Source organism: Hibiscus syriacus, unplaced genomic scaffold, assembly GCF_006381635.1.
Source record: "Hibiscus syriacus cultivar Baekdansim isolate YM2019G1 unplaced genomic scaffold, ASM638163v2 tig00111769_pilon, whole genome shotgun sequence".
Classification (NCBI taxonomy): Eukaryota; Viridiplantae; Streptophyta; class Magnoliopsida; order Malvales; family Malvaceae; genus Hibiscus; species Hibiscus syriacus.
The window spans coordinates 4,062,662-4,116,322 of record NW_024063172.1 but is presented as its reverse complement, the minus strand read 5'-3'; the positions used below and the strand labels follow the sequence as shown (position 1 = coordinate 4,116,322).

Here is a 53,661-nt window from a genome sequence, read left to right as displayed (position 1 = left end):
ATTAATTAAAAATTAAAAATTTATATATTTAATTTTTAATTCTTTCTTTTCAAATTTTTTATTTATTTATTATTCTTATAATATTTTTTATTTTATTTGCAAGTATTTTATTTCATTATTTATTTTTTCTGTCAAAGGTTTGAACATTTCTCCTCACACACAACACTTGCATTGCATAACATAAAGCTCTATAATTGAGTTGTCCCTTTTAAGTGGGAGTGAAAGCGACGTCTTCGTGAGAATTTATTCTCCGTGTCAGACCTAGCAAGTAACTTTCGGGGTTCATATGCTCTATGTCTTCGTGAGAATTTATTCTCCGTGTCAGGCATAGAGAAATGTATCCCCTCGAATTGAACTCGATCCACTTTAGTCTGTGATGGACTAGGATTGAGGGTTAGCAACCCAAAGGGGCACTAACAAGGACAATTCGGGTACCTTTATTCTTAGATCTGAAACCTTGCATATAAAAAAAACCTTAGAAACTCTTCCGATCAGAAGTCATGCCAAAATTTTGTCTAAAATAGGTGTACACACAGGAGAAATGAATTCTGACTTTCCTGTTAAATTATTTATTGATTAAATTACATGTTTATTTAAATTATTTAAATTCAGAAAAGCATGTTTAAATAAAGAATATTTATGTAAATGTTATTGTTAAATTTCTTTATGTAAACTAATTTATTTTCTTTTTGTGTGTTCTTTATTTTTCTGTTTGCATAGCATCATACAGGATAAAAGGCATTGATCCTTGTGTTAATTGTCTCATTGGAAAGCCTTCATCTATGGATAAAAAGTGTTCAAATCAAGTAATTCTAAACTCAGAAGTAAGACAGTGGGCTGAGGACTTACAAAGACAAGAAGGAGACAGTCTGCAGGATGATTATGTATCTGACTTCGCCAGTTATGCTCCAGTTTCACTAAAAAGAAATGATATGCAAGATTTGCGAAGCATTTGGGAAAGTTGGGATTCAAACAAAAAATTGCAGTTTTATCAGATTTACGGAGACATCCCATATTTGCTCTATGTAGAAGTTGATGATGAATTACTCCGAGCCCTAATTCAATTCTGGAATCCAGAGTACAATTGCTTCACTCTCAATAAAGAGGATTTGGTCCCTACTCTTGAAGAATACACAACTTTGCTACATATAGAGGGGGCTTTGGAGAATCGAATCTATTCAAAGTCAATTAAAACTCAACCCTTTCGAGTTAAATTAGCAAAGATTGCCGGGGTACGAGAAGAATGGGTAGCATCCCGTACAAAACAAAAAGGCGAAAGCGAAGGCATTGCTTGGACCAACATTAAAGAACTTATTCAGAGTCATCCAGATATTAAAGTACGATTCGATTTATTTGCTCTGGGTATGTATGGTATGGTCATCTTCCCAAAAGTATTGGGATATGTTGAAGCTGCAGTGGTAGATTTGTTTGAACAGCTACCGAAAAAGATTAATCCTGCTTCTGCAATCCTAGCAGAGACCTTCAGATCGTTAAATGCTTGTAGAAGGCTAGGAGGTGGACGATTCTCAGGGTGTACCCAGTTGTTATATGTTTGGATCCGTAGTCATTTCTGGAGGACAGAAAAGGTTTCATACCAACGCTTTAATACGGATTATTCACCATTAAAAGAATTTCTGGAGCAGGAATGGCCTAAAGAAATTAAGAAAGATATGTGGATTAATGTCTTTCGAAATCTGCAAAGCAATGACGTTGTTTGGCGAGCCCCGTGGCAAATACAAAGGGAATTCTTTTACAGGTGTGGTGATTACAACTGGATAATGCTGCTCGGATTATGGGGAGGAATTGGATATGCACCACTTCTGGTTATAAGACAGTATGAAGGTTGTCAATTTGTACCTGTCACTGCTGGATTACAGTCATCTGAGTTCGCATTCCACAGCAAAAATTATAAAAGAAATATCATGGAAGCCGTTATAGCTTGGAAAACAACTTTTTGTATCCGAGCTAAAGCAGCAAAAGAAATGCTAACTCCTGATTATGAAGATTGGAGATCTGTCAGAAAAACCGAAAATATTCCTCTACCAGATCAAAATGAGGATATTTCTATGGAAGATCGCATTAAGGTGGTTCCATCAGAGATTGAAATCTTGAGAGCTGAGTTTGAAGCAGAAAGAGAAGGCTGGTCGAAAGAGTTAGAGCAAATGAGACAAGATAAAGCTATGTTGGGGGTTGACATTGACTTTCATTCATCACAATGTGCAATGTTGAGAAAAGATAAAGAAAAAGGTGAGAATGAGTACAGAGCCTTACAGAAAAATTACCAGGAGTTATATAAATCCCGAAAAGCATCAGGACCCAGCCAATCGACGGTACAGATGACCAGAGAATTGAATATCGAGAAAAGACGAGTTGAAGATCTGAAAGGAAAGAATAGCCGTCTACTCAAAAGCCTTGAGAAAGGAAAGCAAAAAATGGAAGATTTTGAGGTCGACAGAAGAGAGCGAATTATAAAACACAAGGCTGAACACCGCGAGATCATGGATGAAATGCAAAGAGAAAGGGATCGAGCCAAAGATTTAGAAGAGATGAAGAATGACATCTTTAATAAATTTGAAGGTGAGAAAAATATCATGTTCAAGGGATTCGAATCTGAAATGAACCAGTTGATTACTGAACTTGAAGTCAGAGGCCAAAAGATGGAAGAATCCAATATTGAAAAAGAAAAATGGGAGCTGGAAAGAAAAAATTTCAACACCAGACTTGAGGTAGAGCAGGAAGTGGCTAGCAATTGGATGCAAAGATGCAGAAACAAGGATGTTCAAATCCAGAAGCTTAATCAAAAAACGCAAGAAGCACGAACAAAACTTGAAGAAGATCTGGATCAGTCTAGAAATAAAAACTCAGAGTTTAATGCTTACATTTTGCAACTTGAGGAATCGTTGTTTCAAGAAAAGGTTCGTCTAGGGCCTAATGACCTCAAAGAAAGTAATGAGGAAAATGCTTCACTGCGAAGACGCATTAGAGATCTTGAAAAAATTCTGCACAATTGTCAAGTCAGAATCACTGAATTAGAGCAGACTCTTGAAGAAATGAATGAACAGTGGCAAAAGTCAACTGAGTTTTATGTGGAAAGAAGTGAAGAAAGAAGCAATATGGTGTTCGAGGCCATGGTTCAAATGAGCGAAGTTGCCAGATATGTTGGGGAACTAGCTGTTGAAGCCAAAATAATTGAGCATCAAGTTGATCCAGTTTCTAAGTGTGGAAAGAAGGTTTCATGGTTAATGAAAGAAATTATAGAGCTTAATAGGAAAGCTATGCCTTATCTGTAGTTATGAACTATTATAAAGAAACTTTTGTATGCCGATGAAAGTTGTTCTATGACAGTTAACTTTTTGGGATCAATGTGTTTTTTTACATACATGCATTTTGCATACATTCATCATTCATTTCATAATTTTCGCTATGAATTATTTTATTTATTAAGTTAAAATTCATTAATTAAAATTTGAAAAAATAATATTAAAAGATTTTTCAATCGCAGTTACTCTGGCCAAAAGAGAAATACTACATCACTACGGTACTAGACAAGCTACTAAGAGAATTATGGAGGATAAAATACAGCGTATTGAGGAACAACATCATAAAGAACAAGAAGAAATGAGAATGAAGTTGGAAAAAATTGATGCCAGTATTGCAAATTCACAAGACAGTATGATGAAGAAAATAGAGGACATGTTTAAAAGGCAGACTATCAGTGGAAAAATGCATGAAAATCCTGTATCTTTTGACCAAGATCCTATGTATCCTCTAGGTTTTCCACCAGAACCAATTTATCATTCTGGTACTACACCTATACAAATCAATGCTCGTACATCTGCATTACAAGAAGTCAAACCACATGAAAAATCAACAAGTGGATCCTGCATCTTCAAGCAAAAATCCACTTATATCAGATGTGAAAATAGGGGATCTTAATACTGATCATTTGATCCCGGATTTGAATGAGCTGAATGAGAAACAAAAAGTAAATGAAGAATTGACCAGACAGATCAAGAGCTTAGAAGAACGAATGAAATCTGTGGAAATAACTGAATCATTCTATGGGTTTGACGCTAGTGAGTTGAGTTTGGTTCCAGACTTAATCCTCCCTATCTAGTTCAAAGCTCCCGAATTTGATAAATATGACGGTACTACATGCCCTTCATCCCACATTACTATGTTTTGTCGCAGAATGGCAGGGTATGTGAAAGATGAGAAATTGTTAATTCACTGCTTTCAGGATAGTTTGACAGGACCGGCTTTAAAATGGTATACTCAATTGACCAAAGCCAACATTAGATCTTGGAAAGATTTGGCTAAAGCATTTTTAGAGCAGTACCGCCATGTGACAGACATGGTCCCTGATAGATGGACTCTCCAAAACTTGGAGAAAAAGAATAATGAAACATTCAGACAGTATGCCCAGAGATGGCGTGACACTGCGGCTCAAGTTCAACCACCTTTGTCAGAAAAAGAGGCCACAGTAATATTTGTTCATACATTGAAAGCTCCTTATTTAAATCATCTAATGGGAAATGCAACCAGAAATTTTGCAGATTTAGTCATTTCTGGAGAACTAATTGAAAATGTCTTGAAAAGCGGCAAGATTGAATCGAATGATGGGTCTAGTTCCAAAAGACCTACATACCGGAAAAAGGAGAATGAAGTCAACAATGCAAATTCTTACAGCAAAGATTCATCGAAAAGTGTTACAATAACCCAGCCAAGGGTTAAGAAAGAGGAAACAAACACTAATCGAGCAGAGTCCAGAGGATCTCGAAAGGAAAATGAAAGGTTGTCTTTTACACCTTTACCAGTACCGTATGCAGAGATCTATGATTTGCTGTTAAAAGAAGATGTTATACGGCCTTATCCCTTGGTTCCCATGCAACCACCATTCCCTCCTTGGTATGATACAAAGGCACACTGTGTTTACCATGAAGGAATTACGGGTCATTCCATTGAAACTGTTTAGCATTCAAAAGGGTGGTTCAAAATTTGATCAACACTGGGAAGTTGGAATTCAATACATCATCTGCATCAAATCATCCATTGCCAAATCATGGAGATAAAAACGTAAATGCAATTCAGGAAGAGAACAGAAAGAAAGCAAAGACTGACATTTCTGAAATTAAATCTCCGTTTGTTTGGGTATTCCAACAACTCTCTTTAGCCGGTATAATTCCACAACAATTCAAGCCAAAGCAGAATGAAGGCAAGAATTATTGTGAATATCATCAGGAGAAAGGGCATAAAATTCAACTATGTCCTGAGTTTAGGGATTTGGTGCAAAAATTGATGAACAACAGAGAAATAGAATTCTTTGAAGAAGAACCAAGGAAAAAAGAAGATGATGTTTGCTCATCAGAGGATTCTAAACCAAGTCAAAGAATAAATGATCCTGTGATCATTAATGTGAAATCATCTACGGCGATTCCTGCACCAATAAAGCCGAAAGTAGTTATTACCACTCCTCTACCATTTCCATACAAAGATACCCGCAGGGTACCTTGGAATTATACTACCAATGTTTCAATGGTAGGAGGACATGTTTCTTTAGAAAAAACAGAAGAGAAAATACAAAGCCTGAGTACAACATCGACGTCTGAAGCAGTGAGCGAGGTCGGTTTCTTTACAAGAAGTGGGAGATGTTACTCTCCCGAAACATCCAATGCTTCAGAACAAGTGAAAGCAAAAGGAAAAGCCATGGCAATACCTCAGAAGGTATTTGAGGATGAATCCCTTCCAGCATTTAATGAGCCTGTGACAGAAAAACAAGCTCAAGAATTTTTGAAATTTTTGAAACATAGTGAGTATAGTGTGGTTGAACAACTACACAAACAACAAGCGAGAATTTCTATTCTTGATCTCTTGATGAATTCAGAAACACATAGAAATGCTTTGATGAAAATCCTCAATCAAACATTTATCCCCGAAGATATATCCCTCAATAAACTTGACAGAATTGTGGGACATATAGCCGCTGACAATTACATAACGTTCACAGATGATGAAATACCGGAAGGCGGAATGGGGTCAGTAAAAGCTTTGAACATCACGACACATTGTCATGGTCATGTGTTGCCAGGAGTATTGATTGACAATGGATCCGCTCTCAACTTGATGCCTCTAGTTACACTTCAAAGAATGCCTCTGGATCAATCACACATGAAGAGTTATCAGAACGTGGTACGAGCATTTGATGGTACTCAAAAAGAAGTGCTTGGGAAAATGGAAATACCGTTGTTAATCGGCCCAGTCGTGTACAATATTGACTTTGTGGTGATGGACATCCACCCCACATATAATTGTCTATTAGGGAGGCCATGGATTCATTCAGCAGGAGCCGTTCCTTCTTCATTACATCAAAAATTGAAATTTGTTGTTGATGGACAACTAATATGCGTCGGTGCTGAAGAAGAAATCATTGCGTCTGTAACAAGCGATGTTCCATATATCGACACCAATGATGATGCTCTTGAATGCTCTTTTCGAGCTCTTGAATTTATAAATGCAACCTTTATTGCAGAAGGAAGCAAAATTCCATATCCCAGATTGTCTGATTGCACCAAAATGACGGTACAACAAACTTTAGGCATCGGAGCTAAAGCTGGGAGAGGTCTAGGAAAGAATCTTCAAGGGATTTCAGTTCCTATCAGAATAAAGATGAAAAAAGACCGTTTTGGGCTAGGGTTTAAGCCCAATCTTCAGCAAAAGAACAAAGAGATGAAAAGAAGATGTGAAGACAGAAAGGCAAAATTGAAAGGGGGAGAAATCCTTTGGAAACACATGTCTTTCCCACAGTTAAAGACCACATTCAGATCAGGGGGAACAATTAATGTAGAACAGCAGCTTGTTGAAGCCTTTAAAGAAGAGAGGTTGACGAAAGATCAAGACATAGTTGAAGAAGCTATGAATGGTTTATTTATCAACATGATCATGAATGACAACAAAACTGGCAAATACTTGGATAGGATTCGACCATGTCTTCCTGAAGAAACACTCACCAATTGGACCACTGAAGATCTTCCTATAGTTTTTAATATTAATGCAGAGTAATATTCAGAACTAATCTTTATGTTTAGCTCAAAAATATGAAAATTTTTGTTATATTGTAAAAGAAATTATGTTAAATATAAGAAATTTTCTTTAAAATTTTTAGATGGCAATCATTCTTTACATTTTATTACATTTTTACATTTCATAAATTTACTATATTCTTTCGGAAATATGTTCGACTTAAATTTTCAGGTGTCACCGTGTTAATAGCATGTGTATTCCTAAATTTAATCCAGTGATAAATTTAGAGCATCCTATATGTCTGGAAGAAATCAATGGTTGTGAGGATGAACTGGAATGTGATGTTCCTACTGAATTATTAAGATTGGTAGAAAAAGAAGACAAACAAATTCTACCCCACAAAGAAGAGGTTCAGACTGTGAATTTGGGAACATATGAAGAAATGAAAGAGGTGAAAATTGGTACTACTCTGACAGTCCAGATAAAACAAAAATTGATAAATCTCCTTCAAGAGTTCAAAGATATTTTTGCCTGGTCTTATCAAGATATGCCTGGTTTAAGCACAGATATAGTAATACACAAGCTTCCAATCAATCCAGAATATAAACTGGTCCAACAAAAGCTCAGACGAATGAGGCCAGAAATGTTGTTGCAAATCAAAGAAGAAGTGATGAAACAGATCAATGCAGGTTTCCTACATGCATCTAAATACCCAGAATGGGTAGCCAACATTGTTCCCGTACTAAAGAAAAATGGGAAAGTTCGAATGTGTGTGGATTACAGAGATCTCAACAAAGCTAGTCCGAAAGATAGTTTTCCCTTACCCCACATAGATACATTGGTGGACAATACTGCAGGACATGCATGGTTTTCATTTATGGATGGATTTTCAGGATATAATCAGATAAAAATGAATCCTGAAGACATGGAAAAAACAACATTTGTAACCATGTGGGGCACATTCTGTTATAAAGTGATGCCATTTGGATTGAAAAATGCAGGGGCAACATATCAAAGAGCCATGGTAACTTTGTTTCATGACATGATGCACAAAGAGATTGAAGTATATGTAGATGACATGATTTCCAAATCCCGAACTGAAGAAGAACATATTCAAAATTTGAGGAAGCTTTTCCAAAGATTGAGGAAGTATCAATTAAAGCTCAACCCCGCTAAATGCACTTTTAGGGTAACTTCTGGGAAACTTTTGGGATTTGTGGTCAGCAAAAAAGGAATCGAGATTGATCCAGATAAAGTCAAAGCAATTCAAGATCTTCCACCACCCAATACAAAAAAAGAAGTTCGAGGCTTTTTGGGAAGATTAAATTATATATCTCGGTTCATTTCTCAATTAACTGACAAATGTGATCCAGTGTTCAAATTACTTCGAAAGAATAATCCTGAAGTCTGGAATGAAGAATGTCAAGAAACTTTGGATATTATTAAGAAATATTTATCCAATGCCCCCATTTTAGTATCACCAATACCTGATAGACCATTAATTCTCTACTTGACGGTCTTCGAAAATTCGATGGGATGTGTATTAGGACAGCATGATGAATCAGGAAGGAAAGAAAAAGCTATTTATTATATGAGCAAGAAATTTACTGATTGTGAAGTTCGATATCCACCAATACAAAAATTATGTTGTGCTTTGGTATGGACTACTCGAAGACTCAGACAATATATGTTATACCATACTACTTGGTTGATATCAAAACTTGATCCTTTGAAGTTCTTAATGGAATCACCAGCTTTGACAGGCAGAATGGCTAGATGGCAGATGTTATTATCTGAGTTTGATATTGTATATGTCAACCAAAAAGCAATAAAAGGAAGTGTCATAGCTGATTTTTTGGCCAGTCGTGTATCAAATGATTATCAGCCTTTGAACTTCAATTTTCCTGATGAAGATTTGTTATGCATATCCATGAATGAAGAAGTCAGAACAAATGATGAATTTGCAACGTGGAAACTTTACTTTGACGGAGCATCTAATGCTTTGGGACGAGGAATTGGGGCAGTGTTAATTTCTCCAGAAAATGTTTATTATCCCTTTACAAGTAGACTGGAGTTCTTTTGCACCAATAACATGGCGGAATATGAAGCTTGTGTCATGGGATTGAAAGCAGCTATAGAAAGAAAAATCAAATTTCTCAAGATATATGGAGATTCATCGTTAGTGGTGTATCAATTGCGAGGAGAATGAGAAACAAAAGATCCCAAATTGTTGGAATACAGAAATTTTACCCTTGAATTAGTGAAGGAATTTGAGAAAGTTACCTTCAATTATCTCCCTCGAGAAGAAAATCAAATGGCAGATGCTTTGGCTACATTAGCGGCTATGTTTCAAGCAACTAAGAAAGTTGATATGATGCCAATCAAAATGCAAGTTTATGAAATTCCTGCACATTGTTATAGTGTGGAAGAAGAGGTAGATGGTAAACCATGGTATCATGATATCCTGCAATATATCAAAAATCAAAGTTATCCACCAAATGCATCGGAAATTGATAAAAGAACTTTGAGAAGAATGGCTGCTGGATATTTTCTTGATGGAGAGATTATGTATAGAAGAAGCAATGATCAAATGCTATTGAGATGTTTAAATACCAGCGAAGCTCGAAATATCATTGAAGAAGTACACAGTGGAATATGTGGAACACATGCAAATGGTCTTTCCATGGCCAGAAAGATAATGAGATATGGATACTATTGGGCTACTATGTACACAGATTGCATTGATTATGCAAGGAAATGTCATAAATGCCAGATATATGCAGACAAGATTCATGTACCCCCATCTCCTTTACATGTAATGACAGCACCCTGGCCATTTTCTATGTGGGGAATAGATGTCATTGGAGCAATTACACCAAAAGCATCGAATGGACATTGTTTCATCCTTGTGGCAATTGATTATTTTACCAAATGGGTTGAAGCTGCTTCATATACCAATATTAAGAGGTCCACAGTCTGCAAATTCATAAAGAAAGAGATAGTTTGCCGGTATGGCCTACCAGAAAGGATCATTACAGATAATGCTCTGAACCTGAACAACAAAATGATGACCGAACTTTGTGCACAGTTTAAGATCAAACATGCAAATTCAGTGGCATATCGTCCAAAGATGAACGGGGCAGTTGAAGCAGCAAATAAGAACATCAAGAGAATCATTACGAAGACTACTGAAACTTACAAAGATTGGCACGAGAAGTTACCTTTTGCTCTATATGCATACCGAACTACTGTCCGAACATCTACTGGGGCAACGCCTTTTTCTTTAGTCTATGGGATGGAAGCAGTCTTACCAATTGAAGTTGAGATTCCATCGCTTCGAATATTGAGAGAAACAAAATTGGATGAATCTGAATGGATCCAAGCTAGAGTTGATCAATTGAACCTTATTGAGGAGAAAAGATTGAAAGCTGTTTGCCATGGACAGATGTATCAAAAACGGATGATGAAGTCTCATGACAAAAAAGTACATCCAAGAGAATTCCAAGAGGGTGATCTAGTACTAAAAAATATCTTGCCTATACATAAAGATTTCCGTGGGAAATGGATGCCTAATTGGGAAGGGCCATACGTTGTGAAAAAGGACTTTTCCGGAGGAGCATTGATCTTGGCAGAAATGGATGGAAAAATTCTGAAAAATCCAATAAACTCGGATTCTGTCAAGAAATATTATGCTTAAAAAAAAAAAAAAAAAGGGGGGGGGTCAAGGTGAAAACCCGCAAAGGGCATCTTGTAACCAAAGGAAGGATTTGAGTTGAAAATCTGAAAAGGCGGCTCAAATGCAGTTTGATATTAGGCATCTGGCAATTGAACTCTCTTAAGATTTTGATAGTTGGGAAGAAACTTCACATCTACAAGCATTTCAACAACGTTTGAGATCTTCCAGACAAAAGCTTACATCATCTCTAAATTGTGTCAACTTGATTAATTTAGAAATACTTATGCTTATAATTTGTTGAGACATTTGAATTTTTATCATTCTTATGTTTGCCATAACTTTGAATACAATTCTATTTATTTCAAGTTCAATTTATTTGAGATTCAATTTATTTTTGGAAATTCAATTTATTCTTCTATGATTTAACATAATTTTGAAATAAATTAAAGATTTCTGAATATCACTTTATGTTAATACTTTTAAATACGTGGAATACAAAGTAAGCAAATCATCACCATCTTGAATAAGGTCGAATTTGACAATTCTACTCATCAATTGCTCCAATCGATCACCATTTAGGTCTTGCACATCTGTTTTCAAAAATATACTAAGACAGTAGAAGGCAACCTTTGTAGCTTTGATTCCAGTAAAAAGAAACAAGACATTGATATCATTGGGAAACATATCTCTATACAGATTCTTGTGTATGGTTTTTAAGGAAACCTAGAAGTATTTCCACCTCATCAAGTTCAAGTGGAGCAACTTTATTCCTTCCAACCCATACTAGATTCCATTTTCAGCACTCATTAAGAACATACTTCTGGACACTTGAAGGTGGCTCATTGTCATAAGCTTCAAGAACCTTATAGATCCTTTCTGTCAATTTGGCACTTCATGTACATGTTTATAAACAGTTCAACTTTGTTCTTGGATCACATGAAAGCCATCATTTCTTTGTCAATGGAAAAGCATCAGCACATGGAGGAAGCAAAATAAGAGAAAATCTGTTCTTAATTGGCAGAATTATGAATATAGCCCTTTTCAGTGTAGTAGCATGGAAATACTTCGAATCTACAAATTCTGGCTCTACATCAAATAAGTATTGTGATATCCTAGTCCAAACATTAACTGAAAGATGAATTTGCCAATAGCATCTTCTGGAAGTGTTCGTTGAGTTATCTGATCTGGTTTAGCAGAACCAATCATTGAATTTAGAAGATGAATTTGTTAATAGTATCTTCTGGAAGTGTTCTTTGAGTTATCTGATCTGGTTTAGCAGAACCAATCATTGAATTTAGAAGATGAATTTGTTAATAGCATCTTCTGGAAGTGTTCTTTGAGTTATCTGATCTGGTTTAGCAGAACCAATCATTGAATTGGGAAGATGAATTTGCTCATAGCATCTTCTGGAAGTGTTCTTTGAGTTATCTGATCTGGTTTGGCAGAACCAATCATTGAATTTGGAAGATGAATGTGCTCATAGCATCTTCTGGAAGTGTTCTTTGAGTTATCTGATCTGGTTTGGTAAGAACTACAGAACCAATCATTAGAATTAAAAGATGAACTGCATGATCGTCTTCATTAAGAAGTTTCTTTTCAAGCTTCTTTTGCTTATTCCTTTCCCAAAAATCATAGCACAAGTTTCGCCTTTGCTTGTAACTGGGATCATCACATAATGGCTTCCCATCTTTTACCGGAAGAAAGCTATTTGAAGTTTCAGCCTCTGAGAATCACATTTTTGTCAAGTATAATAGTTTATTCTCTTCATCAGAATCAGAAGTCAAGATTTCTCGGTATTAGAAGAACTATCGATATCTGTGAAATCATCTTGAAAGGTCACTTCATAATCAGATGAATTGTTATCAGAATCAACATGTTGCCTGAATACAAGCTTTTCAAGAGCCTATACTATTGAGTTTTATTCTCAAGAGGTTTTGTGACATTATATCTACATTTATATTTGTCAAAGATGATAGATTCTTTGTTTTGAAGAAGAAAGATCTATTGGGTTTTTACAATGGAAGAAATACTCAATTCACCAATCTGAAATCAAACAACTTAACATTCATGCATCATATTTAGGCATTTGCAAAAATAGATGCATTTTCATTCATTTTTATTCTTGTTGAATTTTTAACAGGAATTTCAAAGATTTTAGCAAAGATTCAAATCTATCATTTGATGGATTGACATTTCAAGAGAAAATTCATAATGAGAAGAACTCATCTGAAGAAGGAAGAAAAAGTTCATAATGAGAAGAACTTGTTCAACTTTTTGTTTGAATTCATCATTTGATGGATCAACATTGCCAGGTAGAGTTCATAATGAGAAGAACTCGTCATCTGAAGAAGGAAGAAGAAATTCACAATGAGAAGAATTTGTTCAACCTTTTGCTCAAACCCATCACTTGATGGATCAGCTTTTCCAGTTCGAGTTCATAATGAGAAGAACTCATCTGAAGAAAGAAGAAGAAGTTCATAATGAGAAGAACTTGTTCAACTTTTTGTTTGAATTCATCATTTGATGGATCAACATTGCCAGGTAGAGTTCATAATGAGAAGAACTCGTCATCTGAAGAAGGAAGAAGAAATTCACAATGAGAAGAATTTGTTCAACCTTTTGCTCAAATCCATCACTTAATGAAGCAGCTTTTTCAGAGAAATTCATAATGAGAAGAACTCATCTGAAGAAGGAAGAAGAAGTTTATAATAAGAAGAACTTGTTCAACTTTTTGCATAATTCTATCACAGAAGGAGATAGATTAGCATCAGCCTTTCCAGAGAAAAACTTATTCAACCTTTTGAATGACTCTATCACAAAAAGAAAAAGATCAACATCATCCCCAGCGGAAAGTTCATAATGAGAAGAACTCACATGACAGAGAGAGAAGAATTTATTCAACATCTCCCTACTAATCAAGTGAAATCAAATGAAAAAAAATTATCATCTTTTCATCTTTGCTCTATTCTTATTAAGAATAAGCAAAGAGGGGCAGCTGAAGATATTCATTTTTTTATCATTTTTATGTTATTATAATTATTATTATTATAATTATAATTATAATTATTATTATTATTAATATATTATTTAAAATTACAAGCCCAAATGGAAGCCCAATTACAAACTTGATGGCCCAAACCAACGAGCCCATAACAAACCCTAACAGATTAGGGTTTTCTAATTCCTCAGCCGCCATCTTCAATTCCAGCCGTTGGATCTGGTTTGATCCAACGGTCCACAGTTTGCCAGAGGAAACCCTAGGGTATCAATACCCTAGGGACACGTCCCAGCGCCGCCGCTGCTTCTTCCAGAAGACTTCACCGCCACACCAACGTTCCAGCCTCCACCACGTCTACCAAAGAGTCCAGAAGGCCGGCCGTAGCCGCACACGTCTCCCCCAAACGGTGAGTCACCACTGGGAGTCCGGTGACTCACCAAAGGGCATTCTTCGGACCGGTCTGAGACGAACACCGGTGATGGCTATAAAGCCATCACCCCATCTGCAAGCAAGAAAGGACAGAGAAGGAAGACAGAGAGAGAGATACAAAGAAACAGAAAAGAAAGAAAAGAAAAAGAAAGAAGAGAAACTTACTGTCATCGGAGAACCCCAACCGCCACCGGATCTCGCCAGAATCTTCGAAACGCCGAAGGTATTTTTGTAGATTCGCTCCGATTCAGAGCTTTTTAAGGGAAGAGAACACCGGGACCGTCCTTAGGACGGTCCGATCTACCCAATAGTATAAAAATAAAATTTTCCGGCCACCGGATGCGGTGGCCGGCGGTGACGGTCACGGCGGCAGACGGTTGCCGTCCGGTGACCGGCTTCCCTCCGGTGAGGGAAGCTAGAGAGAGGGGAGAGCTTTGTTCATTCTCTCTCAGTTAGAGAGAGAATGAAAATTGAAAAATGAAAGAGATGGCCCGAAGGGCCGGCTGTCTTGGGTATTAAATAGCCCTTCCCAAACGACGCTGTTTTGGGGAGGGCTATTCGTGTAATTAAAGAATAGTTAAATCATTTCCGCAGCCATCTAAACTTGTAAACTTTACATTTTAGTCACTAAATCGAGTTTATAATACTTTTAATTCAGATCTTTAATTTTAATTTCATTTATTTTAGTCCTTTATATTAAAATAATATATTTAGGATAAATAACAGATTTAATCCCTTAATTTTAATAAATAATATTTTAATCCCTAGTTTCTATTTTTAATTTATTTTATTCTTATATTCGAATTTTAAATAATTTTATTTTAGTCACTAAATAAATAAAATAAAGAAATAGCATGTTTAATCCCTATAATTTTGATTAATTATGAATTAGGTTTTTAATTTTATTTTTACTATAATTTAGTCATTTATTTTAAATGTTTTCATTTATTTTATTGCTTTTAAATATATTGTTCTAAGTTGTATTTTTATTTTTACTTGTTTATATTTTTAAATATTTTTATTCATAAATATATATATATAATAAATAATAATTTTTTTAAATAAATTATTTTAATATTTATTTTTCAATATCGAAGAAAAGGACAGTCTTAATACAACTGGATGTCCTATTCTGGTATTTTAAAATTTAAAAATTATAAAAAAATATTATTTAATTTAAATTAATATTTATCAATATCAAAGAAAAGAGCTGTCTTAAGGCATCTAGAAGTCATTTTCCGATATTTTTAAATATTTTTTATAATTTTGAAATAATAGGATTATAAATTAAATATATTTTGAATTTTCAAATTTTTAATAATAGAGACAATTTATAATTAAAAAATACCAATTTTGGGCGTTGTAGGGGTGCTAATCCTTCCCTAAACGTAACCGACCACGGATCCCTTTTTATTATTAAAATGAAAATTTTTTTTGGTTAAAACGCAGATCAGTTCATCTTGTAACTGATGTTTTCTTAAAACTCTTTTAAAAGATTTTTTTAGGTATTCGACCTACCTGACCCAAAAGGCCGATGGCGACTCCCAAATTATTTTCAAAACCATTTATTCACATAAATTTTCCCGTCAAGTAAATATTTCGTGCCCGGACGAAAACCGGTTACGACAGATAATGCATTAATTTGATGAGAATTTACATAACTTGAACTAAGCTTGCAATATTTGATAGGTTCAGGTCCTTGATTCGTTGAAAGTTTGCGATTAAAACACTAGAACTACTTCAATGTCAATGCACTTATTTATATCCTGCAATGCCTTTTATTAGTCTTTCTAGGATGATTCGATATGATTTATTAACGGCAATGCACTTGTTTATATTCTGCAGTGCTTTTTATTTAAGTTTAGGGTTGGGAAGAATGAAGCAGCTTGGTCGATTTTTATTCTTTCAGTGATAATTTGATATGATAGCGATGCAACGTTTAACTAGGATGAGTTGTTTAAAGGTTTACCTTTCTGGTTATAGTATGTGGCTTGAAACTAGCTATAACCCCTTTGAAAGTTAGCATTTGTGTATGCAATACACCGCTAACTTTTTGTTGAAGTATCGTTGTCCAACGCATTGATATGGAGATATGATGTCTAGGGATCCTCCAAATACATGGAAAACCATTGAAAAATTACCCATACCCGCGTCAGATACATGCCTATACCCTAAACTCACATCCAAGTCCAATTAACTTGAAGTGGTTGTTGGCTTCTTGATTTATTAGTAGCCAAAGTTGATATTTGATGTAATAAACTCCATACAGGCAAAAGTATCAACTGTTGTTTTCTTTCTTCATTGTTTTAACCATTAAATGGAAAAAAAATATCAGCAAAACAAGAATAGCCCACTAGATCCTCTCTCAAAATCCCACCTATTGGCTATAGCTATCTTTTTCCTTCTTCATTTATCATAAATCAAGTGTACCAAATTTCAATAATAAATAAATGGAAACTCTAATAACCAATTTCCCCTCCAGTCCGAAAATCTTACCAAGAATCAAAATTACTGTTTTGTTCAACCACACCATTTTGAGAGAAGAATTAAGAAAACAATAAGGAAAACTATTGAAGAAAGACCAATTGCAACACCAAGAACAACCTTATTTGGCCCATGATGTTGATCCTTCTTTTCACCTGTGTCATCTGCACTATCATCCTCATCATAATCTGAAGAATCACTAACACTAGACCCCTTAGAAGGAGGAGGTGACATTGCCAATCCATGCTTATCACAAGGAGCAATCCCAAGCTTCAATTGTGATGATAGAACAGAATGATTGTAACACAAATTGCTATCCCCACCAACCTTGAAAACATCTAGTTTCTTTATGAAACTAGTATCGAAAGGCAAGACACCATGAAGCTCATTGTTCTCAAGTTTCAACACTTTCAAGCCTTTCAACTCTGAGAAAAACCTTGGGACAGTGCCATTGAACTGGTTATTACTCAGATCAACATGAACCAAGCCTGTTATAGCTGATATAGAATCTGGGATTGACCCAGAAAATGAATTGGAAGCCAAAGATAGATTCTTTAATGATATCAAGTCACCGAACTCAGTTGGAATCACCCCATTTAGGCCATTTGAAGAAAGGTTCAAGTACTCAAGATCATCAAGAAGGGTAATGGAAATTGGTATGTTCCCTTTGAGCTTGTTATCAGATAAATCAACATGGGTCAGATTCTGACGCAGGTGTCTCGGAAGTGAACCGGTGAGATTCTCGGAAGTGAACCGGTGAGATTAGCATGAGAAATGGTTAAAGTCTTCAACTTGTGCATATTCCCAAGGATCACATAAAGGCCGGTGGTGTTAACCGGAGTGAAAGAAACTGTGAGATCGGTGAGGTTAACGAAATGCGAGAGCCAGACGCCGGTGAGGCGGCGGAGAGATTGAATGCAAGAGAAATAAGTGAGGGAAAGGAAGAGATCGGAAGGGAAACGGATAGGGGAAGTGTGACAGTTAGTGAAGGAAAGTGAATGAAGTGAAGATAGGGACTTAAGAGCTGTGAAGGAGAGGGAAAGATCGGCGGAGCAGTTGGAGAGGTGGAGGGAAACAAGGTGGCGGAAGGGCTTGGAGCTGTGGCATACGGTGGCCTTGTGAGGCGAAGGTTGAATGCAAGGGTCTCTTGCGGTGGGAATGTTGAGGGATGCGAGTGCTTCTATTTGTTTGGGGTCTAGAGTAGACGAGGAGGAAGAAGAAGGTGTTTCAGTGGTGTCAGAGACCGCGGAGACGGCAATGTGGATGAGGAAGAATGATGGTGGTTTCATGGTCGGAAGTGTGTGAGTTTTCAGTGATGTTGGAACTTGGGAAGGTAAGCGGAGAAAGAGGAAGACAACAAAGAAGTGTTGGGGGGGGGGGGTTATGTTTCTTTATGTCATTCATGAGTGTACGACAAACAAACAAGCGTCAAAGTAATATTTTTTAAACTTTTTCCACGTAGGTAATTTCAAAAAGTAAATTAAACAAAATTTTAAGACCAAATCTAAAAGCTTGTCGGTTAAAAAGAGCATGTGTATATATATATAAGAATATCTGGGGTAAATAAATTTTTAGTCCCTAAATTCGCTAAACTTTCTTTAATTTGACCCTAATCATTTTTTCATATCAGTTTTGATCTTTTTGATGATATGATACTCCAAAATATCACATCACCAAGGGAGATTAAAAATGAAAAGAAGTTGCCAGGTTTAGGTATTAAACGAACTAAATAGAATTTTAGGATCAAGTTGAAAATAAATGTCAAATTCAGGGACAAGAGTTGCTTTATCCCAATATACATTTGTAAGCAGGATTTACGTGGCTTCCAGCTTCCTCTTTCTTTAGCACCTCCACCGAAGTGGTAACTTTTCCATTTGATCCAACCTTCTCTAAATTACAAGGAAAGCACTAAGATGAACCCTTGGTTTCCTTGCAAGGGCTTTAACTTGTTTATTACAAGGGACTTCATTCGTGGGAACAAATGTTCTTTTTTCATTAATGACTTAAATTATGATCAATAAATTCATATAGTTACGATTAAAATCTATCGTTAAATATAACAATCGACAAAGGAATATTAAGACTACAAGCTTTTGTTTTGCCTATCAGGATTCTTTTCTTAATATTTACACTAGAATCTTATGCTACTTCCCACACATTCTTAATCATGTGTGGGCCTAAGATCTTGGTTTCGTTTCCATTACACCAGCAAGGGAGTACGAGACAACACATAATTTTATGTTCGATAAAATGAACTTTTAAAATTTTAGTAGAGAATGGATTTATAAAAATTCAAAAAACTAAAAATAGAGAATACAAAGAGGGTGATTGCTTTACTTAGATTTTCTGCTATAAATGTCATTTTCAGTGGAAGATTGAATGAAAATTGGAACGGGCATAATCTGCAGACTAGTACACAGTTCATTTCAAGTAATTTCAATGAAAAATAGCTCATAGCATTGCATAGAAACACTTGCACACTTCTGAGAACAAAATGCGCACATACAAATTTGTTCAAAACTTAGACCATACACATATTTCAGTCCACTTAAATGCAATGGTTCACTTTTGAGAAAAAAAACAATAACATGTCATCAGCAATCAATGGAAATGCAGCTCGACGTCAGGGCGGTGCTGTCGCCGGTGTTGACAAATGGGTTGATCCGGACCCAAACAAGGGAGAACACGGAAGCCAACAGCACCGACCAAAGAACAACGATGGTTGGTGTCCTGTTTTGTCTACCCATGAGACCTTTGAGGAATGGATAAAGATGTAGGATGACCCAGAATGAAAAGAACACTTTTCCAAAGAGTGGCCCCCAAGCTTCGTACCCTTTGTTGAGTGCGTCGGAGAACCCGGCTACGACACCGACCAGGTTGACGATGAGAAGTGTCGTCGGCGGGATCAAAAGTGTTGTCCATTTCACAATGTAGAGCTCACCAAACTCTGCATCATCGGCTGCTTTGGCAGTGACAGTGAAGTTGGTGTCAATACCTGCCAGCATCTTCAGTATACCTTGGAAGACAGCAAAGAGATGGGCTGAAACACCTCCGATGACCCAAAACTGCTCGTTACGCCATAAGTCCTCGATGCTGACACCGCTCCATCGGAGCTCGAGCACAGCGGTCAAAATAATGGACATGAAAAGGCCAAGAAAGAGAACGCTTGCCAGGTTTGAGAGCTGATCATCATATTAGACAATGTGAAGCAACGTAAGCTCTTATTGTCTTGAAAACTAAATAAGAATGCATGATTTACTAGCAATCATTACCGTCGGTATGATGAATTTTCCGGTGAGAAGACAGATTGCAGGCAGAGAACAATAGGCAATGAGAGGAAGGGATGTGAAAGGATAGACAATGGTGTTGATATATGCTAGCCTTTGAAGCCATTTAAGACGACCGCCTCCAAAGCCATACCATAGAGGACAATGCCTGCTTAGGAAAATTTCGACCGATCCAAGAGCCCATCGAAGAACCTGGTGCAGCCGATCAGACAGATTGATCGGTGCAGATCCTTTGAATGCTGGCCTTAAGGGCATGCAGTAAATCGATCTCCATCCTCGGCAGTGCATTTTGAAACCGGTTAAGATATCTTCAGTGACCGAACCGTATATCCATCCGATCTGAACAAACATATAGATCATAAGCAAGGAGATTGAAGTTGAAAATGAGCTTAGAGCATTTTATGTTTCATATTAAAAAATTCCAACCTCTTTTCCCCATGTAGTCTTCTCTTCATAACCGCAACTAATGACATGAATTGCTTCCTTGATTAGTGTCGAAGGGTTGGCAGATTCAGCCACTCCTCCATTATCCATTAGTGTTGATTCAATGAAGACTGAAGATAAACCAAAAGTTTTTTCGAAGCTTGTTTGAGAGATCAGCATTGATCTTTCATACTCATCATAGTCTGCAGGAACAAAACCGGAGATATGTCAACAATTCAACAATGGCTCAGTAAAGTATAAGTCTAACTTCAATTTTCTGAAAGATTTTAGACTTACTTTCGATTTCCCTAAGGTTAAAAATAGCAGCATCGAGTTCTTCTCGTTTTGCATCCCTATAAAGCTCTGATGGATCTTTAGGTTCCTTCTTGCCTGGGCAGCAGCATGAGCAGCTGCCACACCATGAGCAAGATGAGCTGGACTTGGGCAAGCTGGGCATTGAAGGTGGTCCATAGCCATAAAGTGCTTGCCTATTGAAAACACAACCTGTTCCGACATAAACTGGTCCTTGAATTCCATCAAGACCTTTCATGTTAACCTGAAGTTGAGAATTCGGAAGAATTGTCAGAGCTCAAGAGGCTTATGCTTATAACTAAATCAAGAAGAAAAATGGTTTAGATTTGATCTTACATCGAAGAAAACCGTGTTGCGATTGGCATATCGATCACTCCTATCTATGCCATCAAATCTTTGAGGAAACTGCACATAGCATACATCTCGACCAACTTGCGGGTCCATCAGGAAGCACATTGCCTCCCTAACTGCCTTGCTATTGTTAACATAGTGATCACAATCGAGATTGAGGATGTATGGAGCATTTGTAAGAACTGCAGACACCCGAACCTGTAACAAGCTATTCGTGTAAGTTGCGAATCGCAATAGAATATTTAATAATTTTTATGCAGCCAGGTATTATGATAAGTATTACTCACCAAAGCATTTTCAGCACCAGCTTTTTTGTGGTGTTGGTAACCCGGTCTCTTCTCTCTAGAGACATAAACCAATCGGGGAAGTTCATTTCCTTCGATGTCACGGGCACCACTATATCCAAGGAACACCTGAATCATGCCAGGGTGATCACGCGTGTTATTTCCTGGCCAAGGCGTTCCGTCTTGCATTGTCCATCCTTCTTCAGGTGTTTTCTGAGCCTTGGCAACTAGTGCATTAATCCGGATTTTGAACTCTTCATAGTCTCTCTGCAATCGAATCGAAACGATATATTATTAAATGAAATATGGTATTGAGCCCTATAACTTCTAATATCACAGTGCTCCAGATATTCAAGAAATGTAGCAAAAGAAAGCTTGAGGAACTTACTTTCATTGCTCTACGTTCTTTTACGAAAGAGGGCTGCACTTTGTCCTTCAGGTAATCAATCTTCTGTGAGAAGTAAAACTCCGGTGCCCGTGGTTCAATTGAGAACTTTTTGCAGAATGGAACCCACTTTCTTGCAAAGTCAGCCGTTTCGACTAGAGATTCAAATGACAGCATTGCGGCACCATCGTCAGATACATAACAAGAGACCTTATCCACAGGGTAGTCCAGGGCAAGGATGGAAAGCACGGTATTGGCAGTGATCAATGGAGGTTCTTTCAATGGATCCACTGTACTCACAAAGAAGTCCACTGCAGCAAGTTCAGAAGGTTCGCCTTCTCTTTCGTATCTGCCATAGTCCCCGAAAAACAAATTCCATCTCAGATACTTATTTCACTAGTAACTGATACAAACAAGCTTAGTAACAGACCGTATATTACATAGTTATGATCCTGAATCAGCTGAAGTAAGATAACTCATGTTATTAGCATCATTAATGATATGTCTGAAAGTATTTGATTCACAGATTTGTACCTTTCCGATAGCCTGTCAATGTATGTTTCCCTGTCAATAGGATACCACTTAGGGAACTGATCCAACACCCAGGAAAAGGCAAACCAGATTTCACATATGACTGAAGTGAGCCACAGGGGAAAAGCACTGTCGACAGGATTGGTTACTCGGTAATGGAAGAAAAGACCGAGAATGATCAATCGCATAACGATCACAGTTCGGTATGGCGCAAGTCTGCTTTTCGGAATTGGAATTATAGTCGAGAGGGGCTGGGAGAAATCCGGTGCCCTGAAAATACAAATGTTACATATCAGTAAGACTTGCCATAAACACAAACACTGCATTAAATAGAATCTTATCATTAATCTGCTTTTTAGTTAAATACTAACGGTTTATCTTCCATTTGTTGCTCAGGTGGGACTTGAGCTTCTGTGTCAGCCTTGGTTTTTGCAGGCTTTTTCTTCTTGTTCTTCTTTTCTTTCCAACTTTCCACCCGATTCTTCCAAATCGGGTTCCCGTTGTCCTCGGTCATTTCTTCATGAAAACATCAGACAAAACCATTAGACCTTTACAATTGTATCATTTCTTGAAGGAAAATATTATGGAAGAGATTGATATTACATACCACTATCCAGTGTAGATACACTGCTGATATGTCTTGCATGAACCCCAACTTCCTGCATAAACGAACAAGAGAATAAGAGAGCTATTGGTATTCTAACAATAAATTACCTTTAACAGTACCTGAGACTTGCTCAAATGTGCAGATTGATCGGCGGATGCCTTCTCTGCATCGTCCAACAGGTTCTCTGAGGAGTGAGGAGTTCACAGTGGGAAGTCAAGCAGTCAGGTCAAAACATTAACCCATGACAAAGAAACTTGTTAAAAACTAAACAGGTTCAATCAGTTTACAACTTCTCTATGGGAAAATGTAACAAGCATTCATCAAGAACCAAATGGAAATGAACTTAAAATGTAGAAACTAGCATCAACAATCAAAAGAAGCATACCGTCGTACGGACTAGCGCACCGGAGACAAGCTTTTCGACCTTCCTTGAGGTCATACTCGAAACAATTCTTGCAGATGGGGAAGTTGCATTCATGGCAAGCCACAAAGGGTTCACCATTGGCATTCAACCCAACATTCTCACCACAAGTGTGGCAAACCGGAGCCCCGGATTCCATCATCTCTGTAAGCACTCGTCTCTAACCCAAATCTACAATAAGCTAGGCAATGGTCTCAATCCTTTGTGTCTGTTTGTGTTTTATATGAAAGAAACAAACCCAAAATGGGAGATGACAATGTTGTAATGGTGAAGAAAGGTTGAAGTAAGGCGTTTGGTGGCATATGGAAGGTGAGTTGTTGGTGTCATGTATTTGCAGAGAGATCTGACAAGCAAAGCTTACACTTTTTTTGCAAGGGAAAGAGAAGTTTGAAATATAGCGGGAAGTTGAAGGAAGCTTTCGGTTGGGCAATGTACATCCTCAACTAACTAGCTTTTTGCCAACCATACATAATATTAATTTTTTGCTTTATTTACCGTCTCCTGGATTTGGAGAATTCAACTCATGTAAGAAAATATCATGAATTGGATTGAGAGGCAAATAAGTATTATTCAACTGGATTTACAATCTAACCAATTAAGATAAGTAGGATCAACAAAGGGTTAATTGCACTTGGCATCCTAAAATTATTGATGAAATTCTAAATTGGTCCCTGAACTTCTAAACATTCTAATTGAGCATTCAATATAAAGTTCCCTTCTGTCGATCTAGCCGTCAGCATGTTCATTTATAACGTTAACACCGATGCCTAGACTGATACTTCAGTTTTAGGATTTAATTATAATGTTTTGAAGTTTAGAGATCAATTTAGAATTGACATATGGTTCGGGTAAAAAAAAGGCTCAAGGCAGTAGATCAAAATGGAAGATGTATGACACCAAACCAAACATGTGCTAAAATTAGGTCAGACTACATAGTCATAGCTGGGGCCATGGGGTGAAACTGAAACCTTCTCTTTTGGACATTGATTTTGCCACCCAAGATTTGCAAATTTGATCCCTATCTTGTTGAAGAGTTATTTTTATATCAGAAAAGTCATGTTCAAATAATAAAAAATAAAGCAGAATGATTAAATGATTAAACTCATTTGGTTATTTAACCTCATTACCATGGTACATTGCTTATATTTGTCTCATTCTATTTTCTTCAACAAAGATACACTAGTTAGAACCAATCACTACAAGCTGTGCTCGAATCGTTGCGGATATATCCTCTTAATCGAGGTTAGTGCCAGTGGAGCAAAGCCTATCTTGATCGATCGTGATGTCTATGCCGAGTTGTAGGCCTTCACTACTTTGGTTGTCACAGATGACAATGTTGTCCGATTCCGAAGGAGTCGTACATAGCCAATTTACCTAACAAAGAACGATGTTAAAGACGAGAGCTTCGAAGAGAAATGGAATGCATTCGATACAAGAAGCAACAAGCCTCACCTTTTTGCTTAAATTGATGTTCAAATGTAGAAGCTCATTGTTATCTCCAATCTGCCATGAATCAAGACACTTAGAGCAAACCCATACTTCGATCAACTTATCATTCCCGCCTGATACTAGAAACCTCCCCCTCTCTCCGAACAACGAAAATGCCACACAAGACACTGCAGCAGTATGACCACCTAGAGAGTAATCTAAATGCAACCATTTAGTTCCATTTTCACGGGGATCTCCACCATCACTGCCTTTGTACACAGACTGAGTTCCTTTTCGAGATTTCATGTAACATTTAGGCTTCATGGTTGTAAGTTCTGATTCCATATCAATCACATCAATAACACCATCACCCCTAGCCACAACACATATCTTGCCTAATTTGTCCAACATATCAACTTCTGGAACTTTTATTGAGTGAACAAAAGCTGGATTTAAACATTGTCCAGCATTACTACCACTCCTCATGTCAGGCAAGCCTGCAGGAAAGGCGGCAAAATCAGAGAAATTAATCAGTAATGCACTGACCTTATATTTGATTAGAATAATCATAATGAGGATCAAATCAACGACTTAATGTGAAGATGCACCACCTTAAGTTTATTGTCCGTGATAGTATAAAATTGTTGTGAATATGACATAATACTTGAAGATCAACGAAACTAAGAGTTCAAGACATACATACCAAAATCTACGATTTTGAGCGGGGGCCCTTTTGATAAGTCCCATGTGATAAGCTTTGAATCAAGACCACCAGTAATGACTGCCAAATCAAAATCAAAATAATAATATTATCAACCCTCCAATGACGTTCTAACTGTAATGGAGAGCTAAGAAAAACTGTGTACCAGTAAACTTGGCTGTGAAGTTTACATATATTACACACAAATTTAGTTGGAGAGATTTAAAAGAGTACCATAAAACCTTAGACTACCTTCCCAAGGTCTCCAAGGAATGAATTGGACACTGCTGCAGATCTGTGATGTATTAAGGTGAGGACATGAAAGAAGACTAGCTGAAAAAGGGGGCTCGAAATAAAACTTTCCAGAATCCAAATACACATTTGTTTAACAAAAAAATGAAACAGATAAAAGATTTTGAGAAAAAATATGTCAAGAAACGAGATTCAGAGCCAGGAATTTCAGTTAATAAACCACATGAACATTTATGCAATTATATGCTGACGGACAATAAGAAAAAGCAAATGGCTTAAAGAGCAAGGATACGCTAGTATGTCCAGATCTCAAGGTCTTGGAAATACGTTTCTGGCGAATGTCTATGATCTGCAACACATGTTACCATACAAGGTTAAAATGTTAAAAATTCCCATTATCGATTACATAAACCGACAAATAAATTCTTCATTTGAATGATAATTTATATTTACAAACATATTGTAGATGACTAAACTAAATAAAATCGAATACCTTAATCCCACCACCATCATCGGCAGCAGCAAGGAAAGATGATTTGGAATTACAAGTAACCTGCATAAGCATAAATATAAAAAATAAAATATATGTATAAATACTAAACTTTAAAATTCATAAGCTAAAGCATTCTAAAAGTTCATTTCCAAAAGAATCTCTACCTGATCTATCTCTTCTTTATTATAATTATAACTCTCCAATGGCTTCCTCGAGTTATCTGCTAACTATAAACGAACCATGCTTAAGCAAATTTTAAATGCAACGAAAGCAAAAACAGTCAAAACGAAGATGAATTACCATATGCACATCAAAGCAACCTCATTTCCAGCAGAAACATAGATGATATTCTCATTGCCTACATTTGACGCCGAAATTCAATAATAATAAGTAATTCAAACAAAACTTAATTTGAAAATGAAATAAGAAATGACTATATATATATATATATATATATATATATATATATATATTATAGTTTAAGATGATTATAATATAGTATTTATTTATATTATTTTATTATTAACAATTTAACACATTCTATAAATATAATTGTTTAAATCTAAAACTTCTAAATAAAATTAAATAAACCATAAAATTAAAGGTGTTATGATTTGATTTTATTAATTATAAAAAAATTGAAGGATCTTAAAGAGTAAATAAACAAAAAATTAAAACTCAGAATTTTATTTTTAAACTAAAAGGGTCTTAAATATAATTAAACCAATAAATTTGAGAGGGACAATGACTTAATTGAAATAATTTCAAAAATATTAGTAACCCAAAACCAATTAAACCATCAAAGTTGGGAAACAATTGCCCCTCCCACCTCCCATGTAGTTCCGTGTTATACTTTTTGTTTAGATCCATGTAGCCCGGGAAACAAAATCAACTCATCATCAAGGCATGGATCAAATTGAAAAAACTTTGCTTTTATTAATTGCAAATCACACACTTCGCCGTTTCTATGTCCTACAGTGGTTGGTTATTGGCGTCTACGAACAGAGGATTTGTGTTAGGAGTGAATTTAAATTTTTAAAATTTTAGGGTGAAAATATATAAAAAAAAAAGTCGAAAACATGTAGTATTCTTCTATTAACAAGTGATAATTTAAAATATGCACGAGGACGAAAATATATTTTCGATAAAAAATACATAAAAAAATTAAAAAATTAAAAAAATATCCATGATAATTTTATGTCAGGGTTCATGATATAATTTTTCCACAGAGACATAGTTGAGAGTTGTACAATTAAGGATGTCTACGCATTGGGGATAACAATGGTTAGATGCTCATATAAGGCTTCATTTTTTAGAGATTTATAAAATGATTCGCCGGCGATCTGCTCCAATTTCTTCTCTGTTCATTACTGATGTTCTTCTTCACTTTGGTTCTGGTTAGTTGCGCTTCATTGCTAGATAAATGGATTGGTGTAAGTTGTTTGGAGGCTCGACTGATCAAAACCTAGATTATTTTCCTCCCAATCTACGCGATGGTATTCCGACTGTCTGTCTGCCTTCAGAGATCCTCGAAGAAGGTATTTCCGAGTGGAGGCTGCCCCTAGTGGGCCAATTCCTGGGAGTTGCTCCAAGCTTCACCTCTCTTCATCGGACAATGGAAAGCTTATGGAGTAAAGCTCTGCTGGGATCCCAATTACAGGTCAATTCCGCTGGGAACAATATCTTTGTTTTTTTCCTTTAGCAGTGAATCAGCTAGAGATTGGGTATTGCAAAACGGTCATTGGCATGTGCATAACAAGCCCTTAATCCTTAGGAATTGGGAGCCTAACCTTAAAAGACTTAGTTTCAGCTTGTCTAAAATCCCAGTTTGGGTACACCTGTTCAATGTTCCCCTTGAATTATTTTCTAGAATAGGATTAAGTTATATTGCAAGTGCCATTGGAGTTCCTATCTCCATGGACACTATCACTGCTAAGAAATCCATACTTGAATTTGCAAAAGTCTGTATAGAAATAGGCGTTAAAGATGATATTCCTAAGCTCATTGAGGTAGTTCTAAAAGATAGGCAAACAACCTTGATTAATGTTGAGGTTCCTTGGCTCCCACACTATTGTAGAAGGTGTAATGTTTTTGGTCGCAATGAAAAAGGTTGTGTTCTTAAAACTACCTCTAACCAAATTGTCCCTCAAGTCTGGAAGAAGAAGACAACAGCGACCACTCATGTTGGAGGGATAGAAGTATTGCAAGAACCTGAGAAATTTGCGTGCCATTTTACTGCTGCTGCTGAAGTAAATTTACAAATTATCAATGACTCAATTGATGCAGCTAAGAAGGATATTGTTGTTGGTAGTGAAGTTAATGCAAGGTGTAAGGAGGTTGCGATTGAAGTTAATGTCCCTGATCAAATTGAAGAGCTTAATTTCGCTAATGATGTTGCTGCTAAGAATTCAACAGAAGATGATGCTGCTGTCTCGAGCAGTGTTAATGTTCCTACTTCAGATCACGTAATCCATGAGCCAACTGAAGCCAATGAAGTAAGAAATGTACAATCATCAGTGATTAAAAGGGGAAGAGGAAGACCATTGAAAGAAAATGCTAAAACTCAGTTTTCAGGTTCATCCATCAGATTTGAACTTCTCAATTATGCTGAAGAGATTCCTAATAGTATAGAAAGCTTCCAAAGGAAACCTAGGGCTGCATCTTTGGGAGTAGTAGAGTTAGTGAAAGAACTAAAATAAAAAAAGAAGCATCATCTTGAGAGAGCTAAAGGCATCACGTCTGGAGGTCAAGGGGGTTATTTAGGATCGCCTTCTCAATGATAATTAGTTTTTGGAACACTAGAGGACTCAACAGTCCCTTAAAGTAGAATAAAGTGGTTATTCGAGCCACTCAGAATAATGTTGACGTCCTCTGCTTATTAGAAACAAGAGTGAAGGTGGACAAAGCAGATGCGATCGTTGCTTCTAAATTCCAGAACTGGAATTTCTGTTTCAACTACGACCATGCTAGTAATGGAATAATTTGGGTTCTTTGGAGGAAGGGTATTAACCTGTCTGTTATTCAAAATTCTGCTCAATGCATTACTGTTAGAGGATCTCATCGAGGTACTCCAATGATTATTTCAGCTATATATGGTAGTAATGATGGTACTGCTCGAAGACAGTTGTGGCAAACATTAAGAGAAGTTGATCTTACTGTTAACAAGTCTCCTTGGGTTTTAGGAGGAGATTTTAATATTATCATGCACTCCCATGAAAGCACTGACCATGAAGTCCTTGGCCATTATCTCACCTCAGATATGAAAGATTTTCAGGACTTAGCTCATGAGCTTGAACTCCATGGCCATCATTATTTTGGCCCTTCTTATACCTGGACCAACAAGCAAAAAGATTTTTTTCTTGCAAGGAAACTAGACAGGGTCATGATAAATTCTTATTGGGCTACTATCTTCCAGCACTCTTTTGTTGAGTTCATTGCACCAGGAGTCTCTGACCACTGCATGTCTCTAACATGGCTATTCAAAGAAATTTCTGCTAATAAGCCAAAGCCTTTTAAATTCTTCAATTTTTGGGTTGCTCATCCAAGCTTCATAAATGTAGTAAGTCAATCTTGGCTCCAACCTACTCATGGCAATCCTATGCAAATTCTCTTTACTAAACTTAAAAGACTCAAAGAGTATCTTACGAGATTTAATAAGGAGAATTATAGCATGCTCTCGGATCGAGTCAAGCTTAAAAGAATTGAGCTGGAAAATCAACAACTTCTCACTTTAAAGGGACATGAAACAATCGAGAATGAGCTTCTTTTACAAGAAGAGTTGTATACTTTGGAAACTGCCAAAGTTGTATTCCTTAAGCAAAAGGCAAAAGTGCAGTGGATCAAAGATAGGGATAAAAACTCCAAATTTTTCCATTCAACGATTGCTTTTAAAAACACGAGGGATATTATCCGTGTTCTTGTTGATGATCAAGGCTATAGATTGGAGTCTTTTGAAGCAATGTCGAAAGAAATTGTCTCAATTTATTCTAATCTGATTGGAACAGCTGACAACATGGTCAAAGATATCGATCCTATCCTTCTTAAAGATCTTCTCAATTACTCATTGCCTTATGAAGCTTCATCTAGCCTTGTTAAGGAAATTACTAGAGAAGAAATTCAGAAAGTTGTATTTTGCCAAGGCAAGGATAAAGCTCTGGGACCCGACAGCTTCACCCCTTTATTCTTTAAGAACTCTTGGAATATAGTGAGCGAGGATGTTGTTGCTGCAGTTAAGTTCTTCTTTCATAGTGCAACAATTCACCATGCTTTTAACTCAACCATTATTGCTCTTGTTCCTAAAATTCCAAATCCGAGTGCAGTTAAAGACTATCGTCCAATCTCTTGTTGCTCTGTCATCTATAAAATCATTACAAAGATCATTGTTAGAAGATTGACTGATTTTCTCCCGGATATTATTACTTTGAACCAAACGGCTTTCATCAAAGGAATGATCATTATTGATAATTCCCTCCTTGCACAGGAGATGGTCAAAGGCTATGGAAGAAAATCCATTTCCCCGAGGTGCGCACTGAAGATTGACCATCATAAAGCTTTTGACTCCATTCACTAGGGATTCATCATTCAAATACTTAAAGCTCTCAATCTCCCTCTTGCTTTCATTGCTTGGATCGAAGTATGTTTCACACAAGCAAGGTATTCCATTTCTTTTAATGGAACATTAATCGGCTATTTTAAATGAGCTAGAGGCGTAAGACAGGGAGACCCTCTATCCCCTTATCTTTTTGTTCTTGCGATGAATATTTTATCCCGAATGCTTAATTTGACTGCCGAAAGAGGAATGTTTGGTTTTCATCCAAAGTGCAGGAAAATTGGTCTTACTCATCTCTCTTTTGCTGACGATTTACTTATCTTCTGCAAAGGCAATATTGACTCTGTTGTAGGTGTTCTTACTATTCTTGACAAATTCTATAAAGTCTCGAAGCTTAAACTGAATCCTGCCAAATGTGAAATCTTTGCTGCGGGGATTCCTTCAAGAACCATTGAGAACTTAAGAATTATTATGGGGTTTTAAATTGGAAGTCTTCCTATTCGTTATCTTGGTATTCCCTTGGTCACCCGCAAACTTACCGAAAAGGATTGCCAAGCGTTAATTGACAAGATCAAGCTCAAGCTTCATCACTGGTCTAGCAAAAATCTAAGTTATGCATGCCACTTAGAGCTCATTAGATCAGTCTTATTCAATGTCATCAATTACTGGTGCAAACAACTAGTCCTGCCAACTTCTATTCTTAAAAAAGTGGAACAACTTTGCTCTAGGTACTTCTGGAAAGGAACAGATAAATCTGCTGCTGGTGCTCATATGAGTTGGGATAACATTTGTGTTTCCAAATCAGAAGGTGGCCTCGGATTGAATAACATTAAAACTTGGAACAAAGCTTGTCTCATTACTCTAATCCGGAAAATCTTAGCAGGAAACGGTTCCCTATGGGTTGCTTGGCTTAAGGCATATGTTTTTAAGGAGCAGGACTTTTGGCATTATAAAGCAGCAATTAATTTGAGTTGGAGCACCAATAGAATCTTAAAATTAAGGGCTGAAGCTTTTCCAATCTTTTCTGCCGGTTCTCCACAAGTTAAGGAAATTTGGGACTTGATTCGAAGCAAAGGGCAGATTTTTACATGGCATAAACTGATTTGGTTCCCAATGAATATTCCAAAAATCAGTTTGATTGCTTGGATGGCTCTTCTCAACAAACTGCCTACAAGAGACAGACTTCTTAAAATGGGAATTAGCACCGACAGTATTTGTGTTAACTGCAGTAACTCTTACGAGTCAAGGGACTATCTTTTTTCACAATGTACAATGGCAGTGGAACTCTGGAATTCAATTCTGACCCTAAATAGGATGAAGACCACTTTCTTATCATGGAATGAAATGGTCATAAACGCTAGTTCATTATGGAAAGGGAGGTTCTTACTCACTACCATTTTGAAAATTTCTTAGACTGCTGTTATTTACTCCTTGTGGCAGTAAAGAAATCAGCGAATCTTTCAAGGACGGAGTAGAACGATCGACTGCTTGCTAAAGGAGGTTAAGGACGTTGTTGGAATCCGTCTTGGGGGAACTAATATTAATAGACTAGATAGTACTAACTTAAAGCTATGTAATGCTTGGGGTATAGCATAACCAATCATTTTGTATAGGCTATTTCTTTTGGTTCTACAATGTTGATTGGTTAATTGGTTGTACTTAAACTCTGTTTCGGGTAATATAATCTGATTTATCCAAAAAAAAAGACTACATTTTTTTAGAGATTGCTCATATAAGAGTCTATTTTTATAAAATGATAAAATAAGGGTCAAATGTTTCATATATGCTAAAATAAGAGTTTAACCTATCAAAATAGTCAAATAAGGACCAAACAATTTTTAAAAAAAATGTTATTTTATTGGCACTAAATTGAACATATGTGAAAATAATAGGCCTTTATTTGAGTGTATTAAAAAATAATAGACCCACGCAATCCTTTTAAAAGATTATATCTCGTCTTAGGCGAAGAAGATTGATAGAGAATAAAACCCCCTTTTTTTATGTGAGAATGACTTATAGAGGATTGAGAAAATATTATACAATGACTTTTTCTAAGACTATACTTATCTTAATTAAGGATGTCTTTTGTGTTAGTGAAATGTTTTTTTTATATAAACAATCCGACAATGGAACATTTTGAATTTAAAAAGAGAATTCTAAAAGGCAAAAAAAAAACCTAATATAACAAGGATGATGTAGTTCTAGCAAAATTGGTGCCGCATGCCCTTAAAAATGATCTTTATGCTTAGGGCCACGAGTATGGACGGTAATTTAATCCAAAATTGATGGTTTTCGATCCGATTTTATTTGATAAGATTGAATTATTTTTACAAAAAATTAGATTCGGATTGGATCAAGTCGAATTTTTTAAGGGGGTGAGGTCAGGTCGGGTGGAGGGTGAAAAACTCTACCCGACTTGACCCGAGAATAGCAATATAATTTCTTTTAAAATTTTATTATTCTTTTTAATTAAATTCTTATTTTATACCGGCCGGGTTAGACTATATTCTAAAAATTCAGGTCAAGTCAGAGTCAGAAAAAGAATATATATTTTTTGGGTCGGATCGAGTCAGATGAATGATATATAACTTTCATATCAAGTTAAGTTCGAATTAAAATATATATATCTCCAAGTCAAATCGAGTAGACCAAAAATTCGACTCTAACTCGGCCCGTTCTGATCTCTGTTAATGAGCTTGAAGTCTCACTAGTAATGAACAATAATCATGTCTCACTAGTAATGAACAATATTCGTGTTAAGATCGAATATATACACCAATCATGTTAAGATTTTTGACAAATCTTAGAAATGGAATATGTTATAATAACATAATATATTGTCGTCCAGTGGTTAGGATATCTTGCTTTCACCCAGGGGACCCGGGTTCAATTCCAGGCAATGGAATTCCCCCCATAATAGATCTAGTCTAGATTGCTTATGGATGAAAATAATTCAGTATCTTTTCATGTAATTAAAATGAAAATCTCTGATACCAGTTCCTTCTTGTCCTTGAGCTTCAGCAATGGCTTCCATGGAAAACAAATGGCTGCAAGACGCACTAGCTCAAGCAACAACTTTACCGACGACTTGATTGAGGAAGTTCATCGGAAAATCGCCGGTGAACGGCGTCGTGACGAGTGGTTTAGACACAAACAAAAGACTGAGAAATAAGAATTGAGTAGCAGTGAGGTTGGAGTTTGTGGGTTTGAAAGCAAAACAAAAGCTTTAGTATTAATAATAGCTGAAATGAAAGGTTTTTAAAGATATATATTATTTTAATTAGTTTTTTAATTAAAAATATAGAATATATTGACAGCTTTCGAACACAAATTTCAACTACAAAATAAAGTGTGCAGAAAAGAACACAAATTTCAACTAAAAATGTACAGAAAAGTCAAAATAAAAATAAAAAGAGTGTGCAGAATTTTTAAGTTTTAATATAGTATATTAAGTGTTGGTATTTTTTTAAGGAAAATGAGTATGCAATTGCTACCTCGTAGGCCACATAGATCCGCCACTGATCAAGACCCAGTTCATCAAACGCCGATAGAATCCACACCAATTTGTCCCCTCCTTTGTTGCTGCAAACAAGTCTAACCTCAAACTGTTCTCCAATCTTCTCCACTTTCACCTCCTGCTAAGCTCCACCATCAATATATATACACAAACTTTAATGCCAGCATGAGAACTATTTAAACCAAGTAAAGCAAATTACCTGGGATTTGTATTTGATTCAATAGAGTGAATCAGTGAAGTACTCGTTTCTCACAACCCTAAGGTTTTGGCATTCTCTTTGTAGCTCTTCCAACTTGATTTTCAGCTTGTGGAAATGGAGAACAACTTTTTTGTTGAAATATCTCACAGATTTGGGGTTTGTCTGCATAAGGTGAAGGCGCTTTCTGCGAGATGCCGCTGTTCTCCTTAGCTTAGTAACCATATTTTCTTTTACCTTATTCTCTTTCCGGTGGCCTAACTTTTATAGGATGGAAGAAAGGGTATGTCTTGGAATTCAACATTTGTTTGCTATTGTGCTGTTATGTCGGAATGATTGTCAGATATTTAATCAGATAATATGGACATGTGACACAAGCTGTTGGAAAGTAGTTGTTGAAATGGTAAGAGACAAAAAGGGTTTCATTGATTTAACAGTAATAATTAAGGGTGTTGCATATAAACCAACCGACAATGGAGTATGGACAAGGGCAGGGTCATGGCTGGGGGCGTAAACTACGCGACCGGGCCTCAAAAAATGGGGCTCCAAAAAAATATATAGTGGCGTTTTACCAATAAACGTCACTATAGATAGACCTATTGCGACGTTTTTTCAAAAAATGCCACTATTATTGCGGCTTTATTGATAAAACGCCATTATAGATGGATTTATTGCGGCGTTTGTCAAGAAAACGCCACTATTATTACCCCGAAATCGAATATATCTAGAAAATAGGGGTACCTTTATACGAATTTGTACAGGGCCCCCGAAAACCCTGCCACGGCCCTGGACAAAGGGGTGTTGTTGACGACGATGTAAGGAAACAGGGACACTTGGGGGTTATGGAGAAACACCAAAATGATGAAATGGATTATTAGGTTGTCATAACTTCATTGTAATAATAAAAAGCTAATAAAGTTCTCACTCGACTCTAGATATAATTAAAGTAGTGATATTTGAGAGAGGAGATTTTTTATCATCTCATACAATCAGAATAATTATCAAAACCGTTGGAAATGGGCATGAAAACAGGGAACGCAAGTGTTTAATTGAGTACAAAGTAAAGGGCAGATCTAAAACATGGCCTTTCATCAGAGGCAACACTTTGTCTGCTTCCCAATTGGTTAATCATTCTTTCACAAGCATGCATTTAAGGTATGTTACCTTGGATTTTAGCAGGTCCGCAATCAATTCGTAATATACGAATTATGATGTTTTTATCTTAAGATATTTCAAACCTTTTCTCCCATCTGTTTATGCTTGTCCATTCGTGTTTGACGTGTTGCTAACATCTTTTGAAAAGGAGGCTTTATATTCTACCCAAATTTGTCTTGATGTTGAAGCTGGTTTTGCATGTTATCTAATTGTCCATGGAATCAGGAGTCACATGAGCCATCTAAGCATGGAGCCTGCAAGCACAGATATCAACAACTGCTTAGCCAAAACAAGGGGCTAAAACCTTAATAGTATTGTTTGCCCCCGATATACAAAAGAGAAGTAAAGGAGGAGAGAAGCAACTTAAAAGAATTAATGTCATGTTTAATCGCAAAAGTACCAACCAAGTTAGTAATATTGAGACGAGAAATGGAGTGATCAAAATCAACCATGGCTTTAGGAACATCATTACACTTGGTTAGACGCCCATCATCTAAATGGTCACCACGAACTTAACTCCAGCATCACAAACATACTGGACATGGGCTTCTGATATACCACCCATCTTCAAATGAATAACAACCATCAACCCTCCATTGTGGTCCATGGTTACGATATCTACCTTTCACCAGGAGACCCGGGTTGACCTAAACTCAAAATGATATGGGCCCTGCTTAAAAAATTCAAAAAAAATAACAGTAGAAACGGTTGTTTCAAACCAACCGTAAAAATTAGGATTTATAGTTTTTTTTCATTTTCAACTTTACATTTGGAAGCAAATTGTAATTTTACATTTATTAATGCATGACTCAACTATGTATTTACATTTTATTTAATAATGTACTATTAACATCCTAAAACATAATTTATTACTTAATAATTTATTTTAATTAATTAAAAGTGAATAAAATTCATGGTTTATATATTAAAATTTGCAAGCACTAATGTATTTTTTGTAATAATCTTTTTGTCAAAACAAGTATTTAAATTATTATTTCGTAATCACTTTATATCCGCATGTTAAAAAATATTTATAATATATTTTTTCTTAATAAAATATTTCATTTATAAAAACATTATTAACGAGATATTTTAGAATATTTTTATATTTTTATTATAGTTTAAGTTGATATATTTTATATATCATAGACTCATAGTATTAATAAGTGTAAATATAATTTAAATTCTATATTTTTAAATTAAAATTTAATGTCTATAATGGAGATTTTATCTTTTCAAACTCACTTTTTAATAATAATCTCAATAAGTTAAATTTTAAACTGCATTTTTAAACGTCTTTTTCCATCGCACTTTTAAATGTTACTTTTCAATAGTCCTGCCAAATTGAACCATAATGTTATTATTTAAAAAATGTTTTAAGTTATCTATATTTAAAATTTTTATTAAAAATATATAAAAGTATTAAATGTTACAGTAAATAGCATAAATACTTTATTTACCACAGTGTAATATAGATAGGATCTTCGATTATATATATATATATATATATATCCATGGGATCAACATTTCATTCGGATTTAATGGGTTCAGTTCCGACATAATTTGATCGGGTAAATTTTTATTATTATTTTGTTCTAATAATTTGTATTAGGATTGAATTTAGGGGTAAAAAAATCTGACCGAACTACCTATAATATTATAATTTTTCTTTATATACTAAGAATACTTATAATAATATATTGTGGTTGGTTTAGGTTTTAATCTAAAATATCGAATCAAATATCATATCAAATAATTATTTTTTTTAAATTTGGGTCAAATTAAATAAAAACTTTTTAAACTCGAGTTAGATAAAAATAAATCCTTCTAAATTTATATCAAATCAGATACGAGTGAAGGATTATAATATTTAAGTGTGCTAAAAATCTGACTATGTTTTGATCCCTACCATGGAAAAGGATCCACCATAGCTTATCCTCTAACTATTTTTTTTGTTAGATTCTTCTATCGGTCCTTGTACTATACACAAATCATAAATGTGGTCCATATATTTTAATTTGATAATTTCTAGTTACTTTACGTTTTAAAGTTTAGAATTTCAACCCGAACTAAAATGCTAGTGGTCAAATATGTTAAGTCAATTTATACTATTAATTCTTATATAACGTGTAAGGTATAAATTTAGTTCAATTTGATTACTCTAAATCCTTATCATCCACTATCTTTAGAGATGGGTGGGGGAAACTCTTTTGCCGCTCCGACCCCGTCTCGTCTCGGTAGTTTCCGACCTTTTTCTCGTCTCAATTTTTAAAATAAAATCCCGATTTCGACATGACGATGACTTTCACCGGCAGCAACCAAGTTGTCTGCTGATTGATACGAATTCCCATTTGTACAGGAATATGGGGAGTTTAATTTGGTGCGTATATATTCATCTTCACAGCTTTGGAAAAATATATTCATTGTCATTAGGGAGAATTTTTACTCTACTGTCTCCCGCTAAGAAGAGAAGGGAAATTCATAAAACCTTAAATATATAGTTGGTAATTTACATCGGGACGGATTAAGTCGATAATTAATAATGTATAAAATTATTTAATTTCATATTTTTTAAAGAGATGAGTAAAAAGCAATCTTAGAGTAATAATATGAAAGGGAGAGATATTAATATATAAAAAATAAAGAGATACACGAACCATCTATTCTAACCCAACGATCTTCTACAGTAAACAAAGTATAAGTGAATCCTAAGGGGCCTTCTATATACTATTTGTCTTTTGTTCCGACCTTTGTTGAACTGAGGAGCCGGTTCGTGCTGCTTCTTCGTTAGCTAGTTTTCGTGGGTGCTTTTGTGAAAGCGATGAAAGTTGGCCACGTTATGATCACTGGTCAAGTATCAGAGCATCATCCTGTTTGAAAATGTCGGCATTTATATACATAGATGCTTGCGAGCCTGTTGTTTCCTTGATTCACGTGGGGAATTATATACTATCATATACACAAATGCATGCATGCATGCCTCAATCGACATGCAATCGCCAAACTATATATATATATATATAAGTTTACCCACGTACCTATTCCTTATAGATCAGAAAGATTTTATATATGCATCCACATATAGTTAAGAATGATAGATCAGATATCTATACTTTTTGATAAAACATATGAACGACAGATGTTACTACAAAAAAGAATTGACATATAATGTCAGATGACCATGGTACTCATATAGACTATTTATTGCTACTAATACTTTAAAATTGCATTAATATAGTCATTATGACCCTATATGATAACCGAACAACAATTTCTCTGGATTCAAAAGGAATAATATATTTTATCATTTATTTGATAGATTATACCTGAAATGACAAAAAGAGTTTCTACCTGGGATATGCGTACGTGAAGCACTACACATGCATGAATATGAGAATAAGAATATATTATGGATATGAAAAGGGTATAAATAAGTGGCCTCGATGGGTTCATCACCATATCTGCAAATCTCAGCTGCAGTTGCGATATTACAGGGTAAAATCTTCACTGGCAGGCAGGCAGGCAGATGATCAGCTGTATGATAATTGCAGTGTGCCCTCTGCCAATGGAGATTTGCCCGGGCAATTCTAGTTCTGCAACACTATTTTCGTTCACAATACACCAGCTGCCATGTAGTTTTATTTGGCAGGGCAATCATCATTAGTTTGCACTACTTTTCTACAAACTGCAATATTTCTGTCAAAAGTGAACTGATAACTCTTCACAAATGTGCTTGTGTTTTGCAAAGTTTGAATTTAATTCTCTCTTATATTTCTGCATTATTCGCATATCGATATGGATATTTGATGGAACCGGATCGGTGTATCCCGAGTTTCATTCCTGACAAAAGTTTTGCTCTTCTCTACTCATCAATCACCATGGTCCCCCATTCTTCAATCTTCATCAGGCTCCTTTACATTTACTTGTTCATTTCACTGAAATAAGGTCTTATAAAAGAAAGGTCCACATTATTGTTGATTAGGTTAAACCTCCTATCCTGATAAAGTTTGCATTCGTGGTCTGTTTTACTGGAAAAAAGAAGCTTATGTTATGATGATAGATGAACACTGAAGAAGATTACTGGTTACGAGAAAGAGATCATTGAGCGAGTGAATCGCAGGGCAAATCTCCTTTGGCAGAATCAGAATTATGCATGAGCATAAGCATGTCTGCTAAAGGAGAATTGCTCTATAATTCCTCAACTCCACATTTTATCTTGCTTTCAGAACTGATTTGATTTCCTTGGCTGCTTGTAGAGAAAGATCAGTATTTATAGTGCTAATTAAAATACCATATGATTTTCTTTCTAACTTAGGATATAAATCACACTTATCAAGTAAAATATTTAGGATATGCTAATGAAGTGACATATGCCAAGTCAAAGCTGTGAAGATCCCCCCTCTCAATCATGGGATAGTGGTTTATGTATCTTTTTTTTTTCCTGCAAAAGTAATACCATGCATTTTCCCCTATCTGTGTTGCAAAATGATTATCATTAAAAATCAAGTTTATTATGCATATTTCAATTACATGGATGCGTATATTGATTTAGTGTCATTCCTAGTTATGAACTTGTATATATACAGGTCAAAGCAATCGTATCTATGTCGTACGCACACCGTGAACGGGGAGAGGACAAGAGACAACCTCCTTTTCATTCGAATTTCTTAGCGTAATTCACGCCGGGGTTGTTCGTTTTTCCTCGGAGACACCAGGCCGTGTTGCCCAACAGCACGAAGTGCATGCAGGAGCAAGCGATCCCAGTGCTCCGAGAAGTGGAGGGGTCGAGGGGCAATGACGCAACCAGACCCCCTCCAGGTGTTGTTCGATAACATGTTCGCGGGTTGTTTTGCTAGGCAGGTTTCGAAAATGATCCTTCCGTAGATTAACCTACTGAAACATTCTTACAACTTCTTATTCCTCTAAATGATAAGGTTCCGTAGACTTCTCGTGATGTCGCGGGCAGCGAACTGCTCACGTCGTCGTGATCCGAACACTTCACTGGATCATTCAATCGGTATGAGCGAAGGGCGATGTGTACAAAGGGTAGGGACGTAGTCAACGCGAGCTGATGACTCGCGCTTACTAGGAATTCCTCATTGAAGACAAACAATTGCAATGATCTATCCCCATCACGATGAAATTTCAAATATTACCCGGGCCTGTCGGCTAAGGCTATAGACTCATTGAATACATCAGTGTAGCGCGCGTGCGGCCCAAAACATCTAAGGGCATCACAGACCTGTTATTGCCTCAAACTTCCTTGGCCTAAGCGGCCATAGTCCCTCTAAGAAGCTAGCCACGGAGGATCACCTCCGTGTAGTTAGTTAGTAGGTTGAGGTCTCGTTCGTTAACGAAATTAACCAGACAAATCGCTCCACCAACTAAGAACGACCATGCACCACCACCTATAGAATCAAGAAAGAGCTCTAAGTCTGTCAATCCTTAGTATGTCTGGGCCTGGTAAGTTTCCTCATGTTGAGTCAAATTAAATCACAGGATCCACTCCTGGTAGTGCCCTTTTGTCAATTCCTTTAAGTTTCAGCCTTGCGACTATACTCCCTCCATAACCTAAAGACTTTGATTTCTCATAAGGTATCGGCGGAGTCCTAAAACCAACATCCGTCGATCCCTAGTCGGCATCGTTTATGGTTGAGACTAGGACGGTATTTGATCGTCTTCGAGCCCTTAACTTTCGTTCTTGATTAATGAAACATCCTTGGCAAATGCTTTCGCAGTTGTTCGTCTTTCATAAATCCAAGAATTTCACCTCTGACTATGAAATACGAATGCCTCCGACTGTCCCTGTTAATCATTACTCCGATCCCGAAGGCCAACACAATAGGATTGAAATCATGTGATGTTATCCTATGCTAATGTATACAAGCATAGGTCTTCTTTGAGCACTCTAATTTCTTCAAAGTAACAACGCTGGAAGAACGACCGGCCAATTAAGGCCAGGAATTATAACAACAAGGTAGACCCTGCAACAACTATTATAACAGTCAATCTACTTACATCCACATAGTTTCCTATGACCCGCCACCCAAAACATCAAACTATGACAGTGATTAAGCAAACAATTTACGTAATCGTATTAGATTAAGCTTAATATGAGAAATCTGAGACATGACAATCCTGCAGAAATTCCATAGTCAATAGGGAGGAAAACAAGAACCTTTCTCTCTGCGTTTTCACGGCGAAGCATAAAACTCTTCAAGATGGAAAAGAGGAACCACGCGCAAAGACAGGCATTTGATGGGACCAAAGTCCGTTCAAGGAACATCCAGACTAGTCTGTCACTATTAAAATTGTGATTATTGTTGCGGAAGACGGCTATCGGATAGAGCAAAATAGCAACTAATAATTTTAGAAAATAAAAATGAAGATAAAAGAGACACAAAATTTACGTGGAAAACCCCTAAATAATATAGGGTAAAAATCACAGGCAACAGTAGAAGAATTTCACTATGAGAAAATAGGAATTAAAACTTCTCTCGATCTACCAAGGAGAAAATAATGATAATTCTCTCTTGATAAAAAGAAGAAAACAACTCTCAAGAAACTCTCTAAATTCTCTCTAGTATTGGAAGAAAGCTAGAATGCTTTAGAATGGTTTTGAAGCTAAATGGGATAGGATATTTATAGTTGAAGCTTAAGGACTAATCTTATAAATATCCTAAAGTTTAGTGACTAGAGTTTATAATTTGTCCATATAAAAAAATAAAAAATTCTGCACCTAATTTTCGGTGCCTTAATTGCACCTTTCGGTGTACCCATAATTTTTTTTTGACTTTCTACAATCTCCCACTTAAAGATTTGATTGGAACAATCATATCTTCACATCATTCTTTCTACCTTTTACCATCATGTTGCTTATGTCTCTGACAGGTCACAAGAGGATCGACACTAAGTAAATTTATCAACATTGATTGCCTTTGTCATGAAATCTACTATGTTGTCTTTGGTATGAATCTTCTACATATCTATCGTCCCTTCTTTCACCTTTTCACGAATGAAATAGCATTGAACTCGTATGTGTTTTGTCTTTGAATGAAATGCTGGAAGAACGACCGGCCAATTAAGGCCAGGAATTATAACAACAAGGTAGACCCTGCAACAGCTATTATAGCAGTCAATCTACTTACATCGACATAGTTTCCTATGACCCGCCACCCAAAACATCAAACTATGACAGTGATTAAGCAAGCAATTTACATAATCGTATTAGATTAAGCTTAATATGAGAAACCTGAGACATGACAATCCTGCAGATATTCCATAGTCAATAGGGAGGAAAACAAGAACCTTTCTCTCTGCGTTTTCACGGCGAAGCATAGAACTCTTCAAGATGGAAAAGAGGAACCACCAGCAAAGACAGGCATTTGATGGGGCCAAAGTCCGTTCAAGGAACATCCAGACCAGTCCGCCGCCATTAAAATCGTGATTATCACTTAGAACAAGGACCCGAAGCATTCCGCGAACAAGTCGATTAAGTCAAGTATTCACTTTTACCTTGTTTCATAGTGGTAAGTAGTCAAGCCTTGTACAGCCAGCATGATTCCTAACATATTACCCTGAATCGATTAATGAGACATACCGGTAACTCTAGGTATGTTGCTAGTGCAAGCCACATTGCCGTCCATTCCAAAAAGAAACACAGTACCATAAACTAACATTACTTCAATGTCAATGCAAAGAAATCAAACGGAAGCAAGTGTTATATAAGTACTTGCAGTGAGTAGAACAACTACCATACTCCACATCAAAAAACCTTCAATGGGTTAACTTTCTTTGAGGAACTGCATCAAAACCACACTATCAGATAGATCTCCGTATCCGATTTTCACACTCGAATCCGACTAACATAGGGTAGAAATACAAACAAGCAAATAAAGGAATTTAGAAATTGACATTTCATCATAAAATAAAGCATTAACTGCAGTGATGTTGCTTGCAGAAGCCGCTCCAGGAATATATATGGCACAAGCCATGATCGAGGCCTTCAAAAGTGTTAAAGCCCCTGACCCTACTGATGTTGAAAACTGACATTAAAAGAACAAAAAAGTTATATTTCATATGAAAAACATGGGTTATATTGATGCCTTGCAAATAAAGATATCTATACAATTAAGCTGAAAATGGGGGAATGTGAGAGGCAAACCGGTGCTAAAAGATTGTTGGCACCAACCGAGAATGCCGATGCAAAAGTGGCGAAAGCTCCGAATACCGGAATCCATTGATAAGTCTCCTTCCACTTACCAACAACCGTCGTGGCCAATTCAACTGCAATTTTATCATTCTTTGAAGCCATAGTGTTTGTCAATTGCATGCAGATGTATGGCCTCAAATGACCCTTTTTTTGCCTACATTAGAAAGAACGAGAATGCAACATTGGAGATATCTCCCGTTGGGTTCTACTCGTTTGTTGTAAAATAAATTAAGGGTAACGCATGCAAATGATTACTAAATTAAATTAAGCAGAAATATTTTTTTTTACTTTTTAAAACTTCAAAAATTATAAGCCGGTTTGGCGTTCCTTTCTAAAAAGTCATTTTAGGTAGAAAATTTATTTCGACTGTAAAATCAATGTCAAACGAGTTAAAAATAAAAACAATTAAGGCGGAAACGGTAGTTTTAAATCAAAAAGCTAAGATTTCTAGCTTTTTCAATTTTAACTTTACGTTTTGGAGTAAATTATAACTTTACCTTTAATAATGTATATGCTCCACTTAATTATGTATTTATATTTTATTTTAATATTGTAATACTAACATCCTTAAAAAATGATTTATTACTTAATAGTTTATATTAATTACTAATTTTTAATACTTTTTTGGTCAAAACAATAATTTAAATCATTATTTTATAATAATTTTATAACCACGTGTTAAAAATATTAAAAACTATTGATAATATATTTTTTAATAAAACATTTCATATATAAAAATATTATTAATGAATTACCTAAAAATATTTTTTATATTTTTATTATAGTTTAAGTTGATATATTTTATATATCATAATATAAATAAGTGTAGATATAATTTAAATGTTATATTTTAATTTACAACATAATGTCTACAATAGACTTTTTATCTTTTTTAAACTCACTTTTTAACAAAAATACTAAACAGTTAAATTTTAAACTACACTTTTGTACAATATTTTTAAAAGTCATTTTTCAAAAGCACCGTCAAACTGAATTTAAATTAATTATTAAATTTATTGAATTGTTGTAAAATGATGGTTGTATGTTATAAAATAGTAATAAATTTCAATAAATATAATAACTATTTACAAGTAGATGATCATTTTAACGTAATTTAATAATCACTTATAAAATAAGTATACGTACATACCTCCTATACGTCTATACCTCAAAGACTTGCTTAATCTATCCATTATAAGAAGACGGTTTTGATTATCATTTAAGCAAAAATAATAGTTGATTTTAAAATGTTGGGTACATCAAATTAATTTGGTAGGTGGTCCGAACCAAAGGGATCTGCCCCTTACTATCTAATTATATAAATTAAAACAAATTGGGTTAGAAAAAATAGGTATAATTATGAATTCCATCCCTGCACTTTATGGAAATTTTAAAATTAGTTTTATAATTTTAATTATCAAAATGTGGTCATCATATTTTACAAAAATTGAGAGGTTTATCCAATGGGACAAGCCCTGCCTTTAAATATTTCTATAAACTACGATATACAAACATTCAAACACTAACGAATAGAAGTAGAAAGACGAATATAAGGATGGAATTCACAGTTTAAAAAATATTTTATCGAATTTTGGATGAGTTAAAAAGAAAATTCAAATTACTATATATATGTGATGGAGGGGAAATTATACCGTGCGGCAGTCTTAATATACGGCTAAGGAAATGCGTTATCGATTTTGTTATTATTTTTTTAACATTTCCGGTAAAAAATTACCTAAAACATTATTATTTCTACCTAGAACATTAATGTTTTTTAACATTTCCCGTAAAATGCTCAATAATAACAAAACCGGTAAAAAAATAATGTTTTAGGTAGCGCTTTACCAGATATATTAACAAAACCGGTAAAACGTCCAATAATAACAAAACAAGTAGAAATAATAATGTTTCTGATAAATTTTTAGCGAAAATATTAAAAAAATAATAACAAAATTGATATCGCATTTTCTTAACTATATATTAAAGTTACGGCATGTGAAACTTTCGCGGGAGGGATATTCTATTCTTTCAAGAGAAATGAAGTATTGTACGTTAAATAGTCGATCAAATCCCTCAACAATGACGTTGTTTTCGAGAACCAGTTCAACTTTCATTTTTAAATAAAAAATAGAGAGATTAAATTGCTGGAATGGATAACAGCGTTACTAAATTTCTATAATGTAAAAAGCTTATGGATTTGGAGTATAATTAGACCATAATTTATTCAATTGGAGTATTATTATTTTTGTTTTTGCTTCCATTCGCCAAACATATCAAAGGGGAAGATTAGGTAAAAGAGTAGGAGACATCATATGAGTCAACAAACTATTCTGGTCTGATCCTAACCAGCTGCTTTGGTGTCAGGTCACAACTACATTAAATTTTGGGTTAAATGCATATTTGGCCATTGAACTTACCCAATATTGTTACTTTAACTCTTGAAGAATCTTGTTATCATGTACCCCATTGAACTTACCAATTATTAACAATGTTAACACACAATCATCTTCGTGTGGCTAGGATTTTATCAAACTCGTCATGTGATGATTCGAATTTCAGAGTTGATTTTTAATTTAAAAATCGTTAACAAGAGTCGTGCACAATCAGACTACTTTAATAAGTTTATCAAATTCAAGAGTTTTTCATATGGTAAATAGTATAAGACTGCCCACCTTTACCAATCAATGCTCCACTACCCGCCCTACTTTGTGTTAATAATTTGTTAGTTCAGGTAACAAAGTGATAAAAATATTTCTTCAAGAGCTAAAGTGATAAAGATGGGTAAGTTTAGTGCACAAAAGCGAATTTAGCCCTTAAACTTTGTAAACCCCACATTTTTGGCATTATTCCGATTCATGCCCCTACTTTCTCATTTATTTCCAAAATCCTGACATGACATTTCATATAAAAAAAATAGAGACTTTGTTTACGACCCCAAAGATAATAAGCCGAACGCAGCGTTAAATCGACAAAAATAAGTCCTCCAACCATATATCGCCACCTAATAATAGTGACTTCACTAATGACGTCATTTATTTCCACATCATCACGTACTCCACCTCATCAGCAAAAATACTCTTGTCCGCATTACGTGGCGATGTCGTGAAAGTGGCAAGTGAGAACACGGGGCTTCGTTCAGGTACTACGGCGTACCCAGAGTCAGCAAAGTTCAATTCGAATGAATCATGGCCACGTAAGATTTTTACTACGTGTCGAAACAGTAATGGTTAGGATATTTAGGAGAAAAGGGATTCAACCTATACGATGAACACGTGATTCTTCTTCCTCACCTTTTTTATGAAGAAGACACGTATGGTGGCACGGAAATGAAAAGTGACAATGTTGCATATCTGCCACGTAAGTGGATGCCTCAGTAGTAGAGAGTAGGGATGGCACGGCATCGGAACGACCTAATTCCATTCTATAAGATAGTTTTTTTTTTAATTAGCTTTAAATCATATAGAGTTTTTAGAAGATAAGTTAGAGTTGAATTAAATTTAGATTTAAAATAAAAATTACTTTAACATAAAAATAGAGTACAATTATATTTATTTTATTAGACACTCATATCTTTCTTACTAGTGAGAGAAGGCGCGTGATGTAAAAAACTCACAGCTCGTGCTGGCATTACTGGGTTGTCTACTGGTCGACCTTATCCTCTTGCTTTTTTATATTCCAAAACTTTGTATATTATTTTTTATTCCAAAGGGAAGGGGGATTGTTAATGTGGCTCTTTGAGATAGGGAGAGGACGAGAAACAATCCCAAGCACAAACCCTAATCTACCCCCCCTCTTTTTCGAATTTTCATTTTCGGATCGAAGGGGTCATTAAAAATACAAACTTTGGGCTATGAAGGGTGGTAAGCTTTAGTTTCAAAGTTTCAAAGTTTCAATTTTCAGTTCAGTTTTGATTGAATTCTGTTGTGATATTATTTGGGTGTTCTTTTTTATCTTGTTCGTTAATGGGCTTACTTTGTTATATGTGATTCTTGTTATTTTTATTCATGTAAAAATGATATCCTTGTTGATACCCGATGCAGATCATGCCAAATTAAATGAGTTTTTTTTGGAAGTTGAACAAAATATCTTGTGAGGATCTTTGTTGATTGATTCTTGTTGAGGTTAGTAGCTAAAAAAAAGTGATTAAAGATGATGTCAAGATCGTATACCAATCTTTTAGATCTAGCGTCTGGTAATTTCCCGGTAATGGGTCAGCCTCGTGAAAAGAAGCGGTTGCCGCGGGTAATGACTGTTCCCGGTGTTATTTCTGAGCTCGATGATGATCAGGCTAATAGTGTGACCTCGGATGCGCCGTCATCGGCTATTCAGGATAGGATTATTATTGTAGCTAATCAACTCCCGGTTAAAGCTAAGCGGAGACCTGATCATAAAGGGTGGAGTTTTAGTTGGGATGATGATTCGTTGTTGTTACAATTGAAAGATGGTTTGCCTGAAGAAATGGAGGTTTTGTATGTTGGTTCTTTGAAGGTCGATGTCGATCCCATTGAACAAGATGATGTTTCACAGCTTTTGTTGGATAAATTCAAGTGTGTCCCGGCCTTTCTTCCGCCGGACATTTTGACGAAGTTTTATCATGGTTTCTGCAAGCATCATTTATGGCCACTTTTCCATTATATGCTTCCATTTTCCGCCAATCATGGAGGCAGGTTTGATAGGTCTTTATGGGAGGCATATGTTGCTGCGAATAAGATTTTCTCTCAAAGGGTGATCGAGGTTATAAATCCTGAAGATGATTATGTTTGGATACATGACTATCATTTGATGGTGCTGCCTACATTCTTGAGAAGAAGGTTCAATAGATTGAGAATGGGGTTTTTTCTACATAGTCCGTTCCCTTCGTCCGAGATATACAGGACGTTACCTGTGAGGGAAGAGATACTAAGGGCACTGTTGAATTCTGACCTCATTGGTTTTCATACTTTTGATTATGCCCGGCATTTTCTGTCGTGTTGCAGTCGAATGTTGGGGTTAGAGTATCAGTCGAAGAGGGGTTATATTGGATTGGAATATTATGGAAGGACAATCGGGATAAAGATCATGCCTGTTGGGATCCACATGGGGCAGATTAGGTCGGTATTGAGTCTTGCGGATAAGGAGTGGAGAGTAGCAGAACTGAAACAACAGTTTGAAGGAAAGACTGTATTGCTCGGAGTTGATGACATGGACGTCTTTAAGGGTATCAACTTGAAGATATTGGCGATGGAGCAGATGCTGAAACAGCACCCAAAGTGGCAGGGACGAGCAGTTCTGGTACAGATTACAAACCCTGCTAGGGGTGGAGGGAAAGATCTTGAGGAGATACAGATCGAAATACAGGAAAACTGCAAGAGAATAAATGAGACTTTTGGTCAGCCTGGTTATGAACCAATTGTCTTCATTGATAGGCCTGTATCCCTTTGTGAAAGGTTTGCGTATTACACTATAGCTGAGTGTGCTGTAGTCACAGCTGTCAGGGATGGAATGAATCTTACTCCCTATGAGTACATTGTGTGCCGGCAGGGAGTGTCTGAACCCGAGTCTTCATCAGAATCAAATGGACCTACGAAGAGCATGCTAGTTGTATCAGAGTTCATTGGCTGCTCTCCTTCTCTCAGTGGTGCAATTCGGGTAAATCCTTGGAACATCGAATCAACTGCTGAGGCAATGAATGAGGCAATCTCCATGGCTGATGGTGAGAAGCAGTTGCGCCATGAGAAGCATTACAGGTATGTTAGCTCACATGATGTTGCATTCTGGTCGAGAAGCTTCTTCCAAGATATGGAAAGGACATGTAAAGATCATTTCAGAAGACGTTGTTGGGGAATTGGTTTGAGCTTTGGATTCAGAGTGGTAGCCCTCGATCCTAACTTCAGAAAGTTGTCTATTGATCACATTGTATCTGTGTATCTAAGGTCCAAAAACAGGGCTATATTATTGGACTATGATGGAACGGTTATGCCTCAAACGTCACATAACAAGACACCCAGTGCAGAGGTTATTTCAATCGTAAGCGTGCTTTCTAATGATACCAAGAATACGGTCTTTGTTGTAAGTGGAAGAGGAAGAGAAAGTTTAAGCAAGTGGTTTTCTCCATGTACGAAACTGGGAATTGCAGCTGAGCATGGTTATTTCATGAGGTATGCTGTTTTTTCGTTTTTCTGTTCTTTTTCTTCTGCCACTGTTCTCATTTAGTACTTCTTCAGTAGGTGGACTTATATTGAAGTTGATATTTCAGGTGGTCTACTAATGACGAGTGGGAAGTTTGTGGGCAGAATAGTGAATTCAGATGGAAGCAAATAGCCGAGCCTGTTATGAAATTGTATACAGAGTCCACTGATGGCTCCAATATTGAAACCAAGGAGAGTGCCTTGGTCTGGCACCATCGAGACGCGGACCCAGGTTTTGGATCTAGCCAGGCGAAGGAGATGTTAGACCATCTCGAGAGCGTATTAGCAAATGAACCCGTGGCTGTGAAAAGAGGCCAGTATATTGTTGAAGTGAAACCACAGGTATTTAACCTTGGTTTTGATTTTCTGACTTTATGATTGCAATATCTTGGATTTCTTGTCTTTTGTGGTCATTTTCATTTATCTTGGAAAATACTTCAATAATTGATGATCTAATGACATACTTTAGCTTTGTTGCTTACATTTATGCATGATGTTGAATCATCTTTTTTTTCCTGATGCTTTTAGGGAGTCAGTAAAGGTTTGGTCTCCGAAAAGATCTTCACAACCATGGCCGAGAGCGGAAAGCCAGCTGATTTCGTTCTCTGCATTGGCGACGACAGATCCGACGAGGAGATGTTTGAGATGATCAGTAGCGCAGTTTCCAGCGGTGTTCTCTCCCCGAATACATCTGTTTTCGCCTGCACGGTTGGCCAGAAACCTAGCAAGGCCAAGTATTACTTGGACGACCCAGCGGAGGTTGTAAACATGCTCGAAGCTCTTGCAGATGCTTCAGACCCTGATTTCTTATCAGATACTGGATCAGAATGCTCCATTTGAAACATCCTCAGAATGCCATGGATAGGTTTCGAGGCTGCGTGGTCTGGTCATTGAGACATGGATGAGGAGGAGATTTTTCGAATGAAGTCGGAGAAGGGAAGGGGGGCCTGCAGAGTTTGGTTTTCATGGAGACAGACATGGAATTGAAAGAAAAATGCATGGAAGAGCTCCTTACCACCATCACATGCATACTAAGATTTTCTTCCTTTGTGTGCAGTGATTAACATGAAGGTAACATAGTTGATGTGTGCAGTACAGCCAGGTAAGTACATTATTAATTTCACAATATATATATATATATATATAAAGCATTGTTTCTGGTGGTGGTAACACACTAGCAGGTCTGTCTCAGCTGGTTGAAAAAAGTCGTCCTGTTGAAATGAACATATATCCAAATGTCATATTTGTATGGGTTTTTTTCCCATTGGAATATGTAAATTCTGTAGGAGTCTATATTTGGTTTTACATTCATCTGAGTATTGGATGCAAAAGAGGGTTTATGCTATGACTGGAAAATCTCTTGATGCTTTTTGGTAGAATTAGTGATCACCACAAATTGTTTTTTTCCATTTAATTGTAGAAGCGATGCAGCAGTCGATCCATCCCGCTGAAAACTACGGTCAATGCTTCGATCAAAACATTAATAGTCCAAAAGAATAGAGTGATCGTACGAACATAGTGATGGCTGTACACACTGTGTTTAGTCAGTATATTAAGCCACCTCCCCGAGTCCTTGAATTTGGTAATGTTCGTCTAATTGGAGGAAGAATGTACCATCTAAACTTGTCTTTATAAGCACCGATTATAGTCTACACAATTGATTAATTATCGTCCTCGTATACATATAAGAAACATCAGTCATACATTCTACATCAATATTTATTATTTTTGTCTAATGTGTTTGATAGGCAAAAGAATATGTTTATTTAACTGTATCTTTTAAAAATATTGTTAATTGGGCCCATTTTTCACATATATATTAAATATACAAAATTATGTTAATTTTCATAAAAAAATAAAAAAATAAATCTTCGAATATCATTTGTTAAATAATTAAAAGAAATAATATTTAATAGAACAGTCTGGATTCTTAATGTAGGTTATCATCGAGAAATGAATCATGAGATAATATTAGGATCAGCACTACAGTAACAGTTAATATGAGGGTGCAGTTGGACTTCTTGGTTCATCTATCTAATTCATGGGTTTCATCAGATTATCAACTTGGTTACTACCAGACTTGAGTTTTAAAATGTCACGCCAGTACGAATCTGTTCAATTTAACAGTTGATAAGACAATTCGATTCACATACTAGGGAATACCCAAGACCTTGTTCAATGAGAGCTTAAGTTTTGAGATGAAATGAATGTCCAAGACCCCCATTAGTTCTTATTACTCCGGCAACAAGGGCTAAGGTTGCAAGGGTATTGACCCCATTTGTTAAACGAACACCTAATTGCTATGTTAAAACGGGAGGTGAGAACTTGACCTTTTTTGTGAAAGATTTCCCTTTTCTGCTCTATGAAGTTAAAGGTTTTGGGAGCTGGACTACCATTACCTGATCAGTAGAATACATCCTTCTTTGATGAAAATTTTAATGAAATTATCTTCCTATTCATGTTTGAGCACGATGTGGCAACTTCTAGAGATTTATGTTAACAAATGTCAGTTATAGGCTTTGATCTTGAACTGTTGGAGAGGTGTTAGGTAAGGCTCATATACTAGTTGGAGGACAGATGCTGGAGCAGAGTGAGCAAAGCAAACGTAACCTAATTGTGAATAATAAAGAAAACAACCACTCATCGCTCCCGAGGACATAGGCACATTGACAAACATCGTTAAATCTTGTGTTCTTTATTTGTTTTACTGCTTGATGATTCTCTGAGTTAATTAGCCCATTATCACAATAATTGGTATCAAGAGCAAGGTTTGAGATGGCTATGTCAGGTGCGAAATTCGAAGTGGTGAAGTTTGAAAGTTGTGGTAATTTCGGATTATGACAAATGAGGGTAAAGGATTTGTTGGCGCAACAAGGGATTTTGAAGGCTCTACGACCTCAAAAGCCAGAATCGATGAAGGACTGCAACAGTGAGCGGCAGGAACCATACAGTTATGTTTGGAAGACGAGGTTATGTATCACGTAATGAGTTTGTCGTCTCTAGGAGAAATATAGAAGAAATTGGAAAGTCAATTTATGTCCAAATCCCTAACGAATAAATTGTATCTAAAACATAAGTTGTATGGGCTGAAGATGCAGGAATGTCATGATTTAGCGGAGCACGTGAATGTCTTCAATCAAATAATTACAGATTTGGTTCAACTTTATGTGAAGATTGAGGATGAATACAGGGCAATGATTTTGTTGTGTTCATTGCCTTCCTCTTACGAACACATGGTGATTACTCTTACATATTGGAAAGAAACAATTAATGTTGAAGAGATTACTGCAGCCTTGTTGGCTCACAACCATCGGAAGCAGAATGCAGGGGAAAGGTCTCATGCTGGGGAAAGGTCTCATGCTGATAGTTTATATATTAAGGGTAATCAAGATCATGGAAGAAAATCAGAGAATGAGGGGTCTGGAAAAAAGAAATTCTAGATCAAAGTCTAGAGGCAAAAAGACAATTCATTGCTACAAATGTAAGGAACTGAGACATATGAAGAGAAACTATCGAAAGTGGAAAAAGAAGACTGATGAGAAACGTGATGAATCATCCAAGTCTGTGAATGTGGTGGAGGATGACAATTCAGATTGTAGTGATGGTGACATGCTTTCTATTTCGACAACTCAGTTGACAGATGCATGGATTCTTGGTTCAAGATGTTCTTATCATATAACGCCTTATAGGGAGTGGTTTTCGACATACAGATCTGTTAATTCTGGTTCTGTCTATTTGGGTGATGACAAATGTTGTAATATTGTTGGTATTGGTGAAGTCAGAA

At 36.1% G+C, this 53,661-nt stretch overlaps 3 protein-coding genes and 2 pseudogenes across 5 annotated transcripts; 2 read left to right on the top strand and 3 right to left on the bottom strand.

Annotated features, from left to right (window-relative positions):
• Window positions 1-16,431: 16,431 nt before the first annotated feature.
• Window positions 16,432-17,896, bottom strand: LOC120169448 (annotated as a pseudogene).
• Window positions 17,897-19,007: 1,111 nt separating this feature from the next.
• LOC120169757 (cellulose synthase A catalytic subunit 8 [UDP-forming]-like) lies at window positions 19,008-31,479 on the bottom strand. 3 transcript variants are annotated; one of them, XM_039177879.1, is made up of 13 exons: window positions 23,173-23,350; window positions 22,907-22,971; window positions 22,788-22,839; window positions 22,552-22,696; window positions 22,184-22,450; window positions 21,653-21,998; window positions 21,268-21,531; window positions 20,966-21,178; window positions 20,615-20,873; window positions 20,321-20,520; window positions 19,880-20,233; window positions 19,157-19,789; window positions 19,008-19,106 (listed from the first exon to the last, which is right to left on the bottom strand). In XM_039177879.1, the coding sequence occupies exons 1-12, from the start codon at window positions 23,348-23,350 to the stop codon at window positions 19,202-19,204; spliced, it is 2,931 nt and encodes a 976-aa protein (XP_039033810.1). In that variant the 3' UTR covers window positions 19,008-19,106; window positions 19,157-19,201. The 3 variants fall into 3 exon arrangements, with proteins under 3 accessions (XP_039033810.1, XP_039033809.1, XP_039033811.1); XM_039177880.1 differs by lacking the exon at window positions 19,008-19,106 and adding an exon at window positions 31,474-31,479 and having other exon boundaries at window positions 19,202-19,789; window positions 23,173-23,361; XM_039177878.1 differs by having other exon boundaries at window positions 19,008-19,789.
• On the bottom strand, window positions 24,495-26,208 carry LOC120169758 (annotated as a pseudogene).
• Window positions 27,505-33,802, top strand: LOC120169447. Its single transcript, XM_039177589.1, has 6 exons — window positions 27,505-27,619; window positions 27,742-27,805; window positions 27,952-28,750; window positions 28,936-30,602; window positions 31,122-32,009; window positions 33,628-33,802. The coding sequence occupies exons 1-6, from the start codon at window positions 27,505-27,507 to the stop codon at window positions 33,800-33,802; spliced, it is 3,708 nt and encodes a 1,235-aa protein (XP_039033520.1).
• Window positions 33,803-47,460: 13,658 nt separating this feature from the next.
• Window positions 47,461-51,132, top strand: LOC120169657 (probable alpha,alpha-trehalose-phosphate synthase [UDP-forming] 7). The gene is made up of 4 exons (XM_039177763.1): window positions 47,461-47,570; window positions 47,751-49,847; window positions 49,946-50,219; window positions 50,406-51,132. The coding sequence occupies exons 2-4, from the start codon at window positions 47,860-47,862 to the stop codon at window positions 50,715-50,717; spliced, it is 2,574 nt and encodes an 857-aa protein (XP_039033694.1). The 5' UTR covers window positions 47,461-47,570; window positions 47,751-47,859; the 3' UTR covers window positions 50,718-51,132.
• The last annotated feature ends 2,529 nt before the right edge of the window (window positions 51,133-53,661 follow it).

Coding starts and splice junctions, on each gene's coding strand:
- LOC120169757 (XM_039177880.1), bottom strand. CDS start 23,350: ATGATGGAATCCGGGGCTCCGGTTTGCCACACTTGTGGTGAGAATGTT. Junction 21,179..21,267: donor CTGGTGCTGAAAATGCTTTG/GTGAGTAATACT, acceptor AGCTTGTTACAG/GTTCGGGTGTCTGCAGTTCT. Junction 19,790..19,879: donor GAAAATTCATCATACCGACG/GTAATGATTGCT, acceptor TATGATGATCAG/CTCTCAAACCTGGCAAGCGT.
- LOC120169447 (XM_039177589.1), top strand. CDS start 27,505: ATGGATTGGTGTAAGTTGTTTGGAGGCTCGACTGATCAAAACCTAGAT. Junction 27,806..27,951: donor GTGAATCAGCTAGAGATTGG/GTATTGCAAAAC, acceptor ATTATTTTCTAG/AATAGGATTAAGTTATATTG. Junction 28,751..28,935: donor CTAGGGCTGCATCTTTGGGA/GTAGTAGAGTTA, acceptor CGAGCCACTCAG/AATAATGTTGACGTCCTCTG.
- LOC120169657 (XM_039177763.1), top strand. CDS start 47,860: ATGATGTCAAGATCGTATACCAATCTTTTAGATCTAGCGTCTGGTAAT. Junction 49,848..49,945: donor GAGCATGGTTATTTCATGAG/GTATGCTGTTTT, acceptor TTGATATTTCAG/GTGGTCTACTAATGACGAGT. Junction 50,220..50,405: donor TTGTTGAAGTGAAACCACAG/GTATTTAACCTT, acceptor TGATGCTTTTAG/GGAGTCAGTAAAGGTTTGGT.